Source organism: Nelumbo lutea, chromosome 6 (assembly GCF_056320005.1).
Source record: "Nelumbo lutea isolate HS-2025 chromosome 6, American lotus-T2T, whole genome shotgun sequence".
Taxonomy (NCBI): Eukaryota; Viridiplantae; Streptophyta; class Magnoliopsida; order Proteales; family Nelumbonaceae; genus Nelumbo; species Nelumbo lutea.
In genome coordinates, this window is record NC_142689.1 from 24740439 (window position 1) to 24795244 (window position 54806).

Genomic DNA, 54806 nt, shown 5'->3' on the forward strand with positions numbered 1-54806 from the left:
AGGACATGGGTAGAACTTAGTAGTAGTAAGAAATGATTTAAGCACTAATAATTTAATAGTGGATGTGGCTTTAAATAGAATGGATTAGCAAGACAGGATTCATGTAGCCAACCCCATATAGTTGGGATAAGGCATGGATGATGATGAAGCCAGATTCCTTCATTTGTATTTCAAAGGTGTCATTGCTTATAAGAATTAAAAAAAAAAAAAAAAAACTAATACCTTTGAACTTTGGGTTTGGTGTCTTTTTTGCAGGGCTATGACATATAAATGTAGTCACTTGACAATTTCAGCTGCATATGAAGAGTGAAGAGTGAAGAGTTTCTGTTGCTGATGGATTGGCATCTCCAGGTGTGTAGGATTGTAAGGTTCATTAAAACTGGCAATAAAAAACGTGATATAACTTATCTAAGGAATCTTTTCCTGTATTGTCTACTTTGCAGTTGGTTTGAAATTCCTTAATGATCCAACTTTTATGTGAAATGTTGTTAGTTGTTTATGTATTCAGGTTTAGTACCATAAGGGTACTATTGTAATTTCTCCTTTGTTGACATTGTTCGGCTGTACTAGTATAAATAATAATATATCATTCTTTTCGCCCCCTATGTTCAGAAGGGGCTTTCAATCCTCTCGGCTCTCCTCTCCTCTCTCCCTCTCTTCTCTCCTCTCGTCTCTTCACTTGCTCTTGTTCTTGCTCAACATGGTATCGGAGCAAGTCGTCCAGGCCTGAAGGGTGGTGTCAAGCAAACCTGTTGTTCAATGTCGAGCAGATAGTCTTTTCATCTCCCAGGGTTGTATCCATCGAACTGCTAATCAGTTGTATTCAGTTCGACCCAGAAGTTATAGAGACTTTTCATCTTCCAGCCCAAAAGTTGTGTTCATTGTCTATTCGACTGTAGAGAGGCTATCTTCTGAGGTTCGTAGAGGGAGTTCTGGTTTACAAAGAGGCTATCATCTGAAGTTAAAAGAGGTACTGCTCATTTACTGTTCGGCTGCCCTATGGATTGACTGTTTATTGATTGACTGTTCAGCCGATTGATGGACCATTGATGGACTGTATTTCTTTAACAAAGCAGCTGCATTCGACATTTTTTTTTATTTCTTTACCCCTTCAATGGACTGTTGATGTCCTGAAGCAGATATTGTATTGATTTCAGTCATTGACTGTTCGGCTACTAGACCTGATTAGGTACTGCAACTGCAGTGTTCTTTTCTTGGATTCCTACAAGACCGTAAGTTATACAGACTTGTTCCAGTACTGCAACAACAGTATTCAGTCTTTGCTCCTAGTGAAACCGTAGGTCAAAAGGACCTGTTTCTATAATAGCCTTGTACGGAAGTACTCCTTTGGTTGCTGTTTTTTTCTTAAACCAGAAATCATGAGTAGTGAAGATTCAGCCACATCTGGAGTTTCCTTAATGCTAAATGGAATGGGTAGGGGTGACCTATCCTTTTCTATGGCTGTTGTCCCTCTTGATGGTTTAAATTACCTAGAGTGGTCAAGAAGGATCAAGTTATACATCGCTGCAAGGGGGAAGATAGGCTATATTAATGGGAGGATAAAAGAACCATCCTTCGGGATTTTTGAATACGATAGATGGAATCAGGAGAACAGTATTGTTATGTCCTGGCTCTTGGTTTCCATGCAACCTCAAATCAGGAAGAATTTCATGTGGGCTAAAACTGCAAATGAAATCTGGGAACAAGCAAAGTCTACATATTCAGAATTGCGACACTATGCCAAAATTTATCAACTGTAGGCAGCATCTTCTACTTGTAGACAGGGGGAGAGGTGTTTATCGGTCTATTACTCTGACTAAACATCTGCCTGGAAGGAGTTGGATCACTACCAGAGTGTGGATTGGAAGTGTGATGAGGATGCTAAGAAGTACAAACAGCTTGTCTCCCAGCAAAGGGTGCTTGCATTCTTACACGGTCTAAATCCTATGTATTAATCTATCAGAGCTCAGATTCTCAGCTCTAAGGATCTCCCTTCTGTTCAGGAAGTCTATGCTCTTGTACAATCTGAAGAAAGCAGGAGAAATTTGATGAACAGCCCTGGTGGGGATGCTGTTGTGTTAGTTGCAAAAGGGGGTGTATCTACTGGTGGGGGATCTTCTTCCCGGAAAGGAGATCTCCAGAAAAAAACAGAAGATAAGGAAAAATTGTGGTGCACTCATTGCTAGAAACCCCGACACACCAAGTATATCTGTTGGGATCTTCATAGGAAACCAAAATGGGCTCAAGATTGGACTAAGAAGCAAGGTTCAGAGGTGAATAAGAAGTACGGGCAGCAAAATACAAAGAAACATCACATGGCCAACATAGCTACTCGGGAGCATCAGCCCCCCATTTCTACTGTGACTCAGACACATCTCACTGGACCTGACCCGAGGGAGGACATTATGAATTCCTTGCGTGACCATTTAGAGCTCTATGGTAGAGCAATTCGTTAGATGGATACTCCTCCCTCAACCTCATTTGCATCTACGTCAGGTAACCCTACCACTGCTTTCCATGTTGCTTCTCATAACCATGACTCTCCATGGATCATTGATTCTGGAGCATCAAAACATATGACTGGTACGTCCTTCTACTTTCAAACCTATCACCCTCTTTCTGGAAGAGACAAGGTGAGACTAGCCGATGGATCATATTCTTCCATAGCTGGTCAAGGAACTATCTCTCTTCTTCTTGGCCTTACCCTCTCTGATGTTCTTCATGTTCCAAACTTTCCCATTAATTTGTTCTCTGTTAGTAGTGTTACTAATTCCTTGAATTGCTCAGTGACTTTTTTCCCTTCTCATTGTGTGATTTAGGATCTGGCCTCGGGGAAGACAATTGGTAGGGGTTGTATGGCTGATGGACTTTACATGCTGGAGAATAAGGCTGGTCTTCATGTTACAGAGTCTATGAGTCAGTCCTGTAAGAAAAAAGTCTATTTATGGCATTGTCGTTTTGGTCATTTGTCTTTTGAGTCTTTGAAAGTTGTATTCCCATAACTGTTTAAGTCAATGTCTATATCTGATTTTTCTTGTCAAACGTGTCAGATGAGTAAACATTGTAGAACTCATTTTCTTCAAAGACAATAAATCTGAATCTCCATTTCACATTGTTCATTCTGATGTGTGGGGCTCTATTACTTTACCATCTGAGAGTGGCTACAAGTATTTCATTACCCTCATTGATGATTATTCTAGATTTACGTGGGTATACCCGATGCGAACTAGGGAAGAAGCACCAAAAATCATTCAAGATTTCCAACGGATGGTCTTCACTCAATTTCAAACTAAAATCCAAAATTTTCAATCAGATAATGCAAAAGAATTTTTTCATAGTGATCTCACGGAATTTTTTGCTTCGCATGGTTCCCTTCACTGTAGTTCTTGTGCCCGCACACCACAACAAAATGGTGTGGCCGAACGGAAGAACCGACATCTCCTTGAAGTGGCTCGAGGTTTACTACTTCATATGAATGTTCCCAAACGGTTTTGGCTTGAAGTTGTTCTTTGTTCCACTTACCTTATAAACCGTATGCCCTCTCGTCGGTTAGAGTACAAAGCCCCACATCAACTTCTCTTTCCTAAGGCTCCCCTTCTTTCTATTCCTCCTCATGTCTTTAGTTGTCGGTGTTTTGTCCAAAATCTGTCTCCCACCCGTGGGAAATTGGACTCTCGTGCTATACCTTGCATATTTCTTGGTTACTCTTTCACTCAAAAGGGATACCGTGTTTTTGATCCTGTTTCTCGTAAATTCTATGTCTCCATGGATGTTTCTTTCTTTGAAGATGAGCCTTTCTATCATGTTTCTCCTCAGGGGGAGTGTGGACATGAGGAGAAACTGGTTCAGCTTCCCTCTCTCCCTGACCCTCCACCTTTTCGTATTTTTTCTCGTCGTTGCAAAGGCCAGCCAAATCTAAGAGCTGTATAGAATCCGGAAGTTGTACCTCCAGTGCCAACAGACTCCTCGAGGGAGGATCATACTCACTCAGGTATTTTAGCTCCCAATGATGTCCTTGAATCTATTGAAAATGATTCCTCTACTGCTAATGATCTTGACCGTCCTATTGCTCACAGGAAGGGTGTTAGATTGTGCATCACAAAACATCCCATTTCCAACTTTGTCTCCTATGAGAACATTTCATCCTCATTCCATGCCTTCCTTACTTCTATTGACAGTGTCCCTATCCCTAGGAATGTGGCAGAAGCTCTTTCAGTTCCTGAATAGACAAATGCCATGAGGGAAGAAGTTAATGCCCTTCACAAAAATGGCACATGAGAACTTGTTGATCTTCCTAAGGGAAAGGTTCCAGTTGGATGTAAATGGGTGTTCACAATCAAGCATAAGGCTGATGGAACAGTGGAAAGGTATAAAGCTCGCTTAGTGGCAAAGGGATTTACTCAAGTGTATGGAGTTGATTATGTAGAAACTTTTGCCCCCGTTGCCAAGATGAATTCCATTAGAGTCATTTTCTCTCTTGCGGCCAATCTGGATTGGGTTTTACACCAACTGGACATCAAGAATGCATTCTTGAATGGTGACCTTGAAGAGGAAATGTACATGATTCAACCTCCTGGGTTTCTAGCCCAAGGCAATGAGCAGAAAGTGTGCAAGCTGAAGAAGTCCTTATACGGGCTGAAACAATCACCAAGAGCTTGGTTCAGTAGATTCCATGTGGCAGTTCAGCAAAAAGGATACAAGCAATGTCAATCAGATCACACACTGTTTGTGAAAAAAGGAGAAAGTAAAATTGTTGCTCTAATTGTTTATGTGGATGACATAATTGTTACTGGTGATTGGGATGATGAAATTCAGAAATTGAAATTTTTTCTTGCAACTCAGTTTGAAGTGAAGAATCTAGGACCTGTCAGATACTTCCTTGGAATTGAAGTTGCCCGATCAAAGAAGGGTATCTTCATTTCTCAAAGGAAATACGTCCTAGATTTACTTCAGGACACTGGAAAGATGGGGGTGAAGCCAGTTGACTCTCCCATTGACTCCAACCATAAATTAGGTGACAATTGTGGTGAATCACTCAAGGATGTGAAACAGTTTCAGAGGCTTGTAGGGATATTGTTATACCTTTCTATGACTCGCCCAGACATTGCGTATGCTATTGGTGTCCTCAGTCAATTCATGCATGCTCCTAGGTCTTCTCATCTTGAAGCAGCAGAGAGAATCCTCTGATATTTGAAGAAGTATTCGGGTACTGGTTTGTTGTTTCAAAAGCACAGACATTTGAAAGTTGAAGTTTATACAGATGCAGATTGGGCTGGATCCCAAAGTGACAGAAAGCCTACTAGTGGCTACTGCACCTTTATAGGAGGGAACCTTGTTACATGGAGGAGTAAAAAGCAGAATGTGGTAGCTAGATCCAGTGCTGAAGCTGAATATCGTGCTATGGCCCACGGGGTTGCTGAAGGCATGTGGATAAAGAATTTGTTGGGGGAGTTGGGTTTCCCAGTGACCAAACCTATAACTCTATTTTGTGATAACAAAGCTGCTATAAGCATTGCTGCCAATCCGGTGCTACATGATAGAACAAAACACATCGAAGTTGACAAGCATTTTATCAGAGAGAAAGTTATCACAGGCGAAGTGTGTACCCCCTATGTCACTTCTGAGAACCAGCTTGCAGACATCTTTCAAAGGGTTTAAACCTTTCCAGACATCATGATCTTTGTGACAAGTTGGGCATGATTGATATCTATGCTCCAACTTGATGGGGAGTGTTGTTAGTTGTTTATGTATTCAGGTTTAGTACCATAAGGGTACTGTTGTAATTTCTCATTTGTTGACATTGTTCGGCTGTACTAGTATAAATAATAATATATCATTCTTTCGCCCCCTATGTTCAGAAGGGGCTTTCAGTCCTCTCGGCTCTCCTCTCCTCTCTCCCTCTCTTCTCTCTTCTCGTCTCTTCACTTGCTCTTGTTCTTGCTCAACAAAACCCATTAGCAATTTCTTACATGCCTCCTAGTGCTACTCTTTTTTTTTATTAGAAATGGTAACTTTCATTAAGGATATCAAAAAACATTTTACACTGTCAACCACTCATACAAAGAGTGTTGACCCCAAAATAACATTAAGAATTACAGTACAACCCAAAAGAAGTTTTCCCTGAAAGCCCCATGTTTTGCCAAGTCATCTGCCACAGAGTTTGCTGATCTCCTTAGCCATTTGAATGTTACTCCAACTTCCCTTGCCAAGCAAATTATTTCCCTTATTTGCTGTCTAAACTTCCATGCACCCAACTTCTTTGTTTGCAGCCACCCTATTAACAATTTAGAGTCCCTTTCCACCTCCAAGTTCTGAAATTCCCATTGCTTGGCAAATCTCAGGCCTTATAGGAGAGCCAAAATTTCAGCTCTCATAGAGTCTCCGACTCCTATGGGACCCGAGTATAGTGCCACCATTCTGCCCTCCCCATCCCTAAAGACTCCCTCAACTCCCGAGGGTCCTAGATTACCCATGGAACTTCCATCAAAATTTAATTTAACCCTTTGTTGTGCTGCTAGTGTCCAAGAAGGCTAAAGGACGTTGTCTGGTTGAAGAGTTTGTATCATCCACTGAAAAGTCGTTAAATAAGTCACTTACTTTCAGCCAGTGTATGACTTTAATGGCTACGCAATCAATGATTTGTTCTATTGATCTTTGTGCCCCTTGGAATATTTTGTTATTCCTTTCTTGCCATAAGGCCCAAAGGATGGCTGCTCTTGTTTCCCTCCACATCACTCTTCCCCTTTCCTTTGATGGTAGGAAAAAACTTGGGTTGAATAGACTTTTCACATCTGGGGGAGGAGTCCACCTACAACCAAATAAGGCATAAAACCAATTCCACACACAAGAAGCAAAGGGACAAGAAAGTAAAAGATGTGTAACTGTCTCACCATTTCTCAAACATTGGCAACATACATGAGGGGAGAGGCAATGATTCGACCTTCTTTTTTGTAAATTATCCAAAGTATTAATTTTCTGGAGCACCACCTTCCAACAAAAGGCTCTTATTTTTGGGGGTACAGGACTACACCAAACTTCCTTTGTAGAAAATAGGAGCCTCCTGGATGCGAGGAATGGAGGGCGGAGAAAAAAGAGGCACAGGTATAGGAGCCAGAGGGGGACTCTGACCAGATCATGCTGTCTTGGCAAGAGAGGTCCAGGAATGCAGTATTAAAAAGGGAGTTTAGTTCATCTTCTAGGCCCATTTCATGTTCCCTTAACCCTCGTAGTGCTACTCTTTGTTATAGCTGTCGTAGTGGGTTCCATGTGTAATGGATGATGCGAACCAATCATTTCACTCATATAGGTCCATTTGATTATTAAGATGATGAACTAAGATTCTGATAACAATTACAGTAGTTTAGCATCTTAAGTCAGTTATCGTATTTGCTTCTCCCATTTAAAGGGATATGCTATGTGACCCACTATATCATTTGGTTATTACTTTTTTAAGGAACCATTTGGTTATTACTTTGTGATTTAAACATCATCTTTTAACAATTTACGTGGGCATTTTACTTGGTTAGCATATTTGAAAGACAATTTTATCGCCTTGGTGGAAATTGCTAAGTGCTAAGGGCTCCAATTCATTGCCTGAGTAAATCATTTCTCTTTCATTTATAAATGTCTTGTTTTTCCTGCTTCGTTGAAGTAGGAAATGAGAAATCCATTTGTTGTTCATGCAAATGTCAGTTACCATCAAGGTTTAAAATGTCGATGTCGATGGAAATATCGCTTACCAAAATATAGGACATATGTCGGAAATGTCGAAAATGTCAAGGGGAAATATTGTAAAAATTAGAGACATTGTGGAAATATTATGAAATATGTGGAAATATGCAAAGATATTTTGAAAAATGATAAAAGAAGCATTAATACATATTTCTAAACTATTATCTTATTCCCAACCATTATATAAAGATAAGAAACTAAGATCAATAACAAATTAGTAAATGACGATTTACTGATTTATTATGCATTTTGATGTTTTTACAAGGTTATCTGATATTTTCTTGATGTGTGGCTTATTGTGACACTAGCAAGTGCACTAGCCGCTCAAGTAATAAAGTAGTGAGTAGAGTATCGTTCCCACGATGACTTATGTAGCAATTACTAATAATAAATCAGTCTACTGTTATCTGATCAGCCGAAATGTACAACTAATGAAAATCTGAAATTCTAACTACAAAGCTATTTCTAATACATTGGACCAAACACCTTGTATGCAAGTGAGGGGACAAGCTAAAGATGCATAGAAAAATAAATTCAGCAACTAGTTTTCTAGGCAATTCGAGTAAAATAGGATTCAGCCTTGGTTTGGTGAAATCCCAAAGCAATGAACAGCCTCTCTCGAGCGGATGTTCAATCTATGCATGAGTGATGGTCCTTATATCTCTATCAAGAATCTAATCACCATGCATGCATTCAGATCTAGCAATTTTAGGGCTTCATTTCAGTTGGATGATCATCAACTCAATTGAATGAACACCAACCGAATTGTGCATGTTATTTCTAACCTTGCACTCAATTCGACTCTTGATTGGCAGATCTAAAATCTTAGAGTCTTTCTCAAGCACTCTAGGAATTCCAAGAAAGAGAAACAATTCGGCCAGACTGAATTAAAGCTACCTGAATTCTTTCTCAAGTAATTCAGGTATTACAAGCTCATGATCTGAAATCACAGGTCTGATTTTATAGAATGGCAGTTCAGATCTCACTATTTCATGATCTGAATTTATAGATCTGAGATTGGAAAATAGCAATTCAGACCTTGTAAATTCATGATCTGAAATTTCAGATCTGGGATTTCAGAATAGCAATTCGGCCAACAATCCACAATTGAAATTCCAAACAAGAAACTTCAAGATTGTATCTACTTTACTCCATTGAACTTAGAAAACAAATTACAGAATTGAATTTGCATAATACATGCTTTGACTACAGCAAGAAAGGAAAATTTGATGGAGAAATTACATAAATCTTAGCTGAATCGATTACCAATTTGTGTAGAAATCAAGTGAGGACGAAACCTTGATCTCCAATTGCTTTCTCCCCTTTCGAATTCAGCTTCTTCTTCTCTTGAAGTTGCTTGTTCCTCCTCTCTTCTCCTCTCTTGCTCCTATCTCTCTCTCTTTTTCTCTCTTAGAACAAGAGCTCAATGAGAGTTTGAAATCAGATGTTGGACCCCTTTTCCCTTGGCTCTCTTCTCCTTTTATAGCCTTCTCCTCAGCCCCTTTCCTCCTCTAGAAAGTTCTCCCATCTAGAAAGTTCTCTCATCTAGAAAGTTCTCTCCTCTAGAAAGTTCTCTCATCTAGAAAGTTCTACAGTGCGGTTCCAGATAATTCAGACTCGATTTTGACCCCGATTCAGTCCATGTCTATCAAAACTCAAAACATGAAAGTTCTAGAATTTTTCTTTATCTTTCCAAATCATCTTGAATCATCTCAATCGGAGTTCGGATGAGAGAGTTATGCCCAAATTACTATTCGGTGCCGAAATTGTCCAGAATTACCCAATTAGCCTTTTTTTCACTTAACGCCTCATTTCTCTCTTCTAGAAAGTTTCCCGCCTTTAGGCTCCTTGGGCTACACTTTGGGCTGCTCTTGAGCTGCTCTTGATCTGCAAATGGGCCTCCTCATTGTTGGGCCGAATAGGCTCCATTGGAGAGCTTCGGTTGTGCTCTCTCTTTGGGCTTTCCCAAAGAGTGCAGCATCGGGGCCGAATGGCCCTCCTTTGACCTCTCGTGGCTGGGCTGGGCTGAATTTGATAAATTTGGGGATTTTTTTTCTTGCTTTTGCCTTCTTTTTCTTGAGTTGGCTGCCCCTGAAATCTTTCTTGCAATCAAGTTAAAATAGGGCAAAATCTAATTAAACCGGCATAAAATTTCATGCAAAAACCTCATAAAATATAGATAAATTGTAGGTTCATCATTTCTTTTCTTATTTTTAATTCTGATTTATTATAAATTCTAATATATTTATTTCACACTAGTAAATAGAAATACATTTATTCTTATTTTTTAAATATTAAAGTTATAATGCATTATGTTTTATTATAAATTTAATAAACTGATTCTCCTTTTTGTAGTATTAAGATCATGATAAATTCTGATTTCTTATAAAACTTAATGAATTTATTATGATTTTTAATACTAAATTTATAATAAATTATGATTTAGTATAAAATTTATTAAATTTATTCTGATTTTTTATATTAAATGTAGAATATGGTTTACTATAAAATTTAATAAACATTTTCTGATTTTAATAAATATTTTGAAAAATACTAACTAGTTAATATTTTTTTACTTGAAAAATATTTTATGTTTTATATTATAAAGTAATTAATATATTCTTTTGTTTTTATATTTTGTTTATTCTTTTTATAAATATTTTATTTGAAATATTAAACATAAATTATTAATGGAATAATCTATATTAATATACTGTATTATATTAATATAATATACTGATATATTATATTTTTAATGTACACTAGTCGACATCTTGTCTACATAATAGGAAAAAATGTATTTTTTTTTTGGTCATTTGGACCGATTTGGTCGACATTTCCAAAATATAGGAAATGTCGACTGACATAATGTAATTTTTATATTACCATCCATTTTCATGTCAGTGAGCCTCGACATCGACATATGTCGGGTGACATTAGCGACATTTGGCAACATTTGAAACGATGGTTACCATCCAAATACTTATATGTCCATCCACCATTTGTTTACAAACTGATCCATTTATAATTTTTAGAAAAGAAACATATTTGCAAACCCATCACTTCCAAATATTTTTTTCCTTTTGACATGCTGTGCACATTTTTTATTTGTATTACAATACATTATCACACTATGACAGCACTTACTCCAAAAGTAAATTCTTCATCAGCACTTACTCCAAAAGTAAATTCTTCATCAGCACTTACTCCAAAAGTAAATTCTCCATATAATGTATAATAAACACATGTACATATAAAGTTAAAAGTTTTGGGTTTTTTAGGCATTTAGTCATGTATAAATGGAGAAATGTGAGTGGAATTTGTAAATTTTGATAAAAATCCAGAAAATATGACAAAACTGGAAAAATTAAAATTATTAGTAAAACATATAATTTATTTATAGTGTTTCATGAATGTTAAAGGGGAATCTCAAGCCCAAGTGAACCAACACATTATGTACAACAAATGATAAATAGAGATTGATGACAAAATCTAATTTATTATCCTGAGATGAAAAACCTTATAAAGAAAACATCGTTTCTAACTAATGAAGCTGATAGAAGGTGGTGGGAATGGTCAGGGGATGGCTGCTTCTCCATAAATTATTTCGTAAAGCATCTCAGCAGTTCCAACTTCCAATGTTAGCCCCCTTATTCCCATATAAAGTGGTATGGGAATCCACAGCCCCCTCAAAGTTGCCTTCCTGGTTTGGACGGCTGCCTTGGGGAGATGCATGACCAAGGATTTACCATTGAGAAGAGGGCTGAGCATCCAGAGCCTTGTTTGTAATTTATGCCATGAAGTAAAGGAGAGTGCTGATCACTTATTCATTTATTTCATTTTTTCCCACAAAATTTGGTATTACTTCTTTTAAATCAATGAATCTCAGCTGGGTAAGCCCACATTCTCTCAAGATGTTGCTTGAGGCATGGTGGGTAGATGGTCTGTGTCAGAAAGGTAAAGTTGTATGGCTCTCAATTCCTGCAGCAGTAATTTGGTCAATTTGGAGTAATATCCTGCAGCAGGAATTGCAGGATCTTGGAAAGCAAAAGCTGCTCATTGGAGGAGGTGCTCAGCAGGGTGGTGGGAAAATTTGGATCTTGGGCAGCTATCTGTAAAAGTTTCAAGAATTCTTCCATCTGGGACTTTTTGGTTGATCAAAATTTGTTTAGAGGTTGAGGGAGTGGCAGTTTTGTTTTGTTACATATAGCCAGTTTTTGACAGGGTTGCATTAGGGGTGACAATATCAAACCCAATCCATTTGACCCAACCAACCCATCCGCCTAAAATCCATCCAAACCCAATCAGTTGACATGCATGTTGAAACTGGGAAAAATGAAGAGGGTTAGGGTTGGTTGGATTGAGGTTATCCATAGGGTCGTGGCTTATGGTTTCATTGTTGTCATTTTGGTTCATTCTGCAACTCTTACCACATCTGCCTCTTTTCTGTTTGCTTTGCATACAGGGAAGCATTCATCATAGACACAGGTATGTCTCCCTCCACTCTCTTCTTCTTCATGTTGCCTTTCTTTTCACATGACCAGAGCAAGACTAGATGGCTAGTACTGTTTTTGTTTTGGTCATGGCTTATGTTGTCATTTTGGTTCTTCTGCAAGTCTGCAACTCACCACCTCCACCTCTTTGTTGTTTGCTTTGAATATGGAGAAGCATTCATTGTAGACTCAAGTATGTCTCCCTCCACTCCTTCTGTTGCCTTTCTTTCCACATGTCCAGAACAAGGCTAGATGGCCACCCCTCTCTCTGTGCTTTGACCACCATTCCTTCCCCCAACCCCCCTTTTCAACAAATAATCGCTCTGGTTGTAGTACCAGAGAATTTTCTTTGTTTGTGCAAATAGATTGATGATTTGTCATTCATGTATGCTTCCTGTTTTCTGTTTCTTGCATTCTGTTTGCTATTATTGTAGCTTTGTTATTATTGGGTATTCTAATGGCTGTAGTATAAAATTTGGGTTGTTTTAAACCTCAACAAGATTAGCAGTTTGACTTTTAGCTTAGCATTAATTTGCAAGTAACCTAGGTTCAGTGGTTTGAGATTTTGTTCTACATTAGGATCTTTCTAATAGATTGCTACTATGAAGCTGTTGGAAGATAATAATGAAGAAGAGGTAGAGTTAGGGGTTGAGCAGGAAAATGAAGTTGAAGAAGATCAGGATGAAGGAATGATTATGGACGAGACCCACTCTTAAAACAGGTCAATCTATGTGAATGTTGTACCGGCTACAGAAGTGGAGGTAAGTAAACTTTGGAATTGTTCTTTCTAGGAGGGGAGGAGTTAATGAGGAAGGTGTTCAAAAAGTTAAATATGAAAAAAGGACAGACAAAATTGTCAACTTGGAAGTCAAGGTATCTCTCTAAAGGTGGAAAGGTCACACTAAGCAAAAGGCATTAGCTAGTCTTCCAACTTACCTTATGACCCTTTTTCCTATCCCATCGGAGGTGGCAAAGGAAATGGAGAAAAAGATGAGAAACTTTCTTTGGAAACGCTGGAAAGAGACTCACGAGTATCATTTAGTGAGCTGGGATCAAATCTGCAAACCTCAATCACAAGGTGGTTTAGGGTTAAGACATTTGAAGTTGTTCAACATAGCTTTATTGGGAAGTTGGCTGTGGAGATTCTCAACTGAACCAAATAATCTGTGGAGAAAAGTGATAGAGAAGTATGGCCTAAGGAACAATGGGTGGGATGCTGGACCACCCCCTCAAACCTATGGTTGTGGAGTATGGAAAAGAATTTGTAAGGCAGCTAGAAAGATCTCCAACTGCATCAGTTTTAAAGTGGGAGATGGAAGAAAAGTGAAATTCTGGTCAGACCACTGGATTGGTGACAGACTCCTAAAAGAGATGTTTCCTGACTTGTATACAATGTGACCTTAGACAAAGAAGCCTTAATGGCAGACTCATTCAGACTTCAGGAGATAGCATGTGTTGGACCCTCATCTAGAAGGAGTTTCAATGACTGGGAAATTCAGCAGGTTGCTGACCTTCTCTCTCTTTTACAAAGCCAGCAACTAAATCTCCATTCCCAAGACACAAAAATCTGGAAAGGGACCAAAACTGGAGTTTTCACAGTTAAATCCTTCTATTATAAGCTACTGAGGAGGATTGAACTCCTTTTCTTAGTCGGGCCATTTGGGGGAATCTAACTCCTACAAAAATTAAGTTCTTTGTTTGGGTTGCAGCTTTGGAGAGATGTTTGTCTAAGGAAGTGTTGATAAAAAAAGAAATGAGCATTCCAGATATCAGGTGCCATCTATGCAATGAGGAGGTGGAGTCAGTTGGACATCTCTTCCTATATTGTAAGTTTAGTACTACAGTATGGAGCCACTTTTTGAAATCCCTGAATATGAACTGCTTCATGCTAGCATCAGTTAAAGCTCTTTTGGAAGAATGGCAGACTTCTGGACTTTCCAAAAAAGGGAGACTTTGCTGGGCTTCTGTCCCTCCAGCAGTGCTATGGGCTGTGTGGTCAGAAAGAAATAGAAGGCTGTTTGAGAAGAAATCCTCTTCTGAAGCCAACATCATTAATTTAGCTATAGATGCCATTAGGAGATGGTTGTCAATACATTCTGATTTCAAAGATGTTACTTCTGATCATACTTTTTTGAGAGTGGACTTTTTTTGAGGTCCTTTTTTGTACAGATTCTCGTTGTACAAGGGACCAGTTATTAATATAACCGTACTTTACCTTCTTTCATAAAACAAAAGGACAGACAAAATAGATGGGATTCTACCTAAGTAGGTAGTGTTAAGTACTTCCAATGTGGGAATAAAGAGTGGAATCTCTATTGGAGAAGAGTATGAGGTGCCAATATTGGTCTCAGAGGGGGAGATTTGTGTGATAACTCCAAGGAGAAAAAAGGTCAGGCGGAGGCTGAAAAGAATTTGATTGCTGTTATAAGATTTAAAGGTAAAAAAGATCACTCATCTAAGTTTCGAAGGGGGAGATTTGTGTGATAACTCCAAGGAGAAAAATCAGGTGGAAGCTAAAAAGAAGTTGAGTGCTGTTAAAAGATTTAAAGGTCAAAAAGATCGCTCATCTAAGTTTCGAAGGGGGTTGGTCCTCAGAAGAAGGTGAAGAAGATAAAGAGGGTCAGCAAGAAGCAAACTGGATTGGGCTCTTTTCATGCCAAAGCAGCCTTGGGGAAAAGTGGATAAAGAGTTGTTGGTTCTAAAGATGGTGGTAGTCCCTGCAATCAGGGGTTTTTGGTTGCTGGATAATTGGTTTGTGGCTGCTGTTTTTTGGTTACTTTGGGTTTTGTTGTTGGTTTGTGTTGTTGAGTCTAAGAGTGGAATTCAGATGCGAGGAGGTTTAAGTTGTTAGTTTGAAGCTTTTTTTGGGTGGCTTCTAGGTTCTGTTATGTAGGTTTATTTTTCAATTGTTGAGAAGGAAGAAGTGCTGGTCTTGTCACCTTTTTTTGTACTTTTTGTTTCATTTTAATATTTTTTTTTCATTTCTTCACCAAAATTAAAAAAAAAAAAAGGTTTCATTTGATTTGTCCTTGACTTTGCCAGTGAATCTGTTAAATCATTTGCAGATCATCTAATCCACCTGAACGGCTGAACCAGGTGTTCATCCTTTGAGCAAAGGATCAAGTCACCTAAACTGCATGTTGATGTAACCATGGAACTTCTTCACCATTTTGCTCCCATCCAACCATCACTTAGGTATCTCCCTCAATTTCCAAATGAAAATAGATCAGAGAAACTGAGTTGAAGAGTGAGGACATATCTGCTATAATGTCATCAACATCTCTTACAGGTTTTGAATATACTATTTGTACCTCACGTGGTTCTAAATATTCCACTAGTTTCAGAGTGGCGAAGATTCCCATTATACATCAGAGTTGAGTTTGATGTTTTGATTAGCAGTTTTATTTTTGGCTTAGCATGAATTTGCAAGTAACTTAGAGTTAATGTTTTAATTTACCTGAGCTAAGGTAGTTATTTAATTTTACATATTTGAGCCCTTTACCACCTATTAGAAAAGCTATTAATGCTCAACTCTAGATATTGAAACTAGCACAAACAATTAAAAGATTTGAAACAGGATGTCCATAATAAAGCTAATGTAATAAATTTCATGATCACTCTCAGCAGCGGCAGTTCTTTGATCTCTCTCTCTCTCTCTCTCTCTCTCTCTCTCTCTCTCTCTCTCTCTCTCTCTCTCTCTCTCTCTTCTGTCTTCCCGCCACCGCCACTGCAACTCTCAGCAGCGTCGGTTCTTTAATAAATTATTTTTATTTTTTATAAATTATATTTGTATTAATTATTAATTATTTTTATTTTTATTAATTATTAAATATTTTAATAGTTTTAAGATATTAATTTGATAATTATTAATTTTGTTTATTTGTTTCATGGTCTTCATTACTATTTTCATTATTATTTTAACTCTTAATAATTTATTTTTAATTTATAAATTGATATGCATTTTTCAATTTTATTCTTATTTTAATAAGTTAATTTTTTATTTTTATAATTCACTTAAATTTTTTCAATATTAGTTTGAATTTAATAAATTATTTTTTTATGAAATAATGCAAATTGAACTCAAAATTACCAAATAGTCTATTTTAGAGGTAAAATGGTAAAATCAATGAATTTCAGATGCTGAAGGTTTGGTCCAACATAAAGTCACAAACAACCTTCTTTATTAAGAGCCTCTAAAAAGTTGAAAAGCGATTATGTCTCTTTTCAGATTTCAGACACTTTTAATATCTTTTTAACTTTTTAGATTTCAGATTTCAGATTTATCAAACACCACCTTAGTCTTCAAAATATTGCACCGGATGTCTATAACCCAATTTAGCTTATCTTTATCTTGTTTTAAGAGTTTCAATCGGCTTTATGCTGTCTTATACATGGTTGACATTGTAATGCTTATGTCTTCTTTGTTAAGAGCAATGTTTTCAACCCACCGTTGATCGGGATGGTTGAGCTGTTTGAACCATCACCTTGTCAAGATTCTGGGTCCAGTTTTCCTAAAACCCGCCTTTTGGTAAAAAAACGTCCAACCCAGGTGGACAATTTGACCCAGTCACCAGGTGATTGGTTGCAAAGTCAATGTATGTGCAAACTTCCAGAGGCCATAACTTGTGTCCTTGGATATCCAATTGAGTGATCCCTTTTTCATTTTGGGCAACTTTTTGGCACCTTGCCCCGCTATTTTCACCAAAAACCCTTTTTTGGCCTCAAATCCCATATTTTAACATTTTTAAAAATAAAAAATTAGAAACTGAAATAAAAAATATATATATAATTAAACATAGATTAATACACATATTATATGTGGAATATAATTATGCATTATTTTATTGTTTTTTCTGCCTCACTATTTTAACAGGAAAAAGTTTATGGAAGCATGTTATTCACACAATTTGGTCTTTTGTTCTGGAAACATCTAAGGATTTTGTTTCAATTCTGTCATTTACGGAAGCATGTTATGAATTTGTGTTTTCGTGCAATTTCTTCTTTTTGGATAAAATATATTTTATTGAATTGTTTTATCAATTTCTGTGTTTTCTGAATGTTTAAAATATATAATTTTTAAACCATTTTTTGTGTTTTCTGTAGTTTCTGAGTGGCTGAAATATATACATTGAGGAAGCTTGTGTGGAAAACAAGATGGGATACAATGATATGAGAAACCAGTCACGTCACTGCCTTCTTCCTTTATGAGGACCCAATGAAAAAAAAAAGGTTTTTAAGGTTGTATGGAAAACACTTTTGCGTAGGGAAATGATATAAGAAGGCCAAACAAACTCAGTACAAATGGTGAGAAATGATCTGATGTTTAGTTCCATAGAGATTAGAAAATATGACTCCGTATACAGTTGGGTCTCAGGACTGTGGGCTTTGCAAGATTTTGAGCTTCATTTTCAAGTTTGCCAACTGGGCCTGACCCTAGAGATGACCTAGACGCTAGATGATTCCGAGATGAGGACTATGTCATATACTCATCTAGTAAGAGTATTGAGTAGGAGCTTTTTCATTTTAATATTTGGAATTTTGGTTTTGAATATCCCTTTATGTAATAAATCTTTGGACCAAGTGTGCTCAACTGAACCTCAGCTTTCCTGAATCTCAGATTCTCAAAGACTAATTTAAGCATTTGCCTAGAATTTTAAGAACTTTTGTATGTGTGTGTGTGTGGATTGTGAGGACAATAATTTTTTACATATAATCTGTTCAATTCATGTCCCATTTTCGTTTGTCTGTTATTACAGGTGCCTAATAAGATGTTGCTAGGCCCAAGTAGTAGAGATGATATCAAAAAGAAATGAATGCCATTAAAAAGGAACTAAGAGAAATGCATGGAATGGATTGAATTTGGAAAATATCATATATAGATTTGATGGCCTTGATTCAGAATGTGAAAACAACACATTAAAAGAAGAAAAAAGAACCAGAAGACAGGAGAATTTCTAGTCTTGATTGCACATTCCCAGATGGGTATTTTTGTATATTTATATCATTTTTTTTATATGTGATTTCTGTTGAAATATCAAATCAACCCTAAGTATCTAATATAAGAGAAAGAAAAGTCTGAAATAAGTAGGCCCAAGTTTTGCTTACATTCCAAAATATCGGCCAATAAATCTTGTTACAACATTTATTTCTTTACTGTGACCTGGAACAACACTCGAAATTTGAAATTATCTTGCTTTTCTTTTTCCATGGCGGTGGTCTAAAGACTACTAAATTAAAGTTTGAACTTTGAACGGATTTTGCTGAACTGACTGAACTTCTGAATTGTTTATCTGTTTTTTTTTTTTTTCTTGAGAATTTGGTAGAATCTGAGATCCTTAGACATTGATGTGACTCCTTTGCTTTGAAAATCTTTCACCGAGTGATTATTTTATGAAACAATTCAAGAAAAAAGAAATTAAATTTGGAGGTTTTGTTGGACTCGTCTTGTCAGTTGTGAAGCAGATGCTTTTGTTTGTGTTCTTTATTGTTTGTTTGTCTAATAAAAAAAAGGGGGAAATCGTCAACTATCATCCATTGACATTTGTATTTTAAAGAGAAGACGTGTTATCCAAAACAAAGGGGTGAAATTGTAAATTGCGTCTTAGAGCTATGACCAATTGACCATGGCCAAATTCCCAACATGCCCTTTATCCTTTTCTCAACCAGTAAATAGGGGACTAGCCGACTAGGGTTTAGCTTGGGCGGTGTGGGTTGGGATTTGTTAAATTTTCAACGGCCCCGACCCGAAGCATTTAGGAGTCTTTACATTAATCGAACCGTGGGTTTATTTTCTAAACTGAACAGGTGCCATGGGTTTTTGAAAAATCGTGAATTGGAATGTGATTAAAACCAATTGATTAATATCAGTTTGGTTCTTTAGTTTTTTTTTTTATATTTATGATGTATATAAATATTAAAAATGCATGTGATATATCATACTGGTTGATTTATTAGTTAACAATTGGTTTTTTTATATTGGTTAATTGAAATCTAACAGTAACCGGTACTTTCGGTTTTTCAAAAAATGTAAAACCAATCGGTTCGATTAATTGGAAATTTTTTTTTTTTTCGATTTCATTAGTTTGGTTCGCTTTTCAAATTTTTATGAGCACCCCTACGCCCTACCTTCAAACCTAAAACACATGATTGGTCGAAGCCCGAGCCTGGGTGGCCCCAACCCATGGTAACTCCTAACCGCGCAATTGGTTTCTCTCAGCCTTACAAAAACGTGCTGTTTGTTTGGTATTGGGGTTGTTTCTTCTTTCCACCATATCGGCACTATGTAGGTGTTTTATTTATCTATTTGGTAGAGTGTTTTCAAGCCATTTCAAGCAACACTTGAATTCTGTAAGAGCAACTTTAGGAGAAAACACTATTTTGACATTTATTGTGATGGAAACAACATTTTCACCTGATGGGGTGCTTAATTGGCATCAAATGATAACATAAAATCATGGTTTTCAAAAACAGACCGGATCTGATGGTCAGACTGGAAAAACCAAGTGATCGGTTCCGTTTTACCCCAAAACCGTTAATTTGTTAAAAATGTTGATTTGGTCAACAAATTACTGACTCAGGCGGTCGAACCATTCAAATCATCCAATGGTTTTGTTGTTATTTATTTATTTATTTATTAGAATGGGCCATTCGTTTGGTTCGAACAGTCGGACCTTTCGATCCAGGAACTGGACCCCTGACTAGCTCATTGTCCAATTCGATTTTAAAAACCTTGCATAAAATATGCACAAGACTCAAAAGTTACTTTACCGAATTCCAAGTGTATCCACTGTCTTAGAAAGCTAATGTAGTTGTCAATTCAGTCGATATCTACAACATCTATGCCCCCAGTGCAATTACCCTTTGTGTGCTTGTTGGCTAAGCATCTAGACAATGAGTTGTGGTGGCTATGGCCGAGAGGAACGGAAAACAAAGAAAAGCGGGAAGAAGAAAGGGGAAGGGGAAGAAGAGAAATTGGGGAGGGAGAGAGAGAGAAAGATGTGAAGGAATCTGAGGTAGAAGGGATTACTGCTGCTACTGTTTGTTTATCGTGAGGTCGGGAAAGATGAATAGTGTTTTTCTTCCACTTGTCCAAATAGGTATTACAAAGGTAATAAGGGGATTAAAAAATATTGCAATAGCGGATTTCAATTGAAAGTTAATGGAAGGGGGTCTTTGTCTCACAGTCATAATGCAGGGGGATCTTTGTTGCAAAACAAAGTACAGGGGGTCTTTGTCACATACCCCATAGTATAGGGGGGTCTTTGTAATTTATCCATGTTTTTATGCTGTTATGCATTGCTTTTTTCAATCCATTAGGGTATGTTCACCACGCTTACTACCCACACCAGCTATTTTCTTTACAAGGATAAACCAACATAAGAGCTAAGATTGTCATTACATAGATTGAGTTGAAATGTGTTGGTTTGTTGCACTATTATTTTTAATTTCTATTAGGTTTATGACCATTATCTCTTTACTTGGCAAAACTAGTACACACATTGCAATTTAAAATTAGTCTTATTGAAGTTTGTCCTCTAAGGAGGCGTTCTATAATATAAATTGTTTTTCTTGTTGCCGGTTCAAAAAAAAAATCAAAACCATCTGGTTTGAAATCAAATTGTTTCTTAAAACAAAAACACGTGGAAAAAAAATCATGTTCTTGGTTGTGTGTGTGCTTTGTTTTTAAAACCGAAACAAAAAACATGTTATTCAATATGGTTTTAAAAACATGTTTTTCATTTTAAAAACATGGTTTTAAAAATTTTGTTTTTTGTTTTAAAAGCAATTATTTTGTTGGTTCCAAAAACATGTATTTGTTTAAAAAAAAAAAACAAAATCAACTTGTTTCCCCTTTGAAAACAAAAACAGTGTTCAAAAACATGTTTTAGTTTCTTTGCTGATGTGGTGATTTGAAAAACGAATGAAAACAAAAACATTCATGTTGTAAAATGCCCCCTAAATTGACCACATAAATTATTGTCATCCAAAACTAATGACCTTGAAGGTTTTTTTGTAGCATTTTTTCTTGACTGCTTAACATTTATGTTTCATTTTCACATCACGCTCACGCACCACCTAGGTGATTCAATTATGACATTCAAAAATCATGTTTGATAGAGCAAATTCGACTTGAAACATGAACACCAGAGATTGCATAAAGTTTTCAAATACGAAGGGTATGGTTCAAAAAATGTATCGGTGCATATTGTATGATAAGTATTGATTTTCAGGGTAACTAACATATGATTTCTTAAGATTATTGAATTTTTAAAAGTTTTAGCCACTAACAATTACAAAACCCTTTCTTTAGTTACATTTTCAAAACCAAAATAACATGACAAGTGTGGCATATAAATGTTTCTAACGCTTGGAGTGTGTTCTTGCTTCACATGTCTTATTTGAAGCATTATTGTCTTTGCATGCATTGTAAAGCAAAAGACACAATTGATTGAGATCTATATTTTATTAAATATATTTTATTATTTGCATGCATTGAACATGATGATAAATATATTTTATTAAAGGTGAAAAGTGCATTTTAGGAAACATGAACCAATGCAAAGTAAGCAGATTTTAATATGATTGGTTGAGATCTATATTTTTACAATGTAGTCAATATAAATAAATGTATTTATAATTGAAATCGTGATAGGGTTCAATTATGACATTGGAAAGATATGATATCTAAAAAATTTTGTATTAATTGATGTAACCGTTTTCAGTTATGTACCAATGTTTTGTGATGTAAAATTTTTTGGCTAAGTACCTCGTTATTTGACCCGGGAGTGGCGTGCCTTAGTGATGAGCTACTTGGTAGTGAACTGCCTACTGGCGAACTGCTCGGTGGAAAACTGCCTGGGGGCGAACTGCCTGGTGGCAAACTGTCCGGTGGTGAACTGTCTGGTGGCGAACTGTCTGGTGGCGAACTGCTCGGTGGTGAACTGTCTGGTGGCAAACTGCCTGGTGGCGAGCTGCCTGGTGGCAAACTGCCCGGTGGAGAGCCGCTCGGTGGCAAACTGCTTGGTCGCGAACTGCTTGGTGGCGAACTGCCCGGTGGCGAGCCGCTCGGTGGCGAACTGCCCGGTGGCGAGTTGCTCGGTGGTGAACTGCCTGGTGGCGGACTACCTACTAGGCGGCCGATGACTTAGAGAATGCTGGAGCTCCCTGGTGCGGCGCAATCCGACTGCCCTCAGCATGAGGTGGTCTTCTTTCCTTTGTAGGCTACGGGAGTTGAGGGACCTGCGAGAACTTCATATTTTCCTCCTCTTCGTAGGTGGCGTGAGCTGAGAGACCTGCAAGAACTCCATATTTTCCTCCTCTTTGTAGGCGGCGGGAGTTGAAGGACCTGCGAGAACTGAATTAGAGGTCCCAGGGGTATTTTCCCGGTGGGGGCTCTCCGATGCTTAAGTTAGCACTCTTATTGTAGAGAGCTTTGAAGATAATATGAGAGAGCTAGAGAGCAGGGGTTACTTCCCTTTTTTTCATCTCCCTCCCCTTTGGGGGGTGGGGTCTTTATATACTGGAATCCTCGCGGGCTAGGTGGGTGAAAAGCCTCCAAACGGTAAGACTCGTCGCATCCTGTCAGAACCGGGGTACGGTGGTGAACTCCTCGAGGTCGTCAGGCTGGTGCTTGTGTCAGGCGGCCAGGTCGGCGCCTGGGCCGGGTCGTCAGGGGGGCGCCTGCATCAGTCGGCGGGTCAATGTCTAGGCCAGGTCGTCAGGTCGGCGCCTGTGTCAATCGGTAGGCTAGTGTCTAGACCAGGTCGTCAAGCTGGCGCCTGTGTCAATCGGCGGGTCAATGTCTAGGCTAGGTTTGTCAGTGGGCGCCTTATGGGCGGCTTGGTCGGATCATGCGCTAGGTTGGTCCAGGTCGACCAGGTCGCGTAGGCCGCACGTGCCGCACGCAACTCGCGTAGGCCGCAAGTGCCGCGCGCAGTTCGCGCAGGTCGCGTGTGCCGCGCGCAGTTCGCGCAGGTCGCGCCAGGCCGACCAGACTGGTACCCGGGTGGGTCACCAACTTCGTAAGATTGTTGGTTGGGTGTTTTCCTAATTGTCACGAGGTGCCACGTGTCACAATTTCACTGGAGGGCCAAATCTACCCTCTTCACTAATCAACGGGTATCATAAACGTGGTAGTAAATTAGGTTTTTTTTATCAAAATTCATGTATGGGTTTTGATTGGTCAAAACTCTTCCCATACCTTATCTTTCTTGCACCATAGATTTCCCAATTTATTTACGAAAATGTCTTGCTTTCCTTTGAATTTTGCCCACAAATGCTATTTGTTGAAATGTGAATCCACCTATATCGAAAACCATGGTCGTCCGAGGCACCTAATTGTTCAAGCCTAGTGTTGACTTACCAAAGCAAACTGTTTATATGGTTTGTTGGTTGATTTAGAATCTACCACTTGATAATTGGGTTGAATGTGAATTTAATCCCATTTGATTCAATGGAGATTCGAGTCGTGTTGGTAAACTTGACAAATTCTATATTTGTTGGTAAGGGTGTCTATTAAACCACATTTGGTCTAATCTGATCCACTCCAATATAAATCCATTATAGATGGATCAGGTCCAATTCAATGGAGACTTTTGGACTAGTTTGGACCTGTTCAATTTAATGTTTAAACTATCAAGTCTGTTCAAATTGGTTCTAACTCAAACCTAGTGAATTGACATTTATATTCTTATATTTTATTAACGAAGTAGATTTTGATTTAAACCGATTCAATCCAATATAACTCAATTACAGATGAACCAAATCCAATATGTTGATGCTTGGGATGGCCGAGGTCAACATTGTCAATTTACCCCCAAGTCAAGGTGCGAGGTGCCCAAATCCAAGGTGGTAGAGGATGGGTAGATCACTCCCGTAAAGGGAGAGAACACGTTAGAAACCCCGGATTAAGACTTGAGGCAGAGACTCCGACAATTAAGTTAATACGTTGGTGTGGAGTGACTGGAATCTGAGGTATAAGGGCTCAGACGAGTTCACAAGGGAGGATAAGAAATCTCAAGGAAAACTTGAGAATCTTAAGTTATGATCCCTTACCTTGGGGGAGGTACCTCCTAAGAGCGCAAGCAATCGAGATGGAGTCCATACACGACGAGCACGGCCATCTGAGGCTGCCAAGTAACCCCACGCGATTGGTTATGCATGGCCCGTTGAGCTCAACTCTGCATGGCCCCGATTGATTCTGCCCTGAGCTGCGCTGGCTAACACGTGTAGTCCCACCATTGGACGATCCGAGTGCGCCTACATCACAACCCAATAAACATTTTGGAGCATTAAGTCTACTCTGATCTAATTCAATATATCTTATTGGTGCGTTCAGTCCAAATTGATTTTGTTTTGTAGAGGTCCAACTTAAAACCGGCTCATTCATATATACCTCTAATTGTCGGATTCACCGAGGCTGAGATTTGAGGGATGGAATGGTGAAGCGTGAAGTCGTGAGGAATACACGGGAAAAGTTCGTGTCCTTAGCATTGCTCAATCCGTACCATCGTAGAGTTATCGGTACGGTTTCCTTTTCTGGATACGGGTCTACTAAATCAACGGCCTTGATTTTTTCTTTCTTTTTCCTTTTAAATGAATCTTGAATCAAACAACCAGAGGCCTCCATTGGATTACTGGGGACAGGATCCATTGTCTCTGAATTTCAAGAGATAATGACCGATTCATACGCTCTTAATTGGGCGATTAATGTATAATGTAACCGCTAATCCAACTGTCCGGGGGACAAAGCTCCCGGATAATCTGGTCACAAACAAACGATGTCCGAAGCCATTTTCGTAAATTTTTTCCACCAATGAGGGTAATTTCGTAACATCATCTCCTTTGAAAACACCGACATAGCATGTCTTTTAACCGTTAGATGTCGCATGATAAGCAATCGACGGTTGTCAATCAAAGTTTGACTGGCGTACGGTCCAACATGGAATGATTGGATTTGAGGAGATTTTGACTGCAAGCAGAAAAAAAGGAAAAAATCTGAAAGCGAAAGATTGGTTGTGGCTTTGTGAGTTATGGGGTGAGAGGAGAAGGTAGAAGAGGGCTGGGGGAATTGTTTCTTTTTCCTTCTCTTTCTCCTTTTGTTTTGAGAATTCCTTTTCTCTCCTCTTCTTGTTTCTCTGCAAAACAGAGAGGAGAGAGAGAGAGGAGAGAAGGAAGAGGCTCCCTTTTGGGTGTTGGTTTAGTTTTTTTTAATTTGATCTTTGGAGCTGCGAGGGAGCAGGGCAGAGGCGGATTGGAGGAGGAAGAAGAAGAGAAAAAGCAGAAAAGTAAGGGTTTTTGTTGGGATAGCCATGCATGTCATGCGTCGTCTCAAGAGCATTGCTTCTGGTCGTTCCTCCATTTCCGATCCTGTAAGTCCTTTTCGGTTCATGATTCGTCTTTTTATTGTTTTTTTTTTTCTTGTTTCTTTTCTCGGTACATTTTGCCCTTTTTTTCTTAATCCATATTTCTAAGCTTTTTTATGTGAAAAATTTGTTGAAAGTACCGATTTTTTTGGTTATCGATCAGGGTTTGGAATGACATTCGATTGGTGTTGGCCTTGGTGTTAATAATGTTGCTGCTTTCCAGTTTATGGGGTATTCCAGGTTGTAATGATCATCTCTGAGTCTGCATTTATTGATTATTTTAGAGATGATTTGAATATTTATTTTTATTTAGTTCCGTTATTTTCTGTTTTTCTAGGAAGGGCCTATGACTGGTGATCTTTTCCTTTTTTGGGGTGTTAGATTTTTTGCTCTTTATTTCTTGTCGGGTTATTCGGTATGTGGGATTTCTCTAGCTCTCTGGATGAGCTTATGTCTTGCATTGCTTTTTTATAACCAGATGGGGGTTTGTTTATTAACTGGAATGTGGTTGATTACATGCGTAAGCTGGACTCGAACACGTAACCTCATGGCTACCACGGGATGCTATAGGGAAACCCTTCTGGTCTTTTTTTTTTTTTTTATTTTCTACAGAGATATCAAATTTATTTTATACCGTAAACCATATGTAAAAGTATCCTAACTGTATCTATATAGGCCAGCTGGTTATTTAAAATTTTAGGAATTTATTCCTAAAAGTAGTTGTTCTATAAAAATCTTTTTAAATTATTTAAACTTTAAAGGCTGATATCCTTAAGTTGCCAAAGAGTAGGCGGACGGTCTTAAACCATGCACGGCATTACTCTCATTTGAACAAAAAAAGTGTATTGTCTTTCCCTCAAGCATTTAGATGTTTATTACTATTTTCTATTTTCTTGTTCTGATTTGATGGGCTGCATAGGCTCTATTTCCATCCCATGTTCATAGGAAATAAATTTGCCTTTTGAATTGGAGTGCTGCTCCATAAGAATAAGTAATATGAAAACCTGTAACTTGGGGAAACTGCATATTGTGTAATAGAAAATAATAACCAAAACCTATTGAGAAAGATTATGAAGAGGAAGTGGAAGGCACGAAATGCATGGAATTGGAAAATAAAACTGACTTGGAGATGGTCGTCAACAAAGAGGTGGAGGTAAGTAAAATTTTGGGTTTATTTTTCTTAGGTGGTGAGGAATTTGCAAGGAATGCCTTTAAGGAAGTGGAGGAAGATGGAGTTGTATTGAGGAATTGAAAGGATTTTCCATCTTCCGAGGCTTGTGGTTCTGCACTTCTACCTGTGAAATGGAGAATGGAGAGGGTGTGACAGCAGACAAGTATTTGAGAAGAACACAGTTATAGGGTTGGAAAGGATTAATGATAACGGGGGGAGGGGGGAGGAGGGGAACAATAATATGACTTCCTAATGTGGTGAGGAGATTTAGCACCAGAATAAAAACCAAAATGTGACAGTTTCTAAGATTTTTGCTAGACTAAGGGGAGACCTTTTTGGAGTTGGTGTAAATAAAGGGGCAAGGAAGACAAGGAAAACTACAAAGAGGAAAAAAGAAGTTCTGGTTCCTACTGGTGAAGGTTTTGAAGGAAGGGTGTGAGCTCTGCTGATGGGAAGGGTTTTGGGTTGGGTGTTTTGGTTTGATTTTTGAAAAGAGGGGAGATAAGCTATAGATAGGGTTTCTGGCTTTGAATTTGGGTCTGTTTTTGGCAGGTTTTTGAGTTTAGTGTTTGTTGTTTTGTTTGAGGGTTTGTCTGGAAGTTGGGGTGGATTGGTTTTTCTTTGGTTTTTCGGGTGATGCCTTGTCACCTGCTGTATTATCTGCTGGTTGTTTTCTAATAAATTTTCTTCTTTATTTATCTTAAAAAAAGGTCTTACACAATTAGGATACATGATACCAGGTGCTTTCTACACACTCCCTTTCGACCACCCAATGAAACATGGGCATGCCGGCGATAGAAATTAAATATTAGTTCAAGTATGTTTGAATTTATTTCCACCACTGATATGTATGTTTCATTGGGAGATCATGAGGGAGCATTGTAACATATCTATGCAGCATCATGGGGCTTGCATCATCTGTGCTCTTGCTTTCTACTGCTTGAGGCTTAAGTGCAGTGGTTTTGCAATGTGGATTGTGGAGAAAATGCAAAACCACTTTTCATCAAATTTCTTCTTTCTTTTGGGAAATTGAAACATATCCATATAGAATCTGCACAATTACAGGGCTGGGTTAGTTGATCAAGCTCTGGATGTCTTCCTGGTCATCCAAAAGCTACTTGGCATTTGATGTAGGAAATGGGATATTAACGAAACCATTCTGATAAGGAGTTGTTTATTTAAATTCGTTTGACCTTTTTGCCAAGAAATGAAGAGTTTGATTCATTGCATGGTGGTTTTGTAATGCTGTGCTGAGAACAACACAGAAAACTCCCTTCATGGTTTTGTCTCTTCTTTTCTTTGGAATTTTGTTAACTAGAAGAGATAAGAATTGCATATCTTTTAAGTAAAAAAACTCCCAAGAGTCTGAGTAGTTTTTTCAAGCTCCAAGTTCCAAAAGCTTCCCATATGGCAATCATTCCTTTGAGATATTTTTTGTGAGATTTTTCCAATATAGCAGGTTCACTTTAAATGTTTGTGTCAACCATTGCAAAAATGGATAATCTTGGTCGGAATGTTAAATAATTCTTAATTTATCAAATATCCTTACCCGTTTAAGCAAGCAGTGCATCGTATTAATAGATAATTCCTAAAATGAGCTTGTGTTGCCTCTGATGCAACTTGTTTATACCTTCTACCTGTTTCCTATCTGTATTATGCCAGTTATTGTATTAAGTAATGAACCATTCTATAATACAATAAAACATGCAATAAAAAGTTCTAACATCACATTATTAATTTTTTGACTCACTTTTATGCATTGGTCAACATACCAAGTGTCAGTATGTGCATTGACATGTATGCTATCTAGCTCACAAGGTCAACTTTCAAAAGCAGATCAAGTTCCAGATTGGTTTGCTAAGAGAGGATTGTGGTGTAATTGTTGGGTTGCATATGCCACGCCTTGAGTTTGGTTTCCATCCTTGTGTATGATGAATTGTTCCTTGATTTCTTCACGCTTAATCCTGGTTTGTGAAATACCTGATTTGTCTTTCTACACTATTTGGAATCAACATTAAGTCAAATTAGTTTGTTGCATCTATATCCTTTCAGACAATTTTGGTGATTGCATCTTAACCCCTTTAATTAATTATCTTTACATGACTATTGATCAAAAAATTATCTTTACATGACAATCTTCAAATGCACTTTATCTTAGGGTGGGGATTCTGGATCAAAAAGGGCAAAGGTTGATCAGGAAACAGAACAGAATGTTACTGGGGAGACTCAGTCGGTGGAGAAAACAACTGTAGGCCTGGAACAACACATAGCTTCTGCTTCACTGGAAGCTGATGCAAGCACATCCACAATTTCTTCCAACTCTAAAACTGAAAAGTCTGGTTTTGATCAGCTTCCAAAGGAAATGCATGAAATGAAAATCAGAGATGATAAAACAGAAAGCCATGATGATAAGGTAATACCTATAATCTGTTTATATGTTCTATTTATAAAGATACGTTGAAGCCAGAAGATGCCTTTGCAATTCTCCTTTATTGTGAAGAATTTGTTCTAATTGTATTATTGGATTTTGAAGGATATGGAGGCAGCTGTCATAAATGGCAACGGGACAGAGACAGGTCAAATTATTTCAACTACGATAGGTGGTAAAAATGGTCAGCCAAAACAGGTAATGCTTATCACACTTCTGATTTGTTCATGTTTTGGAAATTATAATCATATTGCAAATTGTAAAGGTTGAATCAAATTAAATTGCGAATCGTATTTTATATTGTAAGATTGTTTCTTGTTTAGAAGTAAAATAATCATACAGCTCTCATTAACTGTATTTGTTTTTATTACTACGAAGTTTACTAGTTGTACACTATAAGTATAAGATGATATAATGAAGTTTGACTTTAAATTCAATTGAATCACATAAAGTGGCAGCAATATAGTTTTATTCTACCAAATTTTTAGAAATGTTGACTTTGTCAAACCTACCTCAAATTTATTGTTTGAATCTTATTTTAATCTAAAACAGCTCTAAAGGATATCTGAGTTTTTTTTCTAACTTTTTGTCTGTCTTATTTTCTTGCTTTTCTAATTCTAGTAAGCAAGTCAAATGGTTGCAATGGACAATTGGAACATTTGTCCAATGATCTAGTGACAAAAAAGGGTTCAGTGTCAGGTCCAGTTCTGACAACACTGTTTATTAACAAACATATGATGGAAATGTTCTTAAAGAAGTCTTTAAATTAAATAGGTTTTAACAACCCAAGTTAGTCTTCTCCCAGCATGGGACATTGTAACACAAAAGCCCTTGAAAAATTAGGGGAAAAGCTAAATGCCAAAGTGCAGAACTAAATCCCAGTCAATTAATTTGAATCACATGAATGACGTAGATCATAAAATTCATGAATCTAATTGTATTTTTTTTCAAGAAAGTCTTCAGTTATAAGATTTAATTCAAAGCCCTTTGGATTTTCCTTTTTTATTGGTAATTAAAAGGCCACTACCAATGTTTTTTTTTTTTTGATGAATGATTATAAATTTATTAATTCAGAAGCAGATTTAGAGTGAGTTCATACAACATTCCAGGGAGAGGCGCGAGCTGCAGCCCCTCCTTGAATCTTACAAGTAAATTAGGAAAGAAAAGCAAGAATCACAACTGAGCCCAAAACAATTCTTCCCTATTTACCCCTTGTTTGGCTAACACATCTGACAAAGTATTTGCTGATCTCCCCACCCACTGTACAGTGACCAACATATTCCTTGTCAACCAACTAAATTTCTTCATTTCATTCTTGTAACGCCACATAGCCTCTTCAGGGTTTTTCAACCAACCCACCACCACTTTGGAATCCCCCACGATTGTTAGGTGTCGCACCCCCATCTGGTTTGCAAATTGCACCCCTTGTATAGCAGCTAATAGTTCTGCCTTGTTGGAGTCCCCAATTCCTAAGGGACCTTAGAAGAGCAACAAATTCTCTCCCTTCTCATTTCTCAAAGCACCCCCTATTCCAGATAATCCTAGATTACCCATGCTACTTCCATCAAAGTTCAACTTCAGTGAGCCTTCGGATGGAGGAGACCAACTTGTAATTGATTTGTCCTTTAAGGACGAACACCTCGCTACTGCTGACCAATTTTTCCAAAGGTCATTAAAGGAGAATTGATGAAAGATTTCCAAGGTCTTCAGCCAAGGTATTGCCCTATTCAACACACAGTCTTTCAATTCTTGACAGTTCCTTTCCTTTTCTTGAAAAATTCTAGCATTCCTTTCTTCCCAAAGAGTCCAAATCAAGGCAGCACGAGCACATCTCCACATAATTCTCCTTATTTTTGTAGGCCAATAAAGGGTAGAATGGTTGAAGAGCATGTGTACTTCTGTTGGTAGACTCCAACTACTCCTAAACAACGAAAGTAGCCAAGCCCAATTAGGAGAAGTACAGAGGAAAGGTCTTCTTTTTTGTAGGTTATCTAGAGTGTTTACTTTCCCATGCAATACTTCCCAACAAAATGCCATAGTTTTTAAGGGAACTGGCCTGCACCAAATTTCTTTTGATGGAAATGGTTGGTGAGTAGAAAATTGAGAGATGGACTTGAAGAAAGAAGCACAAGTGAATGTTCCATTGGGTCTAGGAGTCCATACCCTCTTATCTGGCTTGGAGGGATCCAAACAAACCTAATTAAGACAACCAAGCAAAACAGAAAGAGATTCAATTTCATCATCCCTAAGTCCTCTACGAAACCCAAAATCCCAAGTAGGATCTAAGGGTGTTCCCAAAGGTGAGACAAATTTTGAGACCACCTCTTTTTTGTACAAAGAAACAGAAAATAGCAAAGGCAACAGATCCTTTAAACGTGTGTCTCCTACTCAAATATCCTCCAAAAAATAAACAACGTTGCCAGACCAAACTTCATACCTAATAAAATTGAGGAATTGAGGAAGGGTGTTGTGAATGGCCTTCCAAGGTGCTGTTAGGTTAGCTTGCCTTGATACACCAGCATCCCATCCATTCTCTGACCTTCCATGAATGCTTCCCACCACCTCATGCCACAATCTCTCTCTTTCCAATGGCTATCGCCACAACCATTTCCCTAACAAAGCTTGATTTTTTCCAGTTACCCTTCCAAGTCTCAAACCCTCATCTTCTTTACTTCTACATACAATTTCCCAATTAACCAAGTGATATTTTTTTTTGTCTTGGCTCTCAAAAAATCTCTCATCAACTTCTCCAGTTTCCTAGCTTCCCTAACTGGTATCCTAAATACAAACAAAAAATAGGTAGGTAAGTTAGCCAAGGTAGCTCTTATTAGGATAATTCTCCCTCCTAAAGAGACATAATTCCTCTTCCATGAGGCTAATCTCTTCTCAAACTTTTCTATCATTGGGGTCCAAAATCTACTCTCCCTAGGATTTGCCCCTAAAGGAAGCCCTAAGTATGACATAGGCCAAGCAGAGGTGGAACACTCAAGACACTCTGCAATAGCCTCGACCTCCTCCACCTCCAAATTTATACCCGCTATGCAACTCTTTTCCAAATTTATTCTCAAATTAGAAATACTTTCAAATCCTTTGATTAGCTCCTTTAGGTTTGCTACCTTTTCGCTAAAACCTCCTTCACAAAGTATCATTAGGTCATTTGCAAACTGAAGGTGGGTGATGGAGACTTGGTTTCTCCCTATTCTCCAATCTCTAATGGCATCTTCACTGTCAGCCTTAGTAATGATCCTACTAATCACATCAGCTACTAAGGTATAAAGGAAGGGGGAGAGCGGATCCCCTTGCCTGACACCCCTGCAAGCTGGAAAAAAGTCCCTCACCATACCATTTACCAGAATAGAGTAGTCACAAGTACTAATACACCCAAAAATCCAACTACACCACTTGTCCCCAAATCCACAGTTTTGCATAACCTCTAATACCAAATCATAGGCCTTTTTAAGATCCAATTTACAAATGAAACCTCTCTTCCTAGACCTTTTCATTTCCTCCTCACACTCATTCACAATTAAGATCTGATCTGTTATTTTTTGCCCTTGAATGAAAGCCCCCCTGGGTTTCACTAATGATAGAGGGGAGAACTGTTTTGATCCTCAATGAGAGCACTTTAGCTAGAATTTTATAGATGCTTGTCACCAGACTAATAGGCTTATAATCTTTTGGGTGGTTGGCATCATTCTTCTTAGGTATCAAGGCCAAAAAGGTGGCGTTGATTCCAGGGCTTATAGACTTCAACTAGAGACAAGTGGTTAAAGGAGGTGTGATTATTTGCAAATTCCTTAAAGGCTTCAACTAAATCCTCTTTCAACACCTCCCAATAGTCTTGATAAAAACCCATTGTAATGTTAGTCCTAGCTAAAATGTGCAAGGAAAGAAAGGGTAGGTAGATCAACTGATGTCAGGGGGTAGGTCAGGTAACAATCAGTCTCAAGAAATTTTTAACTTGGATGGGGAGAGGGTTCAGATATTTGCTGGGCCAGGTGACCATATATGCGAAACAATGTCGGGTTTTGAGGTTGGGAGAAAGTGGTTAAAGGAGGCAGTCTCATTCCTAATAACCGGTTCGTCTGGTCCATGGCGCACATGGTTGAAGTTTAATTAATCATGTGAACCAGTTGAGAGACATTATAGTTGAAGTTTCGTCGTCTTCGTCGTCCCCAATTTACATCCATGATTTGAAAAACCTCGAAGCTGATAGAGCAAAAGGGTTTGCAAGTTTTGCGGATTGAGAAGGGGAGAAGGTGGAGGGTTTTGAGATTGAGGGAAAGGTTCATCAAGTGATGACTAGGCGTCACTGGAGACGGAGGTACAAAGGGAGGTAAACAAGAAAACCATTGGTGCTGGTGCTGAAGTGGAAGTGAAGCCTCTGGAGAAATTGAAGAGGGTTCACACAAGGTTTCAACTGGGATGGATCAGCCTACTACATCAGACAAGGGGGATTTGGTGATTCTTGAAGAATCTGTTAGTGGTAAAGGCGTTGGTAATGTTTTGTCAACAAGTGAAAAAGATAACCAAGGCAACAAGGAAAATATTTAATTTTTTCAGTTGGAAAAGCAGGGAGAGGAGCTTGAAGATTTTGAAAGTGAGAAGTTAGGGGTAGAAGAAAAGAACTTTGCAGGTTCTTGTTTAAAGACTTTTAAAAGGAAAAGTAATTATAGAACTTTTCCAGCTTTAAAGGGTAAGAATACATCAGCAGAAGAGGAGGATTAGAGGAAGAGAATGATGGAGATTCAAGCAACAAGGAGGTTGCCTCACAATGAAGCCCATGCAATTGAAAAATCAGTTGCTTTAACAGTTGGAAGAGGTTGTGAATACAGAAGCAAAGCTTAGGGTTTAATTGTTCTTGGGGTGAGGAGTGTGTCAGGAAGTTGTTTTAATAGTTGGTAGAGAAATATCCTATGCCATTTAAGGAAAATGATGTAGGCCCTGAAGAAAATTACACAATTTCATAAGTCTTTAGCAATTAGCAGATTTAGAAGGAAGAGGAAGCACTGAGGTTTTGGACTCAATTGTCTTTACTAGGTTGAAAAGGGGCCTATTTGGATTGGGCCAAACAAGAAATCATTGAAGCCTAGGAGGACTGTAAAGAAGTAAAAAGTTCCTTGTCTGGATTTTTTGGTGGCTGGTGGTTCGCCTGGTTCATTTGTGCATTTTAGTTCTGTGGATTCCTGATTGTTCTATAATTTGTATTAGGTGGTATTTTGGAGTTTGCTCTCTTGAGATTTACCTGCTAAGGGTCACCTTGTTCCTTCATCTTGAAAAAACAGTTTGAATGATCCTAAATGCTATTTATTCATTATCCATGTAATGCTAATGCTAAGATAAGGAATAAATAAAAACTTTGCTGTACTGGGGGTTGATTCCCAAAGATTAGATATTATAAAAAGAAATGAATGGGGTGGGTAATAGGGGCTAGGCCAACATCAGATGTTCTTGGCACAAAACTGTTTGTACACCATTCTTTTATTTGCATATATGTTTAAATGCTAAAGTATTATATTGAGATGTGGAGCAAAAAATCAGTTTGTACATCATTCTTTGTTCATATTAAAAATTAACCATTACTTGTTCAAAATTTACATATGTAATTTCATATCTTCTTTGGATACAATTTATTATGCCCATTTTTTTTGTAGTCTTTTGGACAGAAGTTTCCAATATTATCAATTACTGAGTAGATTGTTTGGCAGAAGTTTCCGATATTATCATATCTTCTTTGGATACAATACTTTGTCAGATGTGTTAGGTAAGCAAGGGGTAAATAGGGAAGAATTGTTTTGGGCTCAGTTGTGATTCTTGCTTTTCTTTCCTAGTTTACTTGTAAGATTCAAGGAGGGGCTGCAGCTCTCACCTCTCCTTGGGATGTTGTATGAACTCACTCTAAATCTGCTTCTGAATTAATAAATTTATTATCATTCATAAAAAAAAAAAAAAGATGTTTGGCTTTGCTTTGGCATACTTCCATCTTAGTAATGGTGGCGCGAATGAGTTGAGTACTTTAGATCATTTTTTTGCCATACTTGCATCTTCTACATTATTCTTTTATGCATCTTTGTTGAGTTGAGATATGCCTTCCATACAAGACTTAAAGAGCAAGGTTTACTAACAAGTAGATTAAAAATGATTAATAAACATTAGAAATATAAACCAAGTACCATCTTTTATATATAATGACAAAAAGGCATTTTTTATGCAAACTGTAGATGCAATATGCAAATAAATTCCGAGGAAAGACAGCCTCAACAAATGAAGTTTGGAAGCAGTTTGCTCTTAAAGGAAATAGACCAGCACATGATCACCACCTTTCTGCACATGTTCTAGAAACAGAAAACATGCAGTTAAGAACAATTTGTTTATAAAAAAAAAAGGCAGAAAACATGCAGTTAAGAACAGAGTGTGTTTGTGTCTCTCCCCGCCGCCGCCCCCCCCCCCCCCCCAAACTTTTTGTTAAAATTATCATTTACATAGATAGTAAGTGGAATCTGGGTTAAAAAATGTAGTAAATTGGGCCCCCCCCCCCCCCCCCCCCCCAAAAAAAAAAAAAAGAACTGAACTGTTAAGGATCACTCTTCTGCTCTTCTCCAACTTCCTGTCTATTATCCAAAAGAAAATTCATGGCTCTGTCACTATGTGTTTGTGAGAAAGAGAGAGAGACAGAGAGAGAGAGAGGGTATTCATTTATGCTGTTCATGACCATGCAGAATATGCTTATCCTTGCATATATCCTAGTTGATTAATTGGGCAGAAAAATTACTATAACTGTTTGGGGTCTAGAAAAAGTTGATGAAACTGATTTTTTTTTTATTTAATGGATAATAGACAATCTCATACATGGCAGAGCGTGTGGTTGGCACTGGTTCATTCGGTGTTGTCTTTCAGGTATAGAGTATCAACCTTAACGTGTTAGTGGACTTTGTTTGATACATGTTGCATATATCTTGGTATTGTTGTTACATTTGGAAATTTGTTCATTTCAGGCCAAGTGTGTGGAAACAGGGGAAGCAGTTGCCATCAAGAAGGTTCTTCAGGATAAGAGATATAAGAACAGAGAATTGCAAATTATGCGGTTATTTGACCATCCTAATGTAATTCAACTAAAACACTGTTTCTTTTCAACTACGGACAAAGATGAGCTGTACCTAAACCTTGTACTGGAGTATGTCTCTGAGACTGTTTACCGAATTACAAGGCACTATACCAAGATGAATCAACATATGCCGTTGATCTATGTGGAACTTTATACTTACCAGGTGGGCTGTGTTAGCATGCATTAATTTGTACATATTCATAGGCTGTGAGACTTTTCTGCTAAACATACAGGTTAACCTGTTTGTGTATCTTTCTTTGGAAGGTTCTGCTTTTTCTGAGCTATTTTTTTGGTCATTCTTGTAGATCTGTCGTGCACTTAACTACATACACAGTGTCATTGGTGTTTGTCATCGTGATATTAAGCCTCAGAATTTGTTGGTAAGAAAGTATTGAATATTACCTCTATGGCTTTCATGAGAGTAAATGATTGTGTAACAATTTGAATGAATTGTTTAAATGTGGAGCTTCCCTATATAATTGTAGATCTGTTACCGAAATAGTGCTTAGTTTGGATATTTTCACACCTAGCGGTCCTAGCCATTTCTACATCATTCTATTTTTTTCCATGAACTATTCCTTTTGATGGGTGGCATAAAGTAAAATCTGGGCATTACGCAATAGGTTATGGTCAACTGCACATTCTCTTGTCCTGCTTTCTTAGAGTGAGGAAAATATAACACTTAACTGGGTCTTACCGACCTGGATGTGATTGGTTTTCTTAGAGTGAGGAACATTATGACCTTATGCTATTCAAATCTTTATCTATCTTCAACTAAACCTGGTGTAGTTGTAAACAAATAATTGAAGAAACTTATATATTGACAGAGGACATGGAGTTTGTCCTTATTAAATAGCATTTGATATGTATAAATTTTGATGAGAGGAAAGTTTGCTTCCTTACACAGAAGTGTAACTCGCTTGTTTTATTAATTGTTAGATGAATTAAGCATCAAAATTTGATCTTCATGCTACTATAAACATATTCACATTTATATGTTGTTCTATGTCTTTGTCTTGTGGTACCTATAGATTTCTTCACATCAGACTCTTGTTGTTGACAAGAAACCCTTGTCAAGACATGTCTGAAACATGGTTGGACAGAAGTATAGTTTTAGAACCTATTGATACTGGCAAGTTTTGGTAACTGGTGTTTATCGAACTCATATGATTTTGATTAGAATTCATACCATAATTTCCAATTTATCTAAGTCAAGGTGCTGTAATATTTTTTAAATTTTATTTTCTGAGATTAATAATAAAATAGACATTATTATACTAAATTGTTCATTTTATGGGTTGATATACTAGTTTCTTGTCATTATTTTCTAGTTTTTTGTCTTTAATGACCACACATTTTAGTTTATATTTATTTGATAAGATTATTCATAACTACAAATGCAAGATGGTTTCTGGTTGCTATGGAACCTAGGGATTTGTCCTAGGATTTAGGGTTTTATTTAAAAACCCATTGCCTTGCCCCCCCCCCCCCCCGGTACTTGCCTCTGCATCTTGAAAACTATGCTGTCAATTATCATTGTTCCTATTTTTTAAACCCCTGCTGGTGCTTGTATTGGCTTCAGAAACAATGTAACTATTACGCACTTGTATTTATAGCTGAAACTCTGAACTTTTGAAATTCCATTGAAATGCTGCTACCAAAATAAATTGGAAGTTCCAATGGATTTAATATTACGTAAATATATAAAATGAAAATAGGTATAGTGCCAGCTTATTGTATCAGATGTTTGAATTGATGCTTACATCTTGGATTTCGATAAAAGAATGTTTTATGTATATATACCTTAGCTGATAAGGTGCACCCATTTCTCCATTGTTTGATGTTACTTAAATTTTATGTTGTTCAAATGATCATCACCATCCAAGCCTTATCCCACCTACATGGGGTTGGCTACCAGTCCTGTTTTGCCATTCCATTCTGTTTAATTGCATCACTATTGTTCAAATGCATCTGATAATTTTTCTTTATTCTTCGTTCAATTAATTGAAGAAAATGATATTCTGAAATGAAATGTGATACTGGTACATCAAATTTTGAGGCTGAAGTAAAACTTTTATCTGTCTATTGTTGCACTTGTGATTGATGCTGAGAGCACAAGGATAATTTTAAAAGGTAGTATCAGTGTATTTTTATTAGCATAAAGAAATTAAGTTGAATATTTATGCATATTGTAGGTCAATCCCCATACCCATCAGTTAAAGCTTTGTGATTTTGGAAGTGCAAAAAAGTTGGTAAGTCTGTTTTGTAATTTTCCTAGCATTACAATATAGTTTTATCATCAAATGTTTGACATTTAGTTTGTTTAATTGCAGGTGCCAGGTGAACCAAATATATCATACATTTGTTCTCGTTATTATAGGGCTCCGGAACTGATCTTTGGAGCTACTGAGTACACAACAGCTATCGATATCTGGTCTGTTGGTTGTGTCATGGCTGAGCTCCTTCTGGGACAGGTGGGTCTGCATTTGTAATTTATTCCAAATAATGGTTTTGACTAAGATTGAGTCGTGAACCACTTAACATAGCTTCAATTTGAGTCCTTCCAAGGTGAAGCACAGTGTTACCTCAACCTAGTATACTCTTTCTAAATGTATTTTTCTCAACTAGTTCAGTCATCATCATTATCAACATCCAAACCTTATCCAAAGTTCCAAACTATATGGGGTTGGCTATATGAATCCTGTTTCACCATTCTGTTCTTTGTGCTATTGTTTTAGTAGAGTTGCTGTACCTCATACTTTATCCACTGTAGCCTCTTATCATTACCTCCAGGGTTAGTTTTTATGATGATTTTTTATGATCAGTTATTTAAGGCGCGCCTAGGCGCTCAGGCGAGGTGCATTTTGGGGTAGGCTCCTCGCCCGGGTCCTAGGCGCAGCCCATTCAAAAGGTGCACACCTGGTGTGCCTTGCGCCTTAGCCTAGGCATGCGCCTTTTGAAAATTTGCTGCTTTTTCCCTTTTTTGAGTCTGGCCGCTGGGCCGGGGGCTCCGCCCTTGGACTCCCGTGCCACACCCCTCGAGGCCAGCCCAAACAAGTCCATGTGAAGGTCTCAAATTCTTAGATTTCACACAAAAATAATAATTTTATAGTTTAAATTGCTTTTAAGAAGATATTTTATTAAGATGAATGAATGGACAACATTACCAAATAGGGGGTTGTCTGTTCATTCATCTTAATAAAATATCTTCTTAAAAGCAATTTAAACTATAAAATTATTATTTTTTGTGTGAAATCTAAGAATTTAAGACCCTAACATGGACTTGTTTGGGCTTGCCTTGAGGGGCGTGGCACAAAGGCGGCTCGTAGAATTAGGAATGTAATATATCACATTAGCTACTTGATGCAATTGAGAAAAAAAAAGAGATTGTGGGTTTTATATACTTGAAAATGTTTTATACGTTTGATTTCATTTTTAAGTTCTCATTTGAATATGCTTTACATATTATATTTATGTATTTTATTTTAGATAATAGGTTTTTTAAAACATTTTTTTAAACTTAAGTTAATATTTTTTATTAATATTATATTTTATAATTTTTTCGAATATTTTGCATTTTTTTAAATTGTGCGCCTTGCCTCAAAAAGGTTTGCGCCTCAGGCGCAAAATGGCCCTTGCGCCTTGTGCTTTGAAAACACTGGTCCTGGTAATAAACGGCATATTTATGATCCTCAATTTCTCATAACTTACATTTGTGGGTGGTACATCATTTTCAGCCCTTATTTCCTGGGGAAAGCGGTGTTGATCAGCTTGTGGAGATCATTAAGGTTTGATATCATTTGATTTATTTCACATATTTTTTTTCCGTCTTGAAAATTGTATGTCTATTGAAGCAAAGTGTTAATGTACTAGGTTCTAGGGACGCCAACAAGAGAGGAGATTAAGTGCATGAATCCAAATTACACAGAGTTCAAGTTTCCTCAAATCAAAGCTCACCCATGGCACAAGGTTGGTGAACAATTCATTGGGAGTGATAAGAGTACTGATCAATGATTGATGACAGTTATTAGGGCATTTTTCCCATTTTGCAAGATAAAGAAAATTTATCCTTTCTCTGTATACAATTGAATTGCTTGATGGGTTTATCCAAATACATTTACCTTTGGGTAAAACAATTAACTGTCATATGGGCAACTAGTATTAAACTGGCTAAGGAAGGATTGTGGACTTTGGATGTATGCTAATGAGAGGAGAGGTTAAGTGGTTAACTAGGGGCTTGGAAATTCAATTTCAATGGGTAAAGAGAACTGCTGATGCCTTTGCAGATAACTTGGCAAGGCAGGGGGTGGGAAGGAGTCAATTATTTTGGGCTACTCTTTAATTATCTCTTCGGGTTCTCTCAGGGGGAGATAAGTCATTTTATCTCCCCTGGAGTTCTGTATGTAATCCTGTTTATTTTATTAATATAAGTTTCTGTTATTGATAAAAAAAAAACTGTTATAGGATGTCATTTGGTCTATACCTGAATATTGATATGTTAATTCCATGTTCTGTTGGGAATTCTCCTAACACCAACCTTTAAAATTTGCAGGTCTTTCACAAGCGAATGCCTCCTGAAGCAGTAGATCTTGTGTCACGGCTGCTCCAGTACTCACCAAATTTGCGTTGCACTGCTGTAAGGATTTTAAGCTCCATCAGATTAAATTCATATCTTGCATATTTATTGTTTTTTGATGGGCCAATTTATTCTTTCTCAGTTATGATTTTTCCTTGGCAAGTTACTGTCTTCTGCATAGCTTCATGTTTGATGGGTTTTTATGGTTTGTTCTTTCTACATTCATCAGAAAGGCGCCTTAGGCTCAGAATTTCCCCCAAAGGCATAAGATTTGATGTGGGGATAAATGTTTTTTTTTTGTGTAATTACAAATTACCACCCTGTACTTTGGGGGTAGTGACACTTGGCCCCCCTGAACTTTCATTTGTGACAATGCCCTTTTGAGTTTCATATATTTCAAAGGAGGTAATTTCAAAATGATGGAATTGAGTATGGCAAAGCTGATCTCATCTTCATCGACAATGTGTTGATGACTAAACTGATCTGTGCTTTGCTCATTTGATTGTGACAAAGAAGAAAGAAACATATATAAAGAGTTCACTTCATACATGTAAGAGAAAGGCAAATGGTTCAACAAATTAAGTAAAGGGGTAGTTTAGGGATTTAAAAGGTACACCTAGCGCACACTGGCGAGGCACATTTAGGGTATGTGACTTGCCCAAGTCCTAGGTGCACCCCTTTCAAAAGGCACACACTTGGTCTGAGGACCCCCAGTTTGTTAATGTTGTTCAGTCATTCATTCTAATAAAATATCTTCTTAAAAGGCAATCAAAGTTATAAAATCATTATTTTTATGTGAGAAGTAAGAATTTAAGACCCTAACATGGACTTGTTCGGGCTTGCTTCGAGGGGCATGGTACAAAGGCGACTCATAGAATCAAGAATGCAATATGTTTTACATCACATTAGCTACTTGAAGTACTGCAGTTGAGGAAAAAAGAGATTGTGGGTTTTACATGCTTGAAAATTCTTTATATGTTTGCTCTCATTTTTAAAATTTCATTTGAATATGCTTTACATGTTATGTTTATGTATTTTAATTTTAGATAATAGGTTTTTCAAAACATTTATTTTAAAATTTCAGTTTATATTTTTTATTAACATTATGTCTAATATTTTTTTATTATTTTTAGCATTTTTTTTGTATTTTTGCGCCTTGCTTCAAAAAGGCACACGCCTCGCCTTGCGCCTCAGGTGCAAATTGGCCCTTGCGCTTTTAAAACACTGAATTAGAATGATGGTTACAACAGAAAATGGATTTGACAATATTAACCAACACTGAGAATATTAAAGCTATGGCTTTCATTACCTGATCTGAGTAATTACAGTAAACACCAAATTAGTTAGTTTCAGAAATTTAATAGAGAAGATGCTCACTTATGACAATGTATCCAATGTTTTAAAAAATCATGAGTGCTATGATTCCACATCTAAAACGGCTTTTTGTGTAATTTTGTACATTTAAGGCTTTGTTTCTGTAGCATTTTTATAGTTATTAAATAGTTTATAAGAATATGATGAGTCTTGTGAAGTTCCTTGTACTCTCTTCTTGTTTATGTATTCATTTGTTCATTTATATGCTCTTTCTATAGAAATATGCACTCTTCATCGTCTTTCTAAGCTTTTAGTACTCTATTTCCATGTTTTTCTTTGAAGTGGTAATTCATGAGCCTTAAGCCACGTGCCTCAAGGCTTACGTTTTGCCTTGCGCCTCTATTTTTAAACATTGGATGGATCCAAGTTGACAATCTTGTGGTTTTTTCACGTGTTTTTCCTTTCTTGCCCATCCTCTTCTAAGGAAGTTGTGAGCAATGTTGGGGAGTCTTGCCTTGTTGAACTTTAAAAAAGAAAATAAAAGAAAAGATGTTGGGATACTTGTAAAGAAGTATTCACTATTAAACGACAGGATATCTTGTCAACTGTAATTGTCTACCTAAAGAAGATGGCATTGGTAAATTTGAATGCTTTTCTTTACTAGTTGGAAAGCATAAATATAATATTATAAATATTACTTGAAAAAGAAGGCTTAGCCAATGTTGATCCCAGTTATCTGGAGTCTTGGAAGGGGTATACTGCTGACTAGATACCTATGCTTTGTTGTTAAAATTATAATGTATTTATAATGTTCATTTTTTTGTTAAATTTTAATATTCATTGATGTAAGAAAGGGCCAAAAAAAGAGATAATAAAATGCCAAGTGTCTCAAGAACCTATTGGTTTCAGAATCCACTTATGTTCATCAGGCATTGGATTACAAATGGGAAAACTCTACACTTTCCTTTGCTTCCTGAACTTTCCTGTCTGAACGTGACAGGGCTTCCATGGACTACTCAATGAAAACATGTCCATTGAATCATTTCTTATTTACCAAAGCTTTTGAAAACCCCAATAAGGTGGATATAGGTATTATTATCATTTTTTCTATGATTTTGACACAAACATACAAGTATTACACTAGCGCACGCGCAAGAAAACCTAAAAAATGGAGATTAATAAAATGACAAATAGATAAAATGAATGATACAAGTTCCAAGTACAGAAGAAAAAGAAAATTTTGTAAATCTCCCTGGTTATGCATGAACAACAAACAGACCAGATGGGGAAATATGCAAATTTGATACAATACACTATTCCCGTACTACCTAGCTAAAATGATAAATCGCTTATCCTAACCAGAGTCACCAGTAGCCCTGCTAATGCTAAAAATGCACCCAAGAATATAAAAAGGAACTGCAATACATTAATTACTCAATGAATGCCCTTGAATCATTGCACATTTACTTAAGCTATTGTAAACCCGAATAAGGTGGATATAAGTATGATATCCTTTTTTTTATGATATTGAATCTTTGATATCAAGTATAATATTTGGAAGCTTATATCAATTCTGATTACTGATACCATTAGTTTGTCCTGGGCTCCTGCAGTTGGAGGCCTGTGCACACCCTTTCTTTGACGAGTTAAGAGACCCAAACACGCGTTTGCCTAATGGGCGTCCCCTTCCGCCATTGCTCGACTTCACACCTCAAGGTAAAATTATCAATTCTTCCATCCTGTAGTTTATCATTGTTTCTCCCAGTAATCATGCCAATCTTGATCTTAATTCTTTTTTCACGGGAAACCTTTGAAACAGAGCTTGCTGGTGCATCTCCTGAATTGCTTCAGCGTCTCATCCCTGAGCATGTGAAGAAATAAATAATGATCTGGCGACATCATCTTTGGCAGTAGTTAATACATTTGGTCTCTGATGCAACATGGCTTGTATTGGCCTGATTGCTTGCCCTGATACCGAGCATAGAACATTACCAGCCTCTGGCTTTAGAAATCAAAACGGCAAAGCAAGGCTGAGGTACAAGGAAGATTTATGGGCAATGGAGGATGGTCCATTTCGTACGGTGGACAGTTTCCATTTACAGGGAGGCGACGGCAGATGAACGACATTCTACGGTACAGAGTTTGGTTTTAGCCTCTTGAGGATGGCAAGAATCAGACATTATATATATAGCCATGTATTTATTTATCTTATATATCCCGACTAAGATTAATACCCATCTCATATGGCATCTTATTCAATCAAAAAAGAAAACCCTAGTAATCCTGTAGCTATAAATTTAAGATTAATACCCCTCTCTGGAGTATTTCTAGAAACAACTAGAGCTAAACCTCTGCCCACGGAAAATATGGAAAACATTATTTGTAGTTGAATGCAGTGAGCTACCACGGTGTTGTGTTTTCATGAAATGTAGTACGAATCCACGGTAGAAGAGTTTCTCCATTGTAGACTAAATGGGTGGGTTAAACCACATCACACCCCTAGTGCGTTCTACAAGTTGTGCAGTTTAGTCTAAAATTGTGTTTTGATTCTATATATTTCACATATGATGGTTGAGACCAAGGTTACAAAGAATCAACACATATCGGCTGATACAGGTTGATACATATCGTGTCTGGGGCACTCCGATATGCCTCTACAGAGGGTGTATCGATACTGTCCTATGCCCCTATTATGAGACTATTGTGTTATTAAGGAAAATAAATAATTTTAAAAGAATATATAATTTAATTATGACTAATACAAGATAATATTAATCATCTTGAGTATAAATAATTAATAAAAATTAGTAGATGAATTTATAGGAATTAATAATAATTATAAAACATTAAAGGTCTTAATTTTGAAGTAATATAAAATTATATAATTTAAATAAAAATTTAATAAGATAAATAATAACAAATAATAAGATTAAGTAATAAAAAAATCAAGGGTGAATTAATAAAAACTAGTAATTGGCATTCGTATTGAGCATGGGCATGTAATAGAAAATAATTACTTAACTTTATTAATTTTTATAATGATGAAAACTAGATTATCACTCTAAAAAAAAAGACATTAGGTCTCATTAGGGACCACGCAACCCCTATTTTTGTCACTTCTCTCTCATCATCGTCTTCAACCGGATTCCTCATTATGACATGAGTCCTATACAACCCTTTAACATAGGTGCTAACAAGGTTTTAAATATCGATATGCCCGATGCACCAATAGGGGTGTATCGAGTAGTATTGGTACTTTTTCTTCTACATTTTTTTTAAACTGGTTCAGGGGGTTGTTTTAAGGCTCTTCCACCCCTTGAACTGGTCAAAGCCCTGATACACCCTCTATAGGGGTGTATCGAGGTGCTCCCAATACGATACAGGTCAATATGTGTCGATACTTTGAACCTTGGGTGCTAAGATGGACACATCCCATGATCACCCCTATCATTCCCTTACCTATTACTCCTGGGGTTCTAAATGGATCAGCCTCATATTAGATTTATCAATATCCAAGTATAATCCAAATAGCAAAAAGGGGAATCCAAATCCATTGAATCCGATTAAATTTTGATTGAATTTGAAAATCCCACCCAAGGTTCAAAGTATTGACACGTATCGACTCGTATTGGTTGATACGTATCATATTGGGAGCACCTTGATACGCTCCTACGGAGGGTGTATCGGGACTCTGACCGGTTCAGGGGGTGGAGCCTTAAACTGGCCCCCCTGAACCAGTTTTAAAAAAATAAAAAAAGTAAAAAAAGTATCAATATTGTCCGATACACCCCTATCGGCATATCGGGCGTAGCGATATTTAGAACCTTGATCCCACCTAGTTTGGATTCAAAATCCTATTGAAAGTCCTAATTACACCCAACCCAACCCAATTCCATAAAAAAAAAATTGTCTTTTCTTTCTTTATAATTATAATGACAATAGTAATACATAGGGGAGGTTTAAGAAAAATATGTTAAAAAAAACTTCTAAAATAATAATAATTAGGTTATGTCTCCATCCCGTAAAAAATTATCTATTACATTTTGAAAAAAATAGGAAAGAGAGGCAAGTAAAAAGGAGATATGTAATAATTAAAATATGAAAAAATATATAAAAATTAAATTAAAATATGAAAAAGAAAGAAACAAGTAAAAGGGGAAATATGTAAAAACTGAGATGAACGAAAAATACAAATGCAAAGCTGGGATGAATGAAAAGTGAAAAACATGAAAAATGAAGCTACAACATCATAGCTTCGTTTTTTCATGCATGGAAAATGATAAATATATAAAAACTGGGATGAATGCAAAGCAACGAAGAAACTTTGAAAAATGAAAAGTGAAAAATATGAAAAATGAAACGACAACATCATAGCTTCATTTCTTCATGTATGGAAGATGAAAAATATGTAAAAACTGAGACCAATGCAAATCAACGATGAAGCTTTATTAATCAAAATGTAAAATAATATTAAAAACAAGGGATTTTTGGAATGCACTCCCCATCAGAAATCCTTTTTGCAGCCCCCTCCTATTCTATTAATAGCCCCCCCCCCCCCCCCCAAAACCACATCCCGCCCGTCCATTTAGCATCAATTTACGGGTACGATTCAGTCCACCCCTAGGTGGTGCTAGGATTTCCTAGTGGTGGACTGAATCATAAAAGTGATTTAAATAACATTGAAAACATGAAAAAGTAATTATTTCAATTTACAGCTCTCTTTCTCTCACTGTTTGTAGATGTTTTGGATCTCCCTACTCTCTCTTTGGTCACTGGTTTCTAGGTTAGTAGTTTGACCATTTGGTCTGAATGGATGGTTCATTACAATTTTAATAAAATAAAAAAGTAGCAAAAAAATTGTTGTTTATGTCGAACAGTTGGATGGTTTGATCACTTAAATCAACAGTCCATTGATTACGTCGACAGTTTTTGGCGAAGGAACAAATCAAGGATGAAATGGAATAGGTTGCTGTAATGGTTTTGGGGCCAAATGATCAGACCATCCGGGTCAACAACAATTAAAAATCATGATTTGGAATTGGGCACAAAAAGTGGGAGTGAAGGACCACAAATTTGACATGGACAGAAAAGGAAGTCGTGGCAATTGGGGTTATTGGATAAGTGGATAGATGCCCGATCAGAGAGGTAGATTCGAGTTGAGCCGAGTCAAATAGTACAAGGCTCAATTTCGGCTCGAGACTGTTTTACAAGGCTCGAGCTCGATTTTGAGAAAAAGTATTTTATAAAATAAAAATTATATATATATATAAGTATTTATTATTTGATATTTAAAATTTTAAGAATTATAATATTTTTATTATATATATATTTGAGTCGGCTCGCAAGCATCACGAGCCGAGCTCTAGTAGGCTAGGCTCGAGCTCGGTTGAAGCCAAGTTGAGCCGAGCTCAAGCAGATCGTGAAAAGCTCGGCTCGTTGCTACCCCTACGACAATCACTGATTAGATCCCACTTAGAGCAGCCATTTATACTATACAAGGAGCACACGATGCACCAACATCTGAGACTTTGGTAGGCTAGGCTTGAGCTCAATTGAAACCAAGTTGAGCCGAGCTCGAGCAACTCGTGAAAAGCTCAGCTCGTTGCCACGTCTACGGCGATCACTGATTAGATCCCACTTAGAGCAGCCATTTATACTGTACAAGGAGCACATGATGCACCAACATCTTAGACTTTGGTAGGGGTGCAACTTGGGTGGGCCCAATTTGAGTCCAGCCCAACTAATACATATTCATACATATATACATACATACATACATATAACCAACCCACCCGACTTGCACACGTAGGCTTTGGGGACCATAGGTCGAAATAGCCACTGAGGAGATGTTTCAGCAATTTACGCCTAAAATTAAGTCATAGACCCAGTTCAATGGTTGATCCCCAATCAGGGTTGAAAGGAGACTGATTTTAGGAGGTCCACACGTAAGCGATGGCTTCAGTCAGTGTAAGCCCGTACTTACACTGTTCAAATAGTCTCTTCCCATGAAATAAGCACGTAAGTATGAAGATATTTTCAACGCAAGGCTGTAAAGACTGTTCGAACTGACTGACAATATGAACTTGTGCTGATTGGGGAGAGTCAACTTACAATAATAATCGGGTCAGGAAAATGGTTGATAGGACAAGGTTTATGGTCTATAGTCTCCTATGATAATCAGTTATTTTGGTGTATGGTTTTGTACCTTTTTTCGAGGATAAACATTTTGTATAATATCTTCTTTGAAAAATAAGAAAATCTGTTGAAAAATGTTTTTTAACATTTTTTGACAGCTAGATATAATTAGACGCCATAGTAAAAAATTGTCTAAGTGTTGATAAAATATCAAAAAGATTTTTTTCAAACATATAACTTGCACATAATCCGGGAAAGATGTTTTTTTTTTTAACATTTTAGCCAAACAACATTTCAAACACCATTGGACAAATCCCATGTTAATTGTGTTTGCATAATAATGTTTGCATCAAGATAACTCCAATCTCCGAGATGATGTTATAGTGATAATGAAAGACTCTTGATAAGAATTTCATAGCAATCTGGCAGTCCCTGTACAAAGACAGATATGCTACTGAAAGACTTCCCACATGAATTTTACAGCAGTTTGGCAGTCCCTATAAAGATAAATTGGTGCACCAGAAAGACAACTGAAAAGCCCAAAAGCCGCAGTCTAACTTTTCACTGTGACAATTGAGGCAAAGCTCATTAGGCTCTTCATTCTATGGTTTTCAAAACCGGATTGGATCGGACGATTGGACCGGAAAAATTGGGAACCGATCACTTGATTTGTTCCGTTTTTCCCTAAAACCATTTTTTTTCTTAAAACCATTGATTTTGGTTAGCAAATCGCTGAACTGGCCGGTTAATCGTTTGGTTGTGTTTCAAATTTTTTAATTTTTTTGTTAGAACAGGCCGATCGTTTGGGTCAAACGGTTGGACCGTTCGAACCGATAACTGGACCCCTGACCACTTCAATCACCGGATCGGTTTTAAAAACCATGCTTCATTCATGTGTGGAGCACAACACTTCGTATGTTTATCATATCCACTTCCTTAAGGCTATGTTTAGTTCGAAGGAAAAGGTGGTTTCCCTACCTTTTCCTACTTTTACCTTCAAACCAAACGCGACCTAAATGAAATCATTATCTCACCTCACCACCTTTGAGTAATGGCAACTTCAAATGACTTTATTATTATTATTATTATTATTTATTTCAAAATGTTAAAATGACTTTATCATAACCATAACGGTACACGACTATTAATCTCCATTTTTTCCTAATTCCCTTGACTTCGGCGTTGTGTGTATGCTCATAATATCATCACATCAGTTGTAGAATTCATATTGTATACAAAGCATCACATTCCCATGAATAAATGTTTCTTAATATTTTACAAAATATTTTCATTTTTACTTGAAATATTATTAAAATATAGGGGACATCCCTTGAAGTTGCCCTAAATGTTAGGAAATTGACTAATTCTATCCTTACTATTTATAAATTGCCTTAAAATACCTTCAAATGTTTTGATAATTGACAATCATCCCCAACTGTTAACGAAAAGATGAAAAGACTTTATTACCCTTCACTCTTCCTTAAATTTTTAAAATGGGAACATTTGACACTGCTCTATTTCTACTTTTTCAAAATGGAAGGGAGAGAGATGAGGCTCTTAGCACATAGATAATCGTGGATCGGTCACACTTGCAACTCCGATGACCAGAAACTCCAGTGACCATAGTATTCATGTTTGCAACCTCTCTTTATTATAGGAACACTTGAAGCAGGGAGAGCTTTTCGTTTGCTTGAATAAAAAGGGAAACCTGTGATAGCTCTTTAGTCCTCTTTAGTCTGTTAATTACTCTTACCCTGTCATGGAGATCCATGGTCTGATATCTCACCAATTGAAGTAAATATGCTAGCATGAAGGGCAAGATCCATCTAACGTTGCGTTTGAAAACAATGCAAATAAGTGTGAATGTAAATATGTAGACTTGTAGAGTGTAAAACGGTCCATATAAATTGCAAAGTTGGGTTAGTTTTGTACTAACAAATTTACCTTCTTATGAAACAGATTTTTAGTTGTAATGGATGCAAACACGAATTTCAATAAAGCATAAGCCTTTTTTATAAAAAAACCCACGTGAATTCAAATTTACTTCTTTTTTATTGATGTACTTTTACATCTTAGGCTGCATTCAGAAACGATGCAAATAAGTGTGAATGCAAATATGTAGAATGTAAAATGGTCATATAAATTGCAAAGTTGGATTAGTTTTGCACTGACAAATTTACCTTCTTAACAAACGGACTTTTAGTTGTAATGAATGCAAACACAAATACCAATAAAGCATATACCTTTTTTTTTTTCAAAAGCCCACTTGAATGCAAATTTAATTCTTTTTTATTGATGTACTTTTACATCTTATTATTAATTAAATATACATTGGAAAATGTGTTTTCTGTCATTTGTCAATGCATAGATGTAATGTTGCCAAACACATGCAAAAGTGAACCATACTGCAAATTTACCCTGAACCAAGTTTTACACTCCATTTGCATTGTTTCTAAATGCAGCCTTACTATCAATGTAAATATGCATAGGAAAATGTGTTTTTTGTCATTTGTCAATGTATAAATGTAATGTTGCCAAGCATAGGCAAAACTGAACCAGAGTTCAAATTTACCTTGAACCGGGATTTACACTCCATTTGCATCGTTTCCAAATACAACCTAAATATTTCACAAGAGTTGAGTTGGCTGCATTTCTTTGAAGTGTTCTTTGCAAAGGCATTTTCTACATCTTTTCAGCGTCTATTGAACAAGCTAAGGGGATGAGAGCAACTTGGGAATATCTCAAAGTGGATGAAGTCAAATACCATTGAAATGGATTGTTGAATTAAGGTTGACGTTTCAAAGTCAACGGGATTTTGGTTCCTATTAATCAAGATACCCATGCTCTTTTTTAAAGATTTATGTGGGATCTATGAAAATTTGTTTTCCCTAGGTAAGTGGCTAAGTGATACCCTTGTCCCAGGTGAGTAAGTAATTTTCCCACATGTGGGGAAATGTGCTAATATTTGGATGGGACAAAATTGCTCTTTTTAATAATGACTTTTTATGGCTAAAACGATCATTGTCTTATTTTCCTTGAAAATAAAAGAACATGAATAACTCCCCAAAAAACGAATAACACCTAATGGAATTGGATTTCTTCTTGTGGGAGCCAAATAAAGTTAAGTATTTTTGTTGAGGAAGAAACTCACTTTGGTTTTGGTGGTTGTTAGAGGTTTTAGTGAGATTTCTGCTTTGAACCCTCATGCATATTAGTGATGTTGAGTTTTATTTTTAAAATTTGAAGAATAGTGGAGGGAAAAATCAACCACAAAAGGGTAACATTGGATTTTAAAAAATTCTATACATCACAAGTGAATGAATTGTGATGGAACGTAACAGATGCTAAGGGCAAGTGAGGATTTATAAATGTAGCCAGATCTGATGCCAATAAAGTAAAAGAACAATAACACATTGACACTAGGGCAACCAACCACACATCCCGAACATCTCCCATGCTTGTATATTATAATCATGGGGAGAAGTTGCTGATACGTAGTTGGATGTCATGCTGCCAGTGTCTTAGCACCCTTTTTGTTGGCAGCAGTGTTAGACAGTTTTGTATGCCCTTAACTTCAATCAAAATTGATGTACTTTATGAGTTTATTGTAAATGAATAAAAGTGCATATTTGATTCATGTTCCCTTTGTATGTTTCTGTGTAATACCCTTAAACTGGACACTTATTGAGACTCGTGTTAGTTTAGAATGTTCACAGCCAGTGGGTCGGTCTGGGGAGACCTATCCTGACAAGGCTGACACTGTGGTGCCACCAAGTCGGTTGGGGTGGCTTGTCTCAGCTACCGGGGTGAGACCCTAGGCACATACAGTGTGGGATTAATTGAATCTTTGAACTTGACCAGATTTCCAGTATTGCCCTGGACCTTGGAGATTGATGGGCAAAACTGGAAAGTTACACCCGACCCCTAGACTCGATTATGATACTGCACTAGGTGTCGGATCGATCTGTCTTTGATGTACCAATCAGTGAGATCCTTAGCGGGGGTCAAAACTTGGGTATGTTGGGACAATCCAAGAATTCATCTGAGTGGATGATCATAGTGACAGGATCAGCCCCTTTGTCGGACAAAGGTAATGATCGGGGATGCGCTCTCACTGTTGGAAACCAAGATTGCCGGCAGCCGATTTCAACCGTTGAGATTTGTTTTGCAAAGTATATTTTATATGAGATATAAAAATATATATATTATGATTTCTAAAATGTTTGCAAAAGGCTTTAATTCTCGGGATCCATATAAGTGGAGAGTGCAACACTGTTCCTTGCAGCCGAGGGAAAGGTCCTCTCTTGCCGGGCAGTGTATGATCATTAAGGGCTGAGAGGTTAAGTGTAAGACCATTGAGGATAATACCTGATGGGCTAATCTTGCATTTGCCCACAGTCCCTGGGTGTTACAAGGTGGCTGGGCCCAGGGACCACTTAGGGTAAGTGTTGGGCCCATAGAGCCCATTTGATGGGTTTCAGGGGGTACATTGTCTTAACAGTGTATTCGACCAGGCCTTGTAGCAAAGGCTGGGCCGAACCCATTTGGTTGATGTGTAGATCAATGCTTGGGTCCCACGCCATACAAGGAAGCCCAACTGGGCAGCAGTTAGGAAGGTTAAGTGAGCACATAAGCTTAATGGGCCTAAAGCCCATTTCGAACTGGGCTATTTATTTAGTTAATTAAAGGGGCGAATTCTGAAATGGATTAGCAGATAGGATAGGGTCTTAACCCTATCCACTCAGAGAGTCCAGATCTGAATGTGATTCAGATCTAGAAACCTCCTAATGGGATTAGGATAAAGCTAATCTAATCTGCAGATAAGATAAGGGTTTAACCTTATCACTAGAAGAGAAGGTTGATCCAAATATGATTTGGATAAGCACCTCCTAATGGGATTAGGAGTTGATCTTTTCAAGGTAACAAAAAGAAGGAGGGGGCGGCAGCCTTGAGAAAGACTAAGAAGAAACACATCAGATCCTCTTTAGTGTTGAAATCAAGAAGAGAGAATTCTGCACCCTGCGAATACTCTCTTGCCGCCTCCCTACTCTTGCCGCCCTGTTTGCCAGTTCGATCTCCAGTTGTGGGAGAAGTCAAGATTGGGTCTTGACATCAGTTTTTTGAGAAAGGATTGAGAAGGAAGCTGTGCTCACGTTCCATCTTATTGTTTCTTGCGAAGGACAGAGTTATTGGAGAAGAATACTGCTGATTCTGCTCCATCCTACACTGCGCCATCTTCAGTGGGAGCAGTCTTTGGATCCTTCCTTGGGCGTGAACACCTTCGTTGGGAGATATTACTTCTCCGTATCAGGTATCATTCTCTCCCATTCCTTTTGGTTCAGATCTAGTTCAGTTTAAGGTTCAAGATTTATCATTGAAAATATGATTTTCTAAATAGGGAATGTGATTCCCAATTGAAGGGAGAGAAAAATTTTTGAAATTCGCCTCTAATTCCGCAATCTTTGGGCATCCATGTGATGGATCTCTCAACCCTTCAGGATCCCATCATTGGCTCTCCTAGTAGTGTGTATTAAAGTAAAGACCTTAGATGAAAAAGGCTTCTCCTTCAAACATGTATCTAGCCTTCCACTTGAAAAAAAAAAGGAATAGATGGTTTTAATGTATTCTTTCTAATTTAGGACTTGTGAAAGACAAGTTTTTGCTTTTGTGCCCTGGGCTGTGGAGGTTGTGGAAAACAAAGTTGATAAAGGGTAATTTGGCATGACCTAGTAAATAAAGGTCACGTGGACGTGATCTGTCTCTAGGATGGCAACTCAGCATTGGGAGCATAGTCAGTAGTATGTGGAGTTCAAATGTTTGGCCACCTCGGCATAACACCACCTTGGCGCCTAATTGAGTTCGGGGCCCAGGAACTGAAGTGACACATAATCAATTCTAGTAGCTTCCCAACAGATTCTGAATATTACAGGATCACACCACATAACAACAAGCCTTATCTTCTCCTCGCTGGGATCGGGCAGTGACAATAAGGTTCATTGACTGATACGTTACTCCTTGACTAAAGCGGAAACGAACATCATCCATTTAGGCTGCAGATCTCGGAACTATTTTGGGAAACCCACGGTAGCTCAGCTATATAAAGGCATCAATCATCCCATGGTCCAAATACGTGCGATTACTTGCATCCAAGCTCTCTAGCACTCAAATTCTAACTCACAACCACAATAGAATACTAACTTAAGCATCGGAGCGACCTCCCCGGGTCATCCACCCTGGTCACTCTAATCTCTGTTTTGCAGTTTGCTCCAACTCATTACTCTAGTATGCCCATGCAACCCTCTATCTAGGAGCTTCCGGATCGCGCATCATCAATTGGCACCGTCTATAGGAAACGATCGAAAGGTCATCCCAATTTTTTATAGTCTCAAACTCAGTCTCAACCTCAATGGCATCATCCAGCCACAACGGTAAGGGTAACATGAACATCACTGGGGGCAAGAGTAGCAGATAGTCTCCACTAGACCTATT

The 54806-nt window shown here is 37.4% G+C and overlaps 1 protein-coding gene across 2 annotated transcripts; it reads left to right on the plus strand.

The window, feature by feature from the left end:
• The first annotated feature begins 24963 nt into the window (after positions 1-24963).
• LOC148848008 (shaggy-related protein kinase theta) lies at positions 24964-44609 on the plus strand. Of its 2 annotated transcripts, none has more exons than XM_088951611.1 (13): positions 24964-25594; positions 28918-29172; positions 29293-29385; positions 36025-36084; positions 36183-36455; positions 36598-36672; positions 38488-38544; positions 38626-38766; positions 40030-40080; positions 40166-40261; positions 40845-40928; positions 43796-43898; positions 44002-44609. In XM_088951611.1, the coding sequence occupies exons 1-13, from the start codon at positions 25535-25537 to the stop codon at positions 44061-44063; spliced, it is 1410 nt and encodes a 469-aa protein (XP_088807737.1). In that variant the 5' UTR covers positions 24964-25534; the 3' UTR covers positions 44064-44609. The 2 variants fall into 2 exon arrangements, with proteins under 2 accessions (XP_088807737.1, XP_088807738.1); XM_088951612.1 differs by lacking the exon at positions 24964-25594 and adding an exon at positions 25752-25828.
• Positions 44610-54806: the final 10197 nt, after the last annotated feature.

Excerpts from the sequence above, each read along its gene's own strand:
- LOC148848008 (XM_088951611.1), top strand. The coding sequence starts at position 25,535 with ATGCATGTCATGCGTCGTCTCAAGAGCATTGCTTCTGGTCGTTCCTCC. Across the intron at positions 29,386-36,024 it reads AAAATGGTCAGCCAAAACAG|ACAATCTCATACATGGCAGA; the intron begins GTAATGCTTATC and ends AATGGATAATAG. Across the intron at positions 38,767-40,029 it reads CTGAGCTCCTTCTGGGACAG|CCCTTATTTCCTGGGGAAAG; the intron begins GTGGGTCTGCAT and ends CATCATTTTCAG.